Raw genomic sequence first — 72,089 nt, forward strand, 5'->3', positions numbered from 1 at the left:
CTCGTTATTGGGGGGATTCACTGTATGCTGTTAGAAGACCGATTGCCAGAAGTGTAAGCTGATCCCTGTTCGTCTGCTAGCAGCTATTCGTGAGGTTCCAGTTTGGAGTGCTATTTTGTATCCAGTTCAGGAGTTTGGTGTCCTACAGTAGCTGTGCCTGTCTCTCAGAAAGGGGCTTATCGCCTAAATGAATTTTAACCCCTTGTCTGCTGAAACGGTCCGTTACACGGAGCCATGCGTGAGAGACTCTAATGGCGGAGCCATGCGTGTAACTAAAACGGAGAAGCCATGCGTGAGAGACTCTAGTGGCGGAGCCATGCGTGAGAGACTCTAATGGCAGAGCCATGCGTGTAACTAAAATGGAGAAGCCATGCGTGAGAGACTCTAATGGCGGAGCCATGCGCGAGAGACTCTAATGGCGGAGCCGTGCGCGAGAGTCTCTAATGGCGGAGCCATGCGCGAGAGACTCTAATGGCGGAGCCATGCGCGAGAGACTCTAATGGCGGAGCCATGCGCGAGAGACTCTAATGGCGGAGTCATATGTGTAAACCTAAAACTGAGAAGCCATACGTGAGAGACTAATGGCGGAGTCATACGTGTAACTAAACCAGAGAAGCCATGCGCGAGAGACTCTAATGGCGGAGCCATGCGTGAGAGACTCTAATGGCGGAGCCATGCGTGTAACTAAAACGGAGAAGCCATGCGTGAGAGACTCTAGTGGCGGAGCCATGCGTGAGAGACTCTAATGGCGGAGCCATGCGTGTAACTAAAACGGAGAAGCCATGCGTGAGAGACTCTAATGGCGGAGCCATGCGCGAGAGACTCAAATGGCGGAGCCATGCGCGAGAGACTCTAATGGCGGAGCCATGCGTGAGAGACTCTAATGGCGGAGTCATATGTATAAACCTAAAACTGAGAAGCCATACGTGAGAGACTAATGGCGGAGTCATACGTGTAACTAAAACGGAGAAGCCATGCGTGAGAGACTCTAATGGCGGAGCCATGCGTGAGAGACTCTAATGGCGGAGCCATGCGTGAGAGACTCTAATGGCGGATCCATGCGTGTAACTAAAACGGAGAAGCCATGCGTAAGAGACTCTAATGGCGGAGCCATGCGCGAGAGACTCTAATGGCGGAGCCATGCGCGAGAGACTCTAATGGAGCCATGCGCGAGAGACTCTAATGGCGGAGCCATGCGCGAGAGACTCTAATGGCGGAGCCATGCGCGAGAGACTCTAATGGCGGAGCCATGCGCGAGAGACTGTAATGGCGGAGCCATGCGTGAGAGACTCTAATGGCGGAGCCATGCGTGAAAGACTCTAATGGCGGAGTCATATGTGTAACTAAAACGGAGAAGCCATGCGTGAGAGACTCTAATGGCGGAGCCATGCGTGAGAGACTGTAATGGCGGAGCCATGCGTGAGAGACTCTAATGGCGGAGCCATGCGTGAGAGACTCTAATGGCGGAGCAATGCGTGAGAGACTCTAATGGCGGAGCCATGCGTGAGAGACTCTAATGGCGGAGCCATGCGTGTAACTAAAACGGAGAAGCCATGCGCGAGAGACTAATGGCGGAGTCAAATGTGTAAACTAAAACTGAGAAGCCATGCGTGAGAGACTAATGGCGGAGCCATGAGTGAGAGACTAATGGCGGAGCCATGCGCAAGAGACTAATGGCGGAGTCATATGTGTAAACCTAAAACGGAGAAGCCATGCGTGAGAGACTAATGGCGGAGTCATACGTGTAACTAAAACGGAGAAGCCATGCGCGAGAGACTCTAATGGCGGAGCCATGCGCGAGAGACTCTAATGGCGGAGCCATGCGCGAGAGACTCTAATGGTGGAGTCATATGTGTAAACCTAAAACTGAGAAGCCATACGTGAGAGACTAATGGCGGAGTCATACGTGTAACTAAACCAGAGAAGCCATGCGCGAGAGACTCTAATGGCGGAGCCATGCGCGAGAGACTCTAATGGCGGAGCCATGCGTGAGAGACTCTAATGGCGGAGCCATGCGTGTAACTAAAACAGAGAAGCCATGCGCGAGAGACTCTAATGGCGGAGCCATGCGTGAGAGACTCTAATAGCGGAGCCATGCGCGAGAGACTCTAATGGCGGAGCCATGCGCGAGAGACTCTAATAGCGGAGTCATATGTGTAAACCTAAAACTGAGAAGCCATACGTGAGAGACTAATGGCGGAGTCATATGTGTAACCCTAAAACTGAGAAGCCATACGTGAGAGACTAATGGCGGAGTCATACGTGTAACTAAACCAGAGAAGCCATGCGTGAGAGACTCTAATGGCGGAGCCATGCGTGAGAGACTCTAATGGCGGAGCCATGCGCGAGAGACTCTAATGGCAGAGCCATGCGCGAGAGACTCTAATAGCGGAGTCATCTGTGTAAACCTAAAACTGAGAAGCCATACGTGAGAGACTAATGGCGGAGTCATATGTGTAACCCTAAAACTGAGAAGCCATACGTGAGAGACTAATGGCGGAGTCATACGTGTAACTAAACCAGAGAAGCCATGCGCGAGAGACTCTAATGGCGGAGCCATGCGCGAGAGACTCTAATGGCGGAGCCATGCGCGAGAGACTCTAATGGCGGAGGCATATGTGTAAACCTAAAACTGAGAAGCCATACGTGAGAGACTAATGGCGGAGTCATATGTGTAAACCTAAAACTGAGAAGCCATACGTGAGAGACTAATGGCGGAGTCATACGTGTAACTAAACCAGAGAAGCCATGCGCGAGAGACTCTAATGGCGGAGCCATGCGTGAGAGACTCTAATGGCGGAGCCATGCGTGTAACTAAAACGGAGAAGCCATGCGTGAGAGACTCTAATGGCGGAGCCATGCGTGTAACTAAAACGGAGAAGCCATGCGCGAGAGACTAATGGTGGAGTCAAATGTGTAAACTAAAACTGAGAAGCCATGCGTGAGACTAATGGCGGAGTCATACGTGAGAGACTAATGGCGGAGCCATGCGCAAGAGACTAATGGCGGAGTCATATGTGTAAACCTAAAACGGAGAAGCCATGCGTGAGAGACTAATGGCGGAGTCAAATGTGTAAACTAAAACTGAGAAGCCATGCGTGAGAGACTAATGGCGGAGCCATGCGTGAGAGACTAATGGCGGAGCCATGCGCAAGAGACTAATGGCGGAGCCATGCGCAAGAGACTAATGGCGGAGTCATATGTGTAAACCTAAAACGGAAAAGCCATGCGTGAGAGACTAATGGCGGAGTCATCCGTGAAAGACTAATGGCGGAGTCATCCGTGAAAGACTAATGGCGGAGTCATCCGTGAAAGACTAATGGCGGAGTCATCCGTGAAAGACTAATGGCGGAGTCATCCATGAAAGACTAATGGCGGAGTCATCCGTGAAAGACTAATGGCGGAGTCATCCGTGAAAGACTAATGGCGGAGTCATCCGTGTAACTAAACCAGAGAAGCCATGCGCGAGAGACTCTAATGGCGGAGTCATATGTGTAAACCTAAAACGAAGAAGCCATGCGTGAGAGACTAATGGCGGAGTCATCCGTGAGAGACTAATGACTGAGTCATCCGTGTAACTAAAACGGAGAAGCCATGCGTGAGAGACTCTAAAAGCGAAGTCATATGTGTAAACTAAAACTGAGAAGCCATGCGTGAGAGACTAATGGCGGAGTCATATGTGGGAGACCAATGGCGGAGTCATACGTGTAAAACTAAAACGGAGAAGCCATACGTGAGAGACTAATGGCAGAGCCATGCGTGAGACTAAAACGGAGAAACCATGCGTGAGAGACTCTAATGGCGGATTCCTTTTTATTTTTTATTTTTTTTAATATAATATAAACCACTTATGCAGCACCAGTATGACTTGTGGACTCGCATAACCAATGACCCTCTCCGATAATAAACCTAGGACGCTAACCGGCCTACAACCATATTGTACACCTAACGAACACGAAGAACGGTCATCGGGCACCCGAGGCCATGAAAACCCCCGAAGCCAAGAGACTGAACTGTATGACCTTACAGTGACAAGTTAGTAAGGCTGATTAGTCAGCCTGCATTTGTGGGAGGGGCGGAGGCTCTTCATATACGAGCCACAGCCGCACTCCCCGCTGTGTCCTCTCAGGTGCTCCGCTGCTGCTGGGTGTCATTAGCAGACTAGCTTCTCTGGTGGTCGGAGTATTTCTTTGCAACATGGAGCCAGAATAGAGCTTGTTATTTTGCTCTCTGCTACCGTAGCACACACGCGCCATACTACGTAAGTAGGTTTGGCCGGGGCCGTCTCTCCTGGCCGGTCGGATCCGACTCTTCTAGCAAACGGGAGGCTTCGCCTCAGAATCTGCTACCTCAGGTTTGCTCGTTGGGGCTAAATACTTCTATTTCTTTTCAACTTTGTTTGTTGGTAATAGGAGTTAGTTCCTATAAATCTTCGCTTTGTTCATCTCGTATGAAAAGTTACTTCAGCCGGTTTGCTGTAAAGGAAGAGTTACCCGGCTGCACGTGACGTCATGTTTGGAGATCGGACGCAGCGTTTATTGTTTAGGCCTCTTGCTGTAGCTGTTCCTTGCCAGGTGTCTCCCCGCCTCCCCCGCTACCACCATCTTTAGACTTCACGTATTTCACTGCTCCATGTACTTACAAACCCTGCCGCACTTTCATGCTCTGCTGTTATCCTGAGCGGCATTTACACTTTCGGCTTTTATTTCATGTCTTATGCTGCATCCGCACGTCTTTACTGTCCAGCACTTTCCTACTCTTGGTTCATATTCACTCAGATTGGTCTCACATTCAAGCTGCGTTCACCTGTTGGCTGTTACATCTCATTCCGTCCCCAGCCGACAGCCGGATCCGTATTACACGCCTGTTATTACATGTTGTGTACTCGGTTTACAGCTGCTACTGTTACTCCATTTTTATTCTCGGGACGCACCACCCTGGTGTTCACACCTTGCTCCACTCACAACCAGAGCTGCGTTCATGCGTCGACTGGTATACCATGTTTGCTCTGCTCACTGTGAGAGCTGTGTTTGCACGGTCACTGTGACAACATGTTCATACTAGGCTTGTTTCAGAGCTGCATTCACTTTCACTGTTACATCATGTTTATGCTCCACTCACATTTAGAGCTTCTGTTCTACCAATTTCATTCTCGGCCACACCCAGAGGTGCATTCACACTACGCTGTCAAATCATTTTTTGCACTCCACCCTCGACCAGAGTTGCATTCATCCGTCTATCGATATATCAGGTTTACTCTACTCGCACCCAGAGCTGCGTTCACACGTCCTATGCTACTACAGGTTCTTTCCATGTCTGCTGTCACATCAAGTTAATATTCCGTTCACATCCAAAGCTGCGTCCGCATGTCTGCTTTTACATCTTGTCCCATACTCAGAGCTGCGCCCATACCATGTTTTTTAGGTACCACTCACATCCAAAGCCCCATTTGTTGTTACGTCATGTGTTGTACTCTGCTCCCACTCAAAGCTGCATTCTCCTGTTCATTGCTACATCATGGTTTTACTCAATAATCTCACCGGGGCAGTCTGCACCCACCGCTCTGGTACCTCTCTCCCGACAAACATAACTGCGTTCTTTTCAGGCTTACGTTCCTTTCCTCGGTGGTCTGTTACATTCCATAGGCCTACTTTTCTCTTCACCTCAGGGAGAATTAAAAATTTTTTTTTGCTCTTCTTTAATCCTGGTTCATATTCACTCAGACTGGTCTCCTTTAAAAAAAAAAAAAAAACTTGCTTTCACTACTGCAGTCCGAGTCGTCCGCCGCTTGTACACCGCCTGTACGTGTCTCCAGGACGGGTAAGCTACTTCCCTCAGTCCATCCCCTCCACAGGGCTCCTCCGATCAGCGCTCATGTGTTTCCGTGCTTCCGGTCGCGGGGTCGGCTTGCGTTCCAGCGTGGAACGCATGTTGAGAACCACTGTCGGACTTGTGTGTTTTGGATTACAGGTTGTGTCCTGGTTAGTACTGTGTCATTGCTGCCCAAACTTACCGGTGCTCGCCCCTCCCGGTTCCTCTATGCTTCCTACAGCGGCATTTTGCAGATCAGGTTCACACACACTGACATCGCTCTTGATAGTGGCTTGCAGCTAAACCAGCTCCTCTATTCCTTGTTGTGGTTGCTAGGAGCAGGTCATACAGTGCAAAATCCTTACGTTGGAGCGCATGCTGGGGTGTGTTTTACATGAATACGGCTCACCTGGGTTGGAAATACACAGCTTCAGCCTAGACACTATGCACAGTCACTGCATGCTGACCATTTGCCTGCTGTCATCTGTACTGATATGTAGTGGTAGCAGGGCCGTTCTGTATGTGTATGTTCATTTATTCATATGCTATGTTTTTTCCTGTTTCCCACTGCATCACCCAGGCTCGTACCTACCTCTGTCTCCCGGATCGCCCAGGCTCGTACCTACCTCTGTCTCCTGGATCGCCCAGGCTCGTACCTACCTCTGTCTCCTGGATCGCCCAGGCTCGTAACTACCTCTGTCTGCTGGATCGCCCAGGCTGTCATCTCCTCAGTTATTCTTCCTTCTGACTCGACTAGATTTTGTTCTCCTGGGAACGGGTACGTTCGGTTTATTTTTTATGTATCATTACCCCGGGTCCGTCCAGGCCCTGTTCTTCCTTCTCTGCCTGGTACGTTCAGGTCTGGTCTCCCTGCATGTCTACTATTCCGGGTTTTTCCAGGGTCTCCCGCTGTCAGCGGATCCGTCCAGGCTTAGCCTCCTATCCATTACGATACTTCCCCATGATCCGCACAGGCCCACCTACTCTTTCACACTCGTCTCACCCATGCCTGTCCCTTCCTGGTTTACTTTTTCCTGGCACTGCCAGGGCGGTCCTTCACCGGGCTACGTGGTGCGGTATTTCTGAGTCACCCTGTAACGGACCGTTTCAGCAGACAAGGGGTTAAAATCCGTTTAGGCGATAAGCCCCTTTCTGCGAGACAGGCACAGCTACTGCAGAACACCAATGTCCCGAACTGGATACAAAATAGCACTCCAAACTGGAACCTCACGAATAGCTGCTAGCAGACGAACAGGGATCAGCTTACACTTCTGGCATTCGGTCTTCTAACAGCATACAGTGAATCCCCCCAATAACGAGACAAGGCTCCGTGTTGAGGGTCAAGCAGTGGTCTGAGGTGCTGGCACACCCAGCCTGGTTTTTATTACAGTCTTTTCAAATACAGGACCGCCCACAGGGAGGTATAAAACAACCAATCACATATCAGTTACATCCCACATATTCCCTCCCCTTATCCTGAGAGGAAACTCAATTACACATACAGTTAAAACATACTTTCTACCTAACTTTCATAACTCTAAAACCATACATCACATTCACATAAAAATTACATATTCACAATCAATCCATTCAGGGGAACAACATATTACAAAATGGCATGAATCAGACCAGGGGTTGAAAAGTTAGTAAAAGTATCTTTTGGGCCCTGGCTGGCAGCATGGCAATCTGGCTCAAGCAGGTTTTACAGAGACAATACATCCCCACAATGCATCATGGTTTCCTCCTCTCTGCCCTGGAGACACCCGAGGCGTAATCCAATTATCTCTCAAGACAAAGAGAAGTCACCAATACACATGTGCAGACAATAGGACAGACATCACTTACTCAAAACATACAATGTCCCACCCTTTACAATACACATAGACATTTAACACATTCCCAGACAGCTCAAGTCTGAGTGCATATTATTAGGTGAATGGCACTCAGACAACATGAATACAATAAAATGAGCTAACTGGGTACCCTCACATAACATACAATACAATTACACAGACAGATGGTTCTGTCACACATCTCAAAACCCCACATGTCCCCATATGGCTTGGATCTGAGCGCTCAGATGCCACAAACACAGTCAAATTGCCATGGGGTTTAAGTTTTGCATGGGCTGATGAGAGGGCCCATAATCCTGGGGCAAGAGGCTGATAAACAGGCCTCTCCAAAACCCAGTGGCGAGGTTAGTTTCGCCACACACCCCCTTTTTTTTTTCCCAGGTGATGCCAGAAGCAGAAAGCAGATCCCGCGGGGTCTCCTCTCCCAGCCTTCAATTCCTGGGTGATGGATTAGAGTCCCTCCTTTCTCACGCCAGGAACCTGGTACAACATTCCCTCTCCTCCAACACGGCCAGGAATTATCAAGCCGGCTATAAAATATGTGAAGAATTCTCGGCCCCATGACTTTGGGGGCCTGATGGCGGCTTCGGCCCCATGGCTTTGGGGGCCCGATGATGGCTTTGGGGGCCCGATGACTGTTTTCAGTCCTGCTGGGCTGATTGCCTGGTTGGTTGTCCATCTGTGCATCTGTGCTGATTTGGCCTGTATGTATCACATACATACCTGCTTCCCTAATTTCCTAATAATCCATGTTGATCGCTCACTTTATGTTTTGACCGCAAACTGGTCCGGTTCGCCCTACAGCATCATTGTCATGTCTTACGCAGATATTTCCTCTTGGTTTAATTGTTCATGCTTTCGTTCAGGTCCTGCCAGAGGAGGAACAAGTAGGGTAATTCCCTCTAGCATGTCAGTCTCTGATCGTAGTTGATCATATCTTGCCAACCAGGTCCCCGCGCAAAGTCTTTGCCTTTTTTACCACGACCAGGAGTTCATTTTCGCTGGTAGCTTCATTGCAATTGCATTCCCTCACTCATGGGAGGGCATAGACAGTATCTTGTATATTATGGCTTCGTAGCTTCTTACCGCACTAACCTCAGACTCCCTACAACCACGTTGAATCGGGTTTTGGACAAAGTTCAGCATTTCCTCATGGTAGAAGATTCAGATAGTAGGTCGGTCTTCTCGTCTCAAGCGTTAAAACAATTCTCAGGGGCACACACTAGAACAACGCACGGACCACGGCTAGCAGATAGCTGTTGTCCGGGGAACTATTCAAGGATTATCTTCCCATCTACATAGTTCTTTTTGGCCCTCATTCCTGCATAGTCTAGGCAGTTAGGTTTTGGTCCCATGATCTCCTGAGGCTAGGGCATTGCCAGTACTCCGTAGAACCAAAACTTTACAAGGTTCATTTGGTTTTCATGATCCATTTCACAACGTATTCCCGGTCCTCCATTCCGCTTTGGGGCAGTATCCGCAATATTGAGCATCATGTCTCTGGCCTTGTCATCCACAAGATGGGTTGTAGGTCTCCTTCTGGCCTTGCCTCATACACCCCAAATTTTTCGCTCTAGATCCCTGACGCCTTGCAGTTGGCTTGGGGATTAGTTTGCACATGCCATTCGAGTTCCTTTTCTACCCTACTTGGCTTGGTTTTTGCCCACTTATAGGCCTACCCACGATCATGGCTTAGGGCACACAACAAGCCATTTAGTCAGGTTAGCTAGGAAACGCCTAGCTGGGTTAGGTTGTTCCCGTTGTTTCTCTCCCCAGGGTTCTTCAGATATCTCTTGGCCGTAGCCATGACCACAAGTAATTAAAACGTGACCCAGACCTAAAGAAAAATGCATAGACATTAGTGATCCGAACCACACGTATAAACGAAACATTAAACCAACCGCGAAATTGAAACAGATGGGAGAAAAACAAGAGCCAGAGGCATTGCAGTTCGCTAAGAGAAGACCCTTATCGTGACAAACGAATGAACTACTGTGAAAACATAGTAGGGCCTTACTCCTATTGGCCCACTGACTGCTGGGGAGCCATTTGGTTAACTGGGGCAGGAGACCAATCTGAGTGAATATGAACCAGAAGTCAAGGAGACCAATCTTAGTGAATGCAAACCAGGACTAAAGAACACCACAGATTTTTTTTTTTTTTTTTTTAAGTGAACAGAAAAGTAGACCTATGGAATGTAACAAACCACCAAGGAAAGAAACGTAAGCCTGAAAGGAAAGCAGCTATGTTTATCGGAAGAGTAGTATCAGAGCGGTGTGCTGATAGCCCTAGTAAGAATACTGAGTAACCATGATGTAGAAATGAAAAGAAATGCAGCTTTAAGTGGAAGCAGAGTATAACACGCAATGTAAGAACAAGTGGGTGAATGCAGCTCTGGATGTGAGTGGTGTCTAAAACATGGTATGGGCACAGCTCTGAGTACGAGCATGAAGAGCATGGTATAAAGCAGCCATATGAAAGCAATCTGAAAGTGAGCAGAGTATTAACGTAACGCAACAGCGGACGTATGAACGCAGCTCTAGTAGTGAATGGTGTATAGGACAAAATCTAAATGCAGACACAGACGTAGTTTTGAAGGTAACAATCCTAACCACAATCATTCGACCATTAGCGCCAAACCCCCATTCGTCCCAGAACACTGCAAATCGCGGACCGCAGTGTGAGTTCTGTGCAGCAAGGTCGATGCTACCGTGAGCGCCATTCACATGGCACCTTTTGCTGTTTACCCAGATGTGAACGAGCTGCCATACAATGCTGCATTTCTTATTTTATTTTTTTAAATCGACCATTGATCCATATTTACCATCATTTAACACAGCGTGCATAGCTTGAGCCCCCTGCAAACACGCGCCCCGCATGTAAACCAGGTATCGGAAAACATACAACCATGCCTACTCTAAGCACATGCTACCCCAATAACTGTATGCAATGGCCCCACCAGGCCTCTGAATAGCCAGACAAACAATACTAACAACCATCGTTTGACCATTAGCGCCCAAACTCTGCTTCATCCCAGAGCGCTACATGTCGCGGACCGCAGCGTGGGTCCCGTGCAAACAACTCCGATCCTACCATGAATACTAGCGCCCTCCTGAGACATTCTGCCGTCGCCCATCCGTAAGGAGCCTCCACACCATGCTGCTGTATCCTAGCGCTGCTCCAGAGGTAGTGAAATCAGCTGAATCGGCGTCAGCCTGGACCCACAGGTGCCTATAAATAGCCTAGTAATCAGCCAGCCTGGGCCCACAGGTGCGTATGAATAGCCTTGTAATCAGCCAGCCTGGGCCCACAGGTGCCTATAAATAGCCTAGTAATCAGCCAGCCTGGGCCCACAGGTGCGTATGAATAGCCTTGTAATCAGTCAGTCAGCCTGGGCCAACAGGTGCCTATAAATAGCCTAGTAATCAGCCAGCCAGCCTGGGCCCACAGGTGCCTATAAATAGCCTAGTAATCAGCCAGCCTGGGCCTACAGGTGCCTATAAATAGCCTAGTAATCAGCCAGCCTGGGCCCACAGGTGCGTATGAATAGCCTTGTAATCAGTCAGCCTGGGCCCACAGGTGCCTATAAATAGCCTAGTAATCAGCCAGCCTGGGCCCACAGGTGCCTATAAATAGCCTTGTAATCAGCCAGCCTGGGCCCACAGGTGCCTATAAATAGCCTAGTAATCAGCCAGCCTGGGCCCACAGGTGCCTATAAATAGCCTTGTAATCAGCCAGCCTGGGCCCACAGGTGCGTATGAATAGCCTAGTAATCAGCCAGCCTGGGCCCACAGGTGCCTATAAATAGCCTAGTAATCAGCCAGCCTGGGCCCACAGGTGCGTATAAATAGCCTTGTAATCAGCCAGCCTGGGCCCACAGGTGCCTATAAATAGCCTAGTAATCAGGCAGCCTGGGCCCACAGGTGCCTATAAATAGCCTAGTAATCAGCCAGCCTGGGCCCACAGGTGCCTATAAATAGCCTAGTAATCAGCCAGCCTGGGCCCACAGGTGCGTATGAATAGCCTAGTAATCAGCCTCCCCTCCCACAAATGCAGCAATGTCTTGCTTATACTTATCAAGTTAATACAAGGCACTTATTAATGTATTGTGATGGTCCATATTGCCTCATTTGCTGGGTTCATTTTTCCATCACATTATACACGGCTCGTATCCAGGGGTTATAACCACCCTACAATCAAGCAGTGGTGGTCATGCTTGTACAATATAGGAATAAGCGCTAGCCACCAGAGAGGCCGGTACCTTTGCGTATAGTGTGCAAGCACAGCCACGACGGCTGCTGGACTGCAGGATATGAGAAGTGTATAATATGATGGGAAATAATAAATCCAGCCAGAATAGTAATAATACTTTAGTATTAACTTTCTCTACATGATAAATGCCATTTGCTGAAGTGAGACACCGCCTTTAAGCTTTAACTACCCTTTTTTTTTACACCTGGGAGGGAGATTGCTTTAGCAGAAACCTTCACCCACTACTTGGTCTGCAATGAAGATCAGCACTACAAAAAATCTATAAGAGGACGGCAGATCGCACATAGAGCACTACGTAAATCCAGTTGAGTCACCTGTGGAAACAAAAATGAGGTGAAATATTACTCACCACTTTGGGGACCGCGAGGTCAAAGGTTTATTCCCAGTGTCTAGCATAGCATCAGGAAGGAAAACTGATATACTGATTTTTTGTCAGAAAAAATGCAGCCTAGGCGCTACCCAGTCTTCATGATGAACACAATAGGAAGATATATACGGTACAGAAATTCAATAGCAATAACAGCGCCTTTTGAGGTAAACACCTCCAGATTTAGGAGAAATCGCTGTCTTGTTCTATCCAAAGAGCGGTTTTCCTCTAAACACCTTGTCTTTGGTGAGACACCACAAAACTGCCGCACCTTATACAATCTACTATTGTGTTTATCCCGATGATTGGGTAGAGCTTAGACTGCATTTCTTCAGAAGATTTGATTGCTATAATTTCTCTCCCTCAGTCATTCACTATCTAAAGATGGAGGACAGAGAGATGATGGCCTTTAGTAGGCTCCTTCAGATGTCTACAAGACTCTACAGAAAGTGTGTGATAAGCATGGGCTTTCTTTCTGTATTTTCTTCTTTTTCTTTCCTAGCAATAGTGTTCATTTCAGATGCTTTATTAGTAGGGACATTTTACGCTCCCGGCTGTACCTGTGCGTTTTATACTTTGATTTTTCAGCTGGCATTACCTCACACATTCAGCTCCCCCACCCTCCAAACCAATTCTCTTACCCGTCTCTCGTCTGGCTCAAACCTCTCACATTACAATTATTATTTTTTTCGGTGGAACGGGTGCGGACCCATTCAAACGGCCGTCTGAATGGGCCCTTAGTGTAGCAGGGTGAAATGTGCTGCAAAATGTAAAAGTGCCTTTACTCTGGGTACGAATGATGCAGCAGGAGCTGAATCTCTTCTCGGGATGAAGTCCTCTCAGGCCATTATCTGCCACAGGCAGATTATGGGGAATGAGCATTTATACAAACGGTCATGCCCGATCATTTAGCCGATAATCTCTCCATGTAAAAGGACCTTAATTAACACAGTAGTAATGGGCTCCATTTTAGGGTCTTCTTTAACTGCAGTTCAGTATGATTGGTTCTCCCCCAACGTCCCATTCAGGATGATATCCATTAATACTTGGCTGGCCATGTACATGTAAAACTCCGTCTGACACCATTACTGTGTTTGTAGTCTATGTCACATTGCGTCTTTTGGAATACTAACCCATTTGTTTCTTCTGATTATATCGATCCTATTGTTAAGTTCTCTTTATAACCTAACCCACAGGATCTCCGCGATCAATGTCCTGTTGTATAGTAGTATGTCTGCATGGTTTGTCTCCAGAAGGACAGTCTAGGTGAAGCCTGTGGTGCTGGGTCCAACTACTGTATGTCCAAACTGACGAATGTATCTGTGGCCTAACGCTCCATAAAAGTGCTACAGTTCAGTAAAAGTAGCACCCTTTTCTATTTCCCAGGCATCTGAAGAAGTGTCTAAAAACCTGGTGGCAATGAAGGAGATCCTTTATGGGAAGAATGAGAAGGAACCTCGGATGGAAGCCGTGGCACAGCTCGCTCAGGAACTGTACAGCAGTGGCCTCCTTGGAACTTTAGTGGCTGATCTCCAGCTCATTGACTTTGAGGTACCAGTGACATTTTGGTGGAAGACAGCTAGCTGTATTCGTGTGTTTACGGCTAGTGTTTGGCACAGGTGGCATGCTGTTAGACCGTAGCACACTTTTCAGCTTCAGATTGCACTTGAACAAAGCTTACAGTCTATTCTTTCCAGGGCAAGAAGGATGTTGCTCAGATCTTCAACAATATATTACGAAGGCAGATTGGAACAACAGTGGAATATTTATGCACCCAGCAGAATATTCTCTTCATGCTGTTGAAAGGGTAACGGTCTATGTAGTTCCGTAATCAGCATTCGGATGAGTGTCATGTGTATCGGAGCGAGTTGCTATCTTGGCTAGGTGTGAACAGGGCATTGTTGAGGTCAAATAAAAAAATCAACGGTATGAAGTGGATCTGGATGAAATAGACAATGCGGGAACTGGTTTAATTGTGAAAGCATGGGATGAAGGCTTTGCAATACTTCAGCAGGCTCAGCTCGGTCATGTGTCTTCATGGTTTCCTCATTCTCCCATTGATAGCTACGAGTCTCCAGACATTACTTTGAATTGTGGACTCATGCTGCGGGAGTGTATCAGATATCAACCACTTGCCAAGATTATTTTGTGGTCCGAGCAGTTTTACGACTTCTTCCGATATGTAGAAATGTCAACCTTTCATATTGCTGCTGATGCCTTTGCTACGTTTAAGGTAAGATTTCTTCATTTGTATTTAATGGGGTCTTCCACTTTGGATAATCCCTACTGGTTACGATGTGTCACACAGATTTTTTTTTCTGTCCGTTAAAACCAGATTCTGAAACATGTTCATTTTTTCGGTTTTATTCTATGAGTACATGTTGCCCGAGCTGCTGTTGACAGCATTTGGAGACATGCTTTATGGCAGCCACATGGACCATAGGGCACAATAGGCTGGAAGGAACCTAGTGAATTCTATGTCCACCACCGATTGTCGATGGCAGATCCTGTGCTATTTGTATATAGGTGAAAGCTTTCACAGCAATCCTGCCTGTGATGATCTCCTGACATGTCTGTTTTAGTAAATTCTTGTATTCGTCATGAAAAACTAATTCTGGAGCATCTTTTCTTATAACACTGCAGTGTACTGCTCCTATGTTATTCCTCCCAGAAATGTACCAATAAATACAAAGCGGAATGGTTAGGGTTGGGGTTAGAAATCCACTCTTCTTGAGAAAGGTTCTGCGAGAGAACGTTGCTGCTGTAACATGTGGGAATAAAAGACACATTTTTTCACTATCTACAGAGGAGTTCGGTGGATTTCTTCCGTATATGTGACTACCCGTAATCAAGGGTTGAACGCTGGCACCCGGATTGTACCATTGAACACAGGAGTACTGCCCTACTTTGAAACTATTATACATATATGTGTTAAAAATGTAATCTTAGGGTGGCTCTACCTCCAAGTGGATGATACCGGTGCTCGTATCGTGAGTAAATGCCCTCCCAGTCACTAATTCTTGGCTAGGCACTCGGACATCTAGAGTACATATATAATACAAAAATCCACGTCACTGCCGAGGAAAGTAAATTAAAAGTAGTGTTCTTTAATCACCAAAACGTGACGTTTCAGTCCTCTTACTGGGACTTTCCTCAATACATATATACTATAAAGTAGTGTGTGTATGTATATAGTATTATATAAAATAAGATGTTTTTTAACTGTTTTAGTTGCCATATTCTGACACCAATAACTTTAGAATTTTTCTGTCGGTGGAGCTGTGCACAGGCTTGTGTTTTTGCAGGGTGACATTTCAGATGTTTCGTGCTGCACATACTTTTAATGACACTGTTCTTATCCAGGTCAGTTACTTTTTCACTGTTTTTCTTTGTCAGGACCTATTGACTAGGCATAAACTCCTGAGCGCCGAGTTTTTGGACCAGCATTATGATCGGGTATGATGCAAACGAAAACACTTCTGCACATTACATGCTGTCGTTTTTTAACCCTATTAGATGTTCTCTCCTTTGCACATTGTTCTTTGCACACAAGCACCCCGTCCTTGGCTGCACTTGATGCTAACGTTTTGTATCTACGTATTTTTTTTTGTTTCAGTTCTTCAGTGAATATGAGAAATTGTTGCACTCAGAAAACTATTTGACGAAGAGAGAGTCCTTGAAGGTATGCTTGTAACGGAATTCACTAAAGACAAAGCCCTATGTAAGGGAAGTATAAAACGCGGCTGCTCCTGTCCATATTTATCTAATGTTTGTGGTCATAATTTCATGCGTTGGACTATGCTAACGGAATTGCTTCCCCCCATAAAATATTACATTTTTTTAACTGGCAAACGACAATTTTTGGTGGAACCAAAGAAAAGAAAAAAAGGAAGCTAAATGATAATGATTGGGCTTTGTTTGTACAGAACTGGAGCTCCCTCGCTGATGGATTCTGTGCCTTGCTTCTGTACTGTTGTACGCCTGCACCAAACACTGAAGTGAAGGCACAGGGCGAGACTTCAGGGCCAGGTGGGATTATGTCTTCACTGCCTGGCCCGGTCAGTCAAAGTGGTGGGGACGTGGCCTGTAGGACATTCAATGCTCCTGCTGCAGCCAGGGACTAAATTGCATATTGCTGTGCCGTTTTTCTGCAGTGCGACCATGAATTGAGATGGGACCACCATTAGATTCAGCTTAGAAGGGCACATCTCCCATGTCAGCTGGTTTTATTGAGAGGTATTTAGTGACTGATTCCCCATAAGCCCAAACAGGCCCGGCCATTAAGGTGTTAAATAATAATTATTAGTATTATTGAAACATAATTATTTGCACCAAGGTCGCTGTGGGCCTAATCATTTATTCTTTTTATTTGCATCTGCATTTTAGCTGATTTTTAGTATTTGGGTTTCGCTAGTGTTAGCAAGGCACTTGACAATACGTCTACGTCTGGATATGTATATAGAAGAGGCGGCTGCTATCTTGTTCCTGTCAAAATGTATGAACTGGATCTCTGCACAATTATTTCAATGTTTCGTTTCCACCTTCATGTCCATTCATCTTATCCTTTTATTTCCATGCAGCTACTTGGTGAATTTCTTTTGGATCGACACAATTTCACCATCATGACAAAGTATATCAGTAAACCTGAAAACCTCAAGCTGATGATGAATCTGCTACGTGACGAGAGCCCCAACATCCAGTTTGAAGCTTTCCATGTGTTTAAGGTGCTACACTTGTGACGATAGGTTGGATTTGTGTGTGCTAAAAGATTGAGATGGCAAGAAGTAGAGGTGACATCATTGGCGTAACCCCTTAGTGACCACCCATACATGTTTTTACCAAAGTCACTAAACGACCTTAGGCTGGGCCGCCGCTTTTTTACGTGCAGCGGGAAGCGGGGACCCGGCTCTAACAGCCGAACTGGCAGGAGTGCCGATCCGGGCTGTTTAACACTTTACATGCCGCGGGCAATGGCACCCGCCACATGTAAAGTGCTGACAGAGGGTGCTGACTCCCTCTGTCTCCCATCGGCACCCTGCAAATGCGATTGCGGGGTGCCGATGTGTGTGAAGGCTGCCTGGGGTCTGATGTAGGCCCCACACCAGCCTTCAGTAATTTCCAAGCAATCAAAAAGCGCCATTTACTCCAAAATAATACCAATGAAAAATACAAGTCGTCCTGCAAAAATCAAGCCCTCACACAACTCCATAGAAAGAAAAATAAAAAAGTTATGCTCTTCATGCACAAAAACAAATACCTAGCAGTACCTATATACGGACAGCATAGTAAAATGGTAAAAAGTCACAAATTTGTGGGACAAACACTGGCATACCCTTATCATCAGGTCCCTCCATAATTTAACCACTTCACATCCGGGCCATTTCCCCCTTCCCGACAGAGCCATTTTTTGCAAATCTAACATGTGTCACTTTGGCCTCATGCACACGACCATTCCGTTTTTTGCAGTCCGCAAACCGCAGATCTGCAAAGAACGGAAACCGCCCGTGTGCCTTCCGCAATTTGTAGAAATGCCTATTCTTGTCCGCAAAACAGACAAGAATAGGACATATTCTATTTTTTTTGCGGGGCCACGGAACGGAGCAATGGATGCGGACAGCACACAGAGTGGCCCTATTGAAGTGAATGGGCCCACATCCGAGCCGCAGTTTTTGCAGCTCGGATGCAGACCAAAACAACGGTTGTGTGCATGAGGCCTTTATGTGGTAATAACTTTAAAACGCTTTTACTTATCCAGGCCATTCTGAGGTTGTTTTCCCCTCACCCATGACGGCACCCTGTGCGACTCAGGACCTCCCATCAGGACAGGAAACCTGAGAAGATTAAAATGGACACACCCCCACCTAACACCAGTTCAGGTTTCCTGTCCTCCGGATGGGAGATCCTGAGAAGCAGCGCAGCAGGCTCGCTGCACGACATACCTTCAAGAAGCACCAGCGCTGGGGGGGGGTCTGTGGACAGATGCCGTGGGAAGACCTATTCCTGGGGAGCGGTAGTTCTGTGGCCGTGCCGGAAGCCGATCCCCACAAGTCTGCCTGCGCCTGCACTCTCTTACCGGTCCTGCGGGGAGCCGCTGTGGCCGTGTTCAGGCGGCTCCCCACGCTCTTCACGCTGGATGCCAGGTTCCAAGATGGCGCCCGCGCGTCCAAGCAGGGGGGGGCAGGCTTCTCCCGGCGTGCAGGATCCGGAAGTGGAGAGCTGAGGCGCGTCCTTTAAACTATAAATCCGGCGGCAGGTGCAGGCAGCCAGCGGGGGCTCAATTTTTACTTATGTGCTGAAGTAGTGATCCAGCTTACAAGCATGTCGGAGCCTACAGATGGACGCGCTGAACCCCTGGAACCCTTGAGGCCTGCAAGTCCGGTACTGGTCCTAAGGACGGGGAAAGGAAAATTTCATCATGGGTGAGAACGTTCCTTTTTGTTTACTAATGAGGTGTTTTTATATGATTAATTTTAGATCTCAAAGCCACCTAAAAAGTCGTCTTCCAAGACAAAACACAAAGAGTGTGCGGAATGTAAAACGACCCTATCTGCATCCTATCAGAAACCTTTGTGCTCAGCATGTATAGATAAACTTGTAGCGGAACAATCCCAGACCCTTACTAGATCCATGAAGTCTTTAATCAAGGCATCCTTCAAGGCATTCAGTAAAAGCCGTGCCAGGTCCCCAGATAAATCCACAGAGTATGACAGTATAGAAATGGACTCATCCGACAGTGAAGTCAGAGAATCCGGGCAGTTATTTTCTAGTAATTCGGACTCCTCGGACGATGAAGATTCAGGGAGGTCCTTCTTTTCCCCTGAGGATACGCAGCCGTTACTAAAAGCAGTCAGAGCAACTATGCAGTTGGAAGACATTAAGCAGACCAGATCGGTTGCGGACCAGGCCTTCCAGGCATTAGGCCCTAAAGAACATAGGGTTTTTTCTATACATGAAAACATGCAGGCGATTATTAAAAGAGAATGGAAAAATCCTGACAGAAAATTCTTCATACCCTCCTCTGTGAAAAGGAAATATCCTTATGAGGAAAAGGTCTCCTCAAGCTGGGATAGGGCCCCTACGGTAGATGCACCAGTCGCCAAAATAGCAAAGAAATCTGCCCTCCCCTTTGATGATCTGGGTTGTCTTTCGGACCCGTTAGATAAAAAAGCAGACATATATCTAAAACGGGCTTGGGAAAATTCTGCTACTTGTCTTAGACCTGCAGTTGCAGCCACTTGGGTATCCCGGTCCCTGAGACTATGGATTAACCAGCTAGAAACACATCTTAAAGAGAAAAAGCCTAGAGAAGAGCTCTTAGCTTCTCTTCCCACCTTCTCAAAAGCAGCAGATTTTTTAACAGATGCATCTACGGATGTTATACGCTTTGCCGCCAAATCCTCAGCCATGACAAATGCAGCAAGAAGAGCCATTTGGCTTAGATCCTGGAAGGGTGACCAGGGGTCTAAGACCATACTCTGTGCCCTTCCGTGTGAGGGCGATAGGTTGTTTGGGTCCTCTCTAGATGACATCCTGGAGAAGGCCTCTGACAAGAAAAGAGGATTTCCTGTCCCTCAGAAGAATCCCTTTTTTCGTAAACCCCAGCAGGGTTTTAGAAGGCAGAGGGGCAAGCCATACGACAGGAAAGGGAGGGATAGGTTTCAGAGAAACTAGCGGCTTCCTTTTTAAATCCCAGGATAATAAACCAAAAGACAAGCAGCAATGACGCCAATCTCCAGGTTGGGGGAAGACTCTCTTCCTTTCTCCCGGCTTGGTCAAACATCACCCAAAACAAGTGGGTTTTGGGAGGGATAGCAGAGGGATTCAAGTTGGAGTTACTCTCCTATCCCCAAGATTTCTTCACCCGCACTCCAACTCCGAAAGATCCTCTAAAGTCCACAGTTTTAGAGACAGAGGTCAAGTTATTATTGGACAAAGGAGTAGTTTGCCAAGTTCCAAAGAAAGAGGAGGGCAGGGGGGTTTTACTCCCCACTTTTTTTAGTAAAAAAACCCAATGGGTCTTTTCGGATGATTCTGAACCTGAAGCGTCTAAACAAGTTCCTGAGATACAAAAAGTTCTGGATGGTAACAATAAAGACAACTATAGACCTGTTATGCAAAGATTGCTGGATGGCAAGTATAGACCTAGAGGATGCTTATTATCACATCCCAATTCACTCTTCCTCCCAAAAGTATTTGAGAACAGCAGTTCAAGTGAAGGGCCAGCTTCTGCACCTGCAATACAGGGCCCTCCCGTTTGGGGTCTCACAAGCCCCAAGAGTTTTCACAAAGGTTGTGGCGGAGATGGTGGCATTCCTTTGATTGTCCAGGATAGTATTAGTACCCTATCTGGACGATTTTTTGTTCATAGCCCCGACAAGGGAGCAGTTACAGACGGAACTTGTCCTGGTGTGTTCTCTGTTGAAGGATCTGGGGTGGAAGATGAATCAAGAAAAGTCTTGTCTAACCCCTTCTCGAAATTGCACTTTTTTAGGAATGCAGCTAGATTCCACGGCTCAGAAGACATTCCTCCCTCAGAAGAAAGTGTTTTCAACAATAGAACATGTTTGGATCCTTTTCCGTTCCTTCCGATGTTCCATCAGAAAGGCGATGGCAGTACTGGGGCACCTGACGGCTACAATTCCCGCTGTACCATTTGCTCAGATCCACACAAGACCGTTACAGTCGGATATCTTAAAGAATTGGAATGGTCTCCCACAAACGCTAGAGGAAAAATTTCATCTCTCCTCTAGAGCAAGGTATTCTCTCCTGTGGTGGACATCCGAGAAGAAACTTTCGGCAGGAATGCCTTGGTCCTTCATAGAGCCCATACTGATAACGACAGACGCCAGTCCGTGGGGTTGGGGGGCTCACTCAGAGGGAAAATACTGGCAGGGAAGATGGGATTTAAGAACCTGGGCCTGCACGTCAAATTACAAGGAGCTCAAAGCAGTAGAAAGAGTTCTAAAAATGGCAGTTCCAGATGTCTCAAACAGAAAGCTGGTCTTTTACTCGGACAATTCAACGACAGTGGCCTATATAAATCATCAGGGCGGAACAAAGATACCATCCCTAATCTTCCTCTGCCAGGAGATTTTCAAAATAGCAGAAGACAGGAACCTGGTCCTGTCTGCGATACATCTGAAGGGGAAAGAGAACACTGTGGCCGACTTTTTAAGCCGAGTAGAACTCAGTCAGGCAGAGTGGAGTCTGAACGAGGAAATTTTTTCCCAGATTGCGTCAAAATTTGGGGCCCCAACTATAGACCTCTTTGCCACTCGGAAAAACAGGAAGACAGAAAGGTTCTTCTCCTTAAACTACACAGAGAATCCTACAGCGGTAGACAGTCTGGCTCAGGACTGGAGCCAGTAACTCGGCTATGCCTTCCCGCCTATTTCCCTAATTCCACAGGTACTGAAGAAAGTACGGAGGGAAGGAGCCTCCATAATCCTGGTAGCCCCAAAATGGCCCAAGAGAATCTGGTACTCCACCCTGTTAAGTCTAGCCAGAAGCCCCCCCCCTGGGTGATCCCTCCAAGGGAGGATCTCCTTTCCCAGGGGCCCGTATGGCATCCCAATCCGGGGATTCTTCAATTGGCAGTATGGAGATTGACAGGGACATCTGGTTGAGGAGAGGGCTTTCTAACAAGGTTGTTTCCACCCTTCTAGGCAGTAGAAAAACTACAACAGCCAGGAAGTATAATAGGGTTTGGAATATCTTTTCTTCCTTTCTAGGTTCTAGCCCTGATCCATTTAGTCCTCCAGAAATCCCTAAGATTTTAGACTTTTTACAGGCAGGTTTAGACAAGGGACTCAAGGCCTCCACCTTAAAAGTACAGGTGTCTGCTTTGAGCTACTTTTTTGACTACCAATTAGCAATTCACCCTTGGGTCAGACGTTTTCTTTCTGCCGCTGACAGAATCCGTCCTTCTGTAAGACCTCTTTCCCCTCCATGGGACCTGAACAAGGTCTTGACGGCCCTAACCGATAAACCCTTTGAGCCCTTATTGGAGATCCCAATTGACATCCTGTCCATTAAAATTGCTCTGCTAGGAGGATCTCTGAGATCCAGGCCTTCTCTGCATATCCACCTTATACTGTCATCCAGGACAATCAAATAGTAATCAGGCCCCTGCCTTCCTTCCTTCCCAAGGTTGTCTCTGATTTTCACAGGAGCCAGGACATTGTGTTACCTTCCTTTTTTCCTAACCCCTCCAATAGCACGGAAGAAAGGTTTCATTGCTTGGATGTTAAGAGATGCTTGTTAGTCTACCTAGATGTTACGGCTCCTTGGAGAAAAGACGAAAACCTCCTTGTCCAGTATTTAGGTGGGAATAGGGGGAAAAAAGCATCCTGCGGGGTTATTGCTAGATGGGTGAAGAAGGCCATAGCTAAGGCTTATATCTCCTTGGGTCTTTCCCCTCCTTCAGGTTTCGGGGCCCATTCTACTAGGGCAGTGTCTACTTCGTGGGCTGAAAGAGCTGATGTGTCTTTGGCTCAGATTTGTAGGGCGGCTACCTGGAGTTCCCCCCATACCTTTCTTAAACATTATAGGTTGCAGCTCCATTCTGATGCCTCATTCGGGGAGAAGGTCCTTCAGGCTGTGGCTTTCCCCCCCCAGGTTCTACTTATAGTCTATCTCGCACAGGGTGCCGTCATGGGTGAGGGGAAAACAACATTGCTTACCGGTAATCGTTTTTCTCGATACCCATGACGGCACCCGATATTTCCCTCCCCATATACATACATATATATATATATATATATATATATATATATATATATATATATATATATATATGGCATTAGCCAGGTCTATATGAAGTAATATAGATAAAAAAATAAATAAAAAAGGTCTTTAATCCTTTGTCACTTCTCTCCGGAGAACAATTTATTTCTTCCACTGGTGTTAGGTGGGGGTGGGTCCATTTTTATCTTCTCATGTTTCCTGTCCTGATGGGAGGTCCTGAGTCGCACAAGGTGCCGTCATGGGTATCGAGAAAAACGATTACCGGTAAGCAATGTTTTCTCGTCATATATTGTACTTCATGACAGTGGTAAAAATGAGTAAAAAAATTACATTTTGAATTATAAAAAGATACCAAAGAATATGGAAAAAATTTCAAATTTAAATTTCTCTACTAATATAATAGATAGTAATACTTCCAAAAATGGTAATTACTTTACATTCCCCATATGTCTACATGTTTGGATCATTTTGTGAATGCCATTTTATTTTTTGGGGACGTAACAAGGCTTAGAAGTTTAGAAGCATATCTTGAAATTTTTCAGAAAATTTCCAAAACCCACTTTTTAAGGACCAGTTCAGGTCTGAAGTCACTTTGTGAGGCTTACATAATGGAAACCACCCAAAAATGACCCAATTTTAGAACCTAAACCCCTCAAGGTATTCAAAACTGATTTTACAAACGTTGTTAACCCTTTAGATGTTCCACAAGAATTAATGGAAAAAATGGAAAATGGAAATAAAATTTCTGAATTTCACTATTTTGGCACATTTTCAATTTTAATCATTTTTTCCCGCTAACAAAGCAAGGGTTAACAGCCAAACAAAACTCAATATTTATTACCCTGATTCTGTAGTTTATAGAAACACCCCATATGTGGTCGTAAACTGCTGTACGGCCACGCGGCATTGCACAGAAGGAAAGGAGCGGCATGTGGTTGTAGGCAGATTTTGCTGGACTGTTTTTTTTACACCATGTCACATTTGAAGCCCCCCTGATGCACCCCTAGAGTAGTGTCACCGCCAGATCTCTGAGAAGCTCTGACAGACGTTCTTCAGTACCTCTTTTGTTTTGGTTTCGCTTTGTCATCTCTTCTCCCTCTCCCAGCTGTCATCTATTCGCAGTGATTGCCTCCCTTTTTTATCCCCTCCCATACTGCTTTACTTTGCGTTTTATACTACTTCCTGGATTGTGCTCACTGCTAGATGCTGCAACTGCTGGTTCCTCAGATAAGTCTATTCCTTTATTTGTGTTTTCCTGTTGGATTGATTCTAGGTGACCCTGACTCCCTCCGTATTGAGTGCAGGGAGACGGTGGTCGTGTCCCCTCACTATTATAGGGTTTTCAGGTGTCACTCAGTCTAGGTACGAGGGCATGCAATTTTCTATCATAAAGATCTTTGCATGGGCTGAGCAGTCAGGGAGAGCTCTAGGGCTTTTATAGGGCTCACCCATATGTTCCTTAGTTTGGGATCAAGTCAGTCGGATCTTTATTTGTGACTTCTAGTTTTCTGCCACACCATCCGTGACAAGTAGAAACTCCAAAAAAGTGACCCCATTTTGGAAACTATGGGATAAGGTAGTAGTTTTGTTGGTACTATTTATTTATTTGTTTTGGCACCGAATTATATTTTTTTTATTTACAATGTTTCTTTTTTTGGTTGTTTCAGTTTTACATAATAAAGCATTTTAAAAAAAAAATGTTTGGTGTCTCCACATTCTGAAATCCATAGTTTTATTTTGTTTTTTGGGTGACTGTTTTATGTAGGGGCTCATTTTTTTCGGTATGAGATGGTTTAATTGGTACTATTTTAGGATGCATATGACTTTTTGTTACACTTTTTGTGATGTAAGGTGACAAAAAATGGCTTTTTTGACACACTTTTTTTTTCTTTTTTTTTTTTTACGGTGTTCACCTGAGGGGTTAGGTAATGTGATATTTTTATACAGCAGGTTCTTACGGATGCGGCGATACCTAATATCTATACTTTTTAGTTATTTATTTAAGTTTTACACAATAATATCATTTTTAAAACATAGTCTCCATAGTCTGAGAGCCATATTTTTTTTTAATTTTCTGGGTGATTGTCTTAGGTAGGATATCATTTTTGCGGGATGAGATGATGGTTTGATTGGTACTATTTTGGGGTGCATATGACTTTTTTTAATCGCTTGCTATTACACTTTTTGTGATGTAAGGTGACAAAAAATGGCTTTTTTGACACCATTTTTATTTTATTTTTTTACAGTGTTCACCTGTTGTGATATTTTTATAGAGCAGGTTCTTACAGATGCGGCGATACCTAATATGTATACTTTTTTATTTACTTAAGTTTTACACCATAACAGCATTTTTGAAATCAAAAAAGTGATATTTTTAGTGTCTCCATATTCTGAGAGCCATAGTTGTTTTTATTTTTTGGCCGGGATGAGGTGACTGTTAGATTGGTACTATTTTGGGGGGCATATGCCTTTTTGATTGCTTGGTGTTGCACTTTTAGTGAAAAAGTAAAAAAGTGGGTGTTTTTAGCACAGTTTTTATTTAATTTTTTTGACGGTGTTCACCTGAGGGGTTAGGTCATGTGATAATTTTATAGAGCCGGTCGTTATTGACGTGGCAATACTTAATATGTATACTTTTTTTTTTTTTTTTACATAATATCAGTTTTACACAATAACGGCATTTTTTAAACCAAAAAAGTGATATTTTTAGTGTCTCCATAGTCTGAGTCATATATATATATATATATATATATATATATATATATATATATATATATATATATATATATATATATATATATGCTAGTAAAAGTTAAGTTAGATGCACAGGGAGGTTGATGCACCAAGTAGGGTGCTCTCAGTTTTAGCAGCGTCACCCCGCTGCTAGAGTGGGAAAAATGTAGAAAAGAGATAACTGGGCACACCTAGGATATTGGTAATTGGTATTTAATAGTTAGTTATATAAGTTATTAAAAGTTTATTAAAGGTATTTGCGATAGTTTAGAATGTAAAATCACTGACACACTATTACGTAACATACAAAATATCAATTCTGCGTCCCAGTGGCTGGAGTGGAGCCGCAACAGTCACTGCCGGCAATTGAGCAGCCTCACTCCAATCCCTGCGCAAGCAGAACGAATATGGAACATATAGGCTACATGCGCCAAAATAACATTAAGTTGGCGGATTACTGTAGTAATGACATATAGAGGTGATAAAAGTGATAAGATAAATGCAATCTAAAAGGAATAATGTCCCGGTAACGTTATAAATAGAAATAGAAATTCGTTTCTCCTGAAGGTTAGCAAAAATGTCCAAGTGTGCCAGAGGTACCAACAGGTGGTGGTGTGTAGTCTATTCACAATGGTGCGATAGTTTGGTTCATTCAATCATTAGGCCAGCGGCGTCCCGCTTATGGTCTAGAATTAATCCGACAGTTGGACAAAAGGACATAGAGGAACAGTCTTACCGGTGATGGAGGGTTCTCACAATAAGGAGAAACCTCTGCCGTCTAACGAAACTTAATCCTGGTTTTTGTGCAGTCGGGTAGGGCTCGCGGTAGATGCTGTAAATCACCTGTTCGCAGTCGAATCACTGCACGAGGTCCCGCTTGTTTGAGTCCTAATAGAATATCCCAACCTTTCAGATGGATGTTTCAGATCGGCTGTGCGTGACGAGTCGGCTCAAGATTGTTCCTTTCTCCAGTCGATGCGGTGCACTCGCATATGCTTGAATTTGGGGGGTCAGACCAGACGCGTTTCGGGGTTAAAGTATCCCCTTCATCAGTGGCTATCCGACCTCCCCAAGAGACCTTTCTTTTATGCTCTGGCAAAGAGCTTTACAAAACCCGGTTCCGAATTCAGTTCCGGAAGTCCTGAAAAAAACTTTATATCTCATCGGCGAATATTTTCCTTGTGAGTGTAACAATTCCGCTTTACTTATTCTGCTTATTTAGGAAACCATTGTTATGTTTGCACATTTATAAAGTAGTAATCACTTATAGACTGCATCATTTGTTGCAATGTGAAACAACTAGATGACAAAGCTGCGGTTCACTAGCGTCTTTGCTGTCGCCTACCGCCGTCCAGATGATACAATATAAAATGGTACGTTTATAAATATATATATATGTGATATACAACACATATGTAGAACATTTCAGAAGATTTTTCGACAAATATCTCACCATTCCACCATTATATATAGAAAATATCTGTAAGAGTGTCTATAAGAACAGGAATGTGGAGACGTATAAAAGGTATTTTGTTATATAAAATGAGGGAGATGAGTATTAAAAAAGCACCATGGTGCTATATTCACAATACAATATATAAATTCTAACTCCAAAGGGTCATATATTAATGCCTCTATGGAGTCGGATATCCATATGGCTAGAGGGAGGAAATCGATATGGGTATTGGTGTACACTTATATAGTAAAAAATTTTTATAAACATTTTGATTTTTTAATGTTTTTGATTTTTTTCTTATATGTTATTAGTTTTTTCTGAGATGAGGGACCAAATCTCAATGGTTAATTGTATTCTTGCCCAAAAATTGGACAAATTACATGAGTCCCATGGGCATAATGTTCATAATGTTAAACATAATATAGAGTCTTGTACAGCCCAAAATATATATATATATATGTGTATACACACTAATACCCATAAAATGTTTCTATGGGAATATTAAAATATATAATAGAATATATAATACAAAAATATATATAATAAAAAATTACATATAATAAAAAAAAATTATAATAAATTTTTTTTAACAAAAATCCCTTCATAGAAATTTTTTCCATAAAAAAATCCTTCATAAAAATTTTTTCACAAAGAATCCTTTTCCATAAAAAATCTCTTTCCCTTCAATAGAAGTCCCATATAAGTCCAAAAGGTTGTGTTGATGTAAATACATATCTCAAAATGTATATATGTATATATGTTAAAATTGGAGAATAAAAATGGAGAATAAAAAATGGTAAAAGTCAATAAAAATTAATAAAAATTAAAAATTAATGATCGATAAAAATAATGATTGTCTGTTTGCACAAGGGTTGACCCACACAAGGGAAGCTTTATAGGTAAACAGAACAAGCCATGAACAGTCGGTCAGTTGCACATTTTGAGGAACCATCGTCAAGGGGGAACCAGCCGGGGCATAAAGCTACTCGGCAAAGCACACCCTTAAAGATAGGTCCCCAACTAGATCTATAAAAAGCCGAATATTTCATATTCAGCATTAAGGCCATCGGGAATCATAGTCTTCATTTCATAGATTCTCTGGGTTTCCAGTCTTGACATTTTACTGATATGGTTCCCTTTTCTCCAGCTCTTTGGTACTCTATCTATGGCCGCAAATTTCAATTTGGATGGGTCACTGTTGTGTGCAATTTTAAAATGTTTAGAGAGTGAGTGAGTTTCTACGCCCTTTTTGATGTTGGATATGTGTTCCGAAAGGCGTTTCTTGAGAGTTCTTTTGGTCCTGCCTATGTATTGGCGTTTACAAGGACATTCTATCATATAGATGACATTTTCTGTACTGCACGTTAAAAGTTCTTTAATAATATGTTTATGTCCATTTGTGGTTGCGATTATTTCTTTTGTTTGTTTTGCGAATGATGTTAGTTTGCAGTTGCCGCATTGACCACATCTGAAAAAGCCTTTAAGATCCATCCATTTTTGAATTGATGATACATTTTTAGATTGATCATCCTCCTTAATTGTAGGGGCTATCTTGTTTCCCAAAGTGGGTGCTTTAGTAAAAACAATCAAGGGTTTTAATGGAATTAATGTGCCTATAGTTTTTTCTTTTTTGATGATGTCCCAATGTTTGTGTATGATATTTTTTATCTTACCGTATTCACTACTATACGGTAATATTATTTTGATTTGGTTAGCTATTTTTTCTTTGTGATTATTAGTTTTCTCATTGAAAAATTTCTCTCTATCCATTTTGGTAACTGTATCTAATGCCACATTTAAAAGGGCTTCTGGATATTCTTTTTTTAAAAATTCGGATTTCATTTTTTCGGCCTCTATTTCAAATTGATCTATCATTGTGCAGTTTCTCCTTAAGCGTTGGAACTGGCCTTGCGGAATGTTAATGAGCCAGCTTGGTAGGTGGCAGCTGTTAAATAAAATATAACTGTTCCGCGTTGAGGGCTTGATAAAGGTGCATGTTTTGAGTACATTCTCATCCACGTATATTTTCAAGTCCAAAAATTCCAATGCTTCTTGACTGTTGGATCCCGAAAATTTTAAGTTAAAATCATTACGGTTAATATCGTCTAAAAACTGTTTGAGTGATTCTGGGCTCGATTGCCATATAAAAAACACGTCATCAATGTATCTTTGCCAGAGCACCAGGTCCGTCCCCAGTCTTGGAGTAACGAATTTTTCTTCCCAATTAGCCATAAATAAATTAGCGTAACTGGGGGCGAACCTGGTGCCCATGGCAGTGCCCCGAATCTGCAGATAAAAAGCTCCATTGAAATAAAAATAGTTGTGGTTTAAAATAAAATCAATTCCCTCAATTAAAAAATTTATCTGTTTTTCTGTTAATCTACCCTCGGTTATAAGTTCTTCTCTTGTTGCTTTTTTACCTTGTTCATGGTCTATGACCGTATATAAAGATTGGACATCTAAAGATCCCATTATCCAATGTTTTTGGAAATGCATATTCTCTATTTTCTTTATGATCTGAGTTGTATCTTTGACATAAGATGGTGTATTTTTCACCCTTGTTTGGAGTAAAATGTCAATGTACATTGAGAGATTTGCTGTTAGTGAATCAATCCCTGAAATAATGGGGCGTCCAGGTGGATTAGTACTATCCTTGTGTACTTTTGGGATGCAATAAAAAGCCGGAATCCGTGGGTATTTATTTAGTATAAAATCATATTCTTGATTATTTAAAATTCCGCTATCCATTCCTCTCTTACAGAGATTCCCTAATTCTGTATAGAATTGCTCCGTAGGGTCACTTTTTAAAATTTGGTATGTAGTGGTGTCTGCCAGTTGACGTAGGCACTCCACATTATATTTATCGGTATCTTGAATCACTATGGAGCCTCCTTTGTCCGCTGGACGAATTATAATATTATTTTCCTTTTGTAGGTGTTTTAGTGCTGTAATTTCTTTTTGTGTGAGATTGTTACGTTTATACTTCGAATTATTTTTTATCTTTTTTACGTCCTTCATCACACATTCTTTGAATGTGATCAGTTCTTGACTGAGTTCATTGCGCGGGTATTTTTTTGATTTATTTTTCAGAGAGGTGTGTATAATTGGATCATTATTTGTGGAAGAAATAATTTCTCGATTTATCGGATTTTTTAGGAAGTATTTTTTTAAACATAATTTTCTTATGAATTTTTCTACTCCAATAAAGGTCTCAAACTTATTAAGAGGTTTCGTTGGCGCAAATTTTAACCCCTTATTGAGGAGCTGTTTCTGCGTATCTGATAGGGTTACTGTGCTGAGATTAATGATGGCATCATTTGTGATTACGGGTGATGTCTGTAGTGATGGTGTCTTTTTTCTTGTGCCTCTTCGTGTCTTCCCCTTTCTGTGTCGTAGTGTGTCGCCCTGTGTGTGTGATTGTGGTTGTGATATTCGTCTTGTGAGTTGTGTCTCCTCATATTTGGGGTCTTGTGAATCTGTGATGTGTTTTGGGTCTTGTTTCTCAAATTGTATTGGTGATCTATGTGCATGTTTTTCTGTGTGTTTTGTGCTCTCGGTGGGGGTGATCTTTGTCTTATCCGTGAACGGTGATGTGGGGGAGTGCGATCTAAAAAATGATTTGATTCTTCTAACATTTCAAATCTGTTATATGTGGGTATATTAAAGTGTTCATTTCTTGCTATTTCTTGTTCATTCGTGTCTGCTTCTATTTCCATATGACTACTTGCTACTATAGTCGGTGCATGTTCATCATGTCCCTCCCTATTGATGATTTCCCGATGGCCTTAATGCTGAATATGAAATATTCTGCTTTTTATAGATCTAGTTGGGGACCTATCTTTAAGGGTGAGCTTTGCCGAGTAGCTTTATGCCCCGGCTGGTTCCCCCTTGACGATGGTTCCTCAAAATGTGCAACTGACCGACTGTTCATGGCTTGTTCTGTTTACCTATAAAGCTTCCCTTGTGTGGGTCAACCCTTGTGCAAACAGACAATCATTATTTTTATCGATCATTAATTTTTAATTTTTATTAATTTTTATTGACTTTTACCATTTTTTATTCTCCATTTTTTATTCTCCATTTTTATTCTCCAATTTTAACATATATACAAAATGTATAACATATATACATTTTGAGATATGTATTTACATCAACACAACCTTTTGGACTTATATGGGACTTCTATTGAAGGGAAAGAGATTTTTTATGGAAAAGGATTCTTTGTGAAAAAATTTTTATGAAGTATTTTTTTATGGAAAAAATTTCTATGAAGGGATTTTTGTTAAAAAAAATTTATTATAATTTTTTTTTTATTATATGTAATTTTTTATTATATATATTTTTGTATTATATATTCTATTATATATTTTAATATTCCCATAGAAACATTTTATGGGTATTAGTGTGTATACACATATATATATATATATTTTGGGCTGTACAAGACTCTATATTATGTTTAACATTATGAACATTATGCCCATGGGACTCATGTAATTTGTCCAATTTTTGGGCAAGAATACAATTAACCATTGAGATTTGGTCCCTCATCTCAGAAAAAACTAATAACATATAAGAAAAAAATCAAAAACATTAAAAAATCAAAATGTTTATAAAATTTTTTTACTATATAAGTGTACACCAATACCCATATCGATTTCCTCCCTCTAGCCATATGGATATCCGACTCCATAGAGGCATTAATATATGACCCTTTGGAGTTAGAATTTATATATTGTATTGTGAATATAGCACCATGGTGCTTTTTTAATACTCATCTCCCTCATTTTATATAACAAAATACCTTTTATACGTCTCCACATTCCTGTTCTTATAGACACTCTTACAGATATTTTCTATATATAATGGTGGAATGGTGAGATATTTGTCGAAAAATCTTCTGAAATGTTCTACATATGTGTTGTATATCACATATATATATATTTATAAACGTACCATTTTATATTGTATCATCTGGACGGCGGTAGGCGACAGCAAAGACGCTAGTGAACCGCAGCTTTGTCATCTAGTTGTTTCACATTGCAACAAATGATGCAGTCTATAAGTGATTACTACTTTATAAATGTGCAAACATAACAATGGTTTCCTAAATAAGCAGAATAAGTAAAGCGGAATTGTTACACTCACAAGGAAAATATTCGCCGATGAGATATAAAGTTTTTTTCAGGACTTCCGGAACTGAATTCGGAACCGGGTTTTGTAAAGCTCTTTGCCAGAGCATAAAAGAAAGGTCTCTTGGGGAGGTCGGATAGCCACTGATGAAGGGGATACTTTAACCCCGAAACGCGTCTGGTCTGACCCCCCAAATTCAAGCATATGCGAGTGCACCGCATCGACTGGAGAAAGGAACAATCTTGAGCCGACTCGTCACGCACAGCCGATCTGAAACATCCATCTGAAAGGTTGGGATATTCTATTAGGACTCAAACAAGCGGGACCTCGTGCAGTGATTCGACTGCGAACAGGTGATTTACAGCATCTACCGCGAGCCCTACCCGACTGCACAAAAACCAGGATTAAGTTTCGTTAGACGGCAGAGGTTTCTCCTTATTGTGAGAACCCTCCATCACCGGTAAGACTGTTCCTCTATGTCCTTTTGTCCAACTGTCGGATTAATTCTAGACCATAAGCGGGACGCCGCTGGCCTAATGATTGAATGAACCAAACTATCGCACCATTGTGAATAGACTACACACCACCACCTGTTGGTACCTCTGGCACATTTGGACATTTTTGCTAACCTTCAGGAGAAACGAATTTCTATTTCTATTTATAACGTTACCGGGACATTATTCCTTTTAGATTGCATTTATCTTATCACTTTTATCACCTCTATATGTCATTACTACAGTAATCCGCCAACTTAATGTTATTTTGGCGCATGTAGCCTATATGTTCCATATTCGTTCTGCTTGCGCAGGGATTGGAGTGAGGCTGCTCAATTGCCGGCAGTGACTGTTGCGGCTCCACTCCAGCCACTGGGACGCAGAATTGATATTTTGTATGTTACGTAATAGTGTGTCAGTGATTTTACATTCTAAACTATCGCAAGTACCTTTAATAAACTTTTAATAACTTATATAACTAACTATTAAATACCAATTACCAATATCCTAGGTGTGCCCATTTATCTCTTTTCTACATATATATATATATATATATATATATATGCCGATTGTCTTAGGTAGGGGTTCATTTTTTGCGGGATGAGATGACTGTTTGACTGGCACTATTTTGGGGTGCATATGACGTTTTGATCGCTTGCTATTACACTTTTTGTGATGTACGGTGACAAAAAATTGCTTTTTTGTGGCACTGTTTCTATGTTTTTTTTTTTTACAGCATTCACCTGAGGGGTTGGATCATGTAATATTTTTATAGAGCTGGTTGTTACGGACACGGCGATACCTAATATGTCTACTTTTTTTTATTTATTTAACTTTATGGTTCAATTTGTTTTTATTGAAAACACAATAAGCATAGACATAATGAGTCACAGGAAAATTACGTTTTCAAGTATCATAGCTCCACACAAATATAAATTCAGCAATCATCAATTCAAAGATGAATGAAGAGAGGGGGGAAGACAAGACAAAAGGACAAGGGGAAGAGGTGGGAAGGAAGGGAGGGGAGAGGGAGTATACTAGTAATCCAGACAAGATTTTATAGCAGTAAAACTAATGAGTACGTTAAGTAATAGTACCTGAGGTCAACCAACCTGAAAAATTTGCCGACGCCCGGAACTGGTACCAGGCTTCCCAGTGTCTAGAATGTGCCACGCCAGATCCCTGGTCCTCAGCACCCAACTCCTCTAGGCGCGCCAGACAATCTAAAGCCCCCACCCAAGTAACTCTGAGAAGGCTTTCTGTTGAGCGCCAAACTCGAGGTATGATTTGGCGCATTGCTATGATAAAGAATCTAAGGATGCCTTTCTTAACCAATTTAATCCTACCCGGGTAAACTGAAAGAAGAGCTAACTGGGGAGATGGAGGTGTATGGGTCTTGTAAAGATGATCATATAGCGTGAGAATATCACGCCATAGTGTGGCCACTCCTGGGCAGTCCCACCAAATGTGTATCATGGTGCCCCTAGAGTTCAGGCACCTCCAGCATGTGTCCAGGATAGAGGGGTAAAACTGGTTGAGCTTAACCGGGGTCCTATACCATTTAGACCAAATCTTATAATTGAGTTCCTGAATCTTACATGATATCGAGGACTTATGGGTGAATAAAAGAGATCTCTTCCACTGATCAGGCGTAAGGGAGTATCCCAAATCATTTTCCCATGATTGCATAATTTTCTTAACCGGAGCAGTCAACTCCCCCGTGTCATCCCCGATCTCTCCCGAATTCAGAATGGCATATATGAGGGATATAGAGTGCCCAGGTGCAGAGGTAGCTAGGCATAGTTTCTCAAATTCAGATAAAGAGGATTAGAGTTGCGAACCGGGTGCCAGAGAGCCAGCGAAACTGCGCAATTGGAGGTAGTGAAACCATCGACCGGGTGAGTCGGGTATGAGATGTCCTAAGTCTTTAAGATCCATAATCCCCCTGACGGAATATATGTCTTTGACCCTGACCTTAGGTTTGGATTGCATCCCAAGAGATGGTAGGGTTGACAGTGCAGCAGGCAGTAACAGATGTCCGGATATGTTTGTGAGTGTGCCAGTGATCGTGGTCAGTCGAGCTGTGGAGGCAAACCCAGACCAGATATCGACTAGGGAGGATAGGAAAGGCGAGAACCTTTGGATAGGTAGTTGGGTCAGGGTGTTTTTCGGAAACCAGAAGACGCCTGGGACTAGGCCAGGGGCTAAAGCATGTTCTAATTCAACCCACAACTTCCTGTCAAGATTGTGGGTGAGGTCAATTACGCAGTTGGCAACCGCCGCTCTGTAATATGATAGGAAGTCGGGTAGACCCGTGCCACCGTGTTCTTTTGATCTAGTCATAAGATTGTAGCTAAGTCTGGCCTTTGACCTACCCCATATAAAGCGAGAAGCAAGTCTCCTTAATCGAGCGAAATAAGAGGCGGGGACCCGACAAGGGATCGTCTGAAATATATACTGTATATAGGAGTCTGGGCAGAACGTCCATTTTTAAGGTGTTTATTCTACCTAACCAGGAGACATTTAAGGCTGACCAAGATCGAAGGTTATTTTCAATGGTGTGAAGCATAGGCAAATAATTGAGCTTGAACAGATGGGAAGTATCAGGTGAGATATATGTTCCAAGGTGTTTAAGCTTATTTGGGGCCCATTTAAAAGAGAATGAATCCTTAAGGGCGGCGATATCACCGGGGGGGGGGGGGGGGGGGGTAATATTTAGAAGTTCAGATTTTTGGATGTTAACTTTAAAGTTGGACAATGCCCCAAAAATCTGAAATTCCTTCAGCACCGAAGGGAGTCCAATTCTAGGTGACGTTAGGTATAACAAGAGATCGTCGGCAAAAAGTGAGAGTTTATGTTCTACATTGCCAATGTGGAGACCTTTAATTGAGTCATTGGCTCGCAGGGCATTAGCTAGGGATTCCATAACCAATATGTAAAGAAACGGGGAGAGGGGGTATTCCTGTCGTGTTCCGTTTGAAATAGGGAAAGGATCCGACAGAGTACCATTGACACAAACCCGTGCAGTGGGACCAGTGTATAAAGCCATGATTCTATGAATCATTTTGGGACCCATACCAATATGCGCTAAGGTCCTTTCCAGGAAGTGCCAACTGACCCTGTCGAAGGCCTTCTCTGCATCAACCGAGAGCAAGCACATAGGGATCTTTAGTTGTTTAGCTTTAGAGATCAAGCTTATAGATTTGACAGTGTTGTTGCGGGCCTCTCGTCCTGGAACGAATCCCACCTGTTCTCTATGAATACAATTTGGTATGTGGGGGTGTAATCTTAAAGCTAACATTTTAGCAAATATTTTTAAGTCATTATTAAGAAGGGAGATGGGCCTATAGTTTGAACAAAGGGAATGATCCTTATCTGGTTTGGGAATAGCTGTAATATGAGCCTGGAGGGTTTGAGATGGGAAAGGACATGTGACAGATATAGAATTGAATGCTTCTATGAGCATGGGAGTCAGGTCGTCTTTGAAGTATTTGTAAAAACGTGAGGTCAGCCCATCTGGGCCGGGACTCTTCCCATTTTTGAGGTCTTTTAGAACGGATAAGAGTTCTGGTGAGGAGAAATCATCCTCCATGCCAGAAGACGCATCGTCTGGGAGACTCCAGGGACCAAATTGAGATAGGTAATTTTGTACGTCGTGGGACGAAGGTCTAGAAGATGTGGGTGTGTGATCTAAATTATATAGTTCGGAGTAGTATGTCCGGAACTCACGTGCGATTTCAAGCGGGGCGTGAATCTGGCCTTTCGAACCCACGTTTAACGAGGGGATATGTGTGAGAGGAATACGCGGATGTAAGGCTTTCGCCAACCATTTACCACACTTATCTCCAAACTCGTAGTAGCCTCGTTTAACTTTGTCTCTGAGACAAAGGGATTTTTGGTCAAGTATTTTTAATATCTGCTGTCGAATGGAGGAGAGTTCGGCTTTAAGAGAGTCTGAAGCAGAAGTTTTATTAATGGCTTCTTTAGCGTCTAGTTCTGTAAGGAGTGTAGCCAGCTTGTGAGCCCTTTCTCTTTTGAGCCGAGCCCCATGAGACAAAAAAACGCCCCTGACAACACATTTAAGTGCTTCCCATTTTAGAGGTGGGGCAGTGGTATCTGACCGATGGTCAGTGACAAAGTCAGCAATGGTTTTCTTTACCTCTGCAGCACAGACAGCGTCATTTAAGAGATTGTCATTTAATCTCCAGGTGAATGTGCGAGGAAGTGTGTGGGTTGGGGACAGTAATCCGAATACTGGAGCATGATCTGACCATATCAAGGAATCGATCAAGCATCGGGGATCAAAGTCCAGGAAGCTCTGCGATACGAAGAGATGGTCCAATCTGCTGTATGTGTTGTGAGCAGAGGAATAATAACTGTAATCTCTGACACCCGGATGCAAGACCCTCCACAAATCGACTAACTTGATAGATGCAAGAACTGCTCTGAACCTATGCAATTAAGAGGGAGAGATCGTGTACTTACCCACAGAGGAATCCAACTCGGGGGTCATGTTGAGGTCACCACCCAGGATGATACGGGAACCCTCGGCGAAGCCAGCCAGTCTTCTTAGGATTTTGGTCCCAAAGGATGCTTGACCCTGGTTAGGAAAGTACACATTTGCAACGGTGAATATGTGGTCATTAAGTGTGAGCTTAAGGAATATATATCGCCCCTTAGTATCAACGTCAGAGGCTAAAACCTTAGGTTGGAAAGCTTTGTGGAAAGCTATAGACTGCACCCGCTTTTTTATCTGGATGGGGACTGTGGAACCAAGTAGGGTAGTACCTGTTCCTACAATTTGGTATAGACGAGAGCTTAAAGTGGGTCTCCTGAATCATCGCTATCATGATCCTTTTTTTATGAAATCGATATAGGACTTGGCTGCGTTTCTCAGGTTTGTTGAGGCCCCTGGCATTGTAAGAACTGAACGATAACAATCCTGTCATGGTGGATGATAGGGGTGAGGGATACGGTCATATGGCTGGACTACATGTAAGGGAAGAAACAAAAGGAAGATGGAGGACAAACACACAATACAGTGAAGGAACACTGGGGAATCAGTAGACATATACTGGAAATCTGAAAAGTAACAGGAACCAAACAATCGGTTCAACGGTCACTAAGTAATGACTAATCGCCATATACAACACTACAGTAGGTGTTGTAGTACCTAGTAGGGGTAAGAGAAGACAAGGGCAGTACGGCTTCCTGACTTGTCCCCGGGCAAGTAATGAGGTAAGTAAGTATAATAGGTCACAAACAGCCTATCAGAACATTAGGTAGGACAGTAGGAATGAACTGGTGGGCCTGTGTAACAAGGCCATTTTAAGAAAGAAATCAATTGCAACTAGAAACTGAAGCCTCTCAATAGTTGGACAGTTCAGTCCTTAGAAAAACGGGAGCTTCTAGAGGGCCTCTGCTGTTTTGGGAGCGTCGTCTGCCAAGGATCTCTGCGTGGCGTGGGTATCATCTCCCGTTGTCTGGGCCAATCAGGAAGGCTGACAGGTGATAAGTTCAAAGTGTCCAATATCTTCTGGAGGTCAGCGATGGTTTGAAAGGTAGCGGACTTCCCATCTTTTCTGGCAAAAAGCTGAAAGGGGTAGCCCCAGCGGTAGATAATATCATGGTCCTTGAGGAGGATCAATAGAGGTTTGAGGGCTTTTCGTAGCAGGAGCGTATGCCTAGCTAGGTCTGGTAGGATAATTATTCCAGGGTATTCTGGGAGACTTGGTGACACGTTCCTAGAGGCTTTAAGGATCGCTTCCTTCTCTTTAAAGAAGTGAATCCTGCACACAATGTCGCGGGATTCGTGGATTTCGGTCCCAGTGTTCTGTGGATTCTGTCGATCTCAACCGGTGTATCCAGAGATTTGTTAAGTAGCCTGTCAAAGAGACCTTGAGCCCAATGTTCCAGGTCATGTGGAAGAACAGATTCTGGTACCCCCCTTATGCGGAGGTTGTTCCTCCTGTGTTTGTTCTCAATGTCATCAAGATGACTCAGTATGTCCTGAATCTGATCTGTATGATCTTGCAGGGTCTGCTGATGAGACTCAAGTGACTGGAGGGCCTGTTCTTGAATGGATTCCACTTCCTGTACTCTGTGACCCACTTGCTTGAGGTCTGATTGTAGAGCAGCTATGTCTTGCTTGTGTGACGCTTCCAGCTTCGAAAAGAGAGCATTCAGCTCATGCTTAGTAGGCAGAGCCTTGAGATGGACCTTCCAGTCCCAATCCTCCTCTAGTGAGGACGGTGTCGCCTGCATGGCTGTGTTTGGGCGCCCTGAAGAGCAATGCGACTGGGGTGATGAACTAGGCGTGGAGCGCCTGCTGTCCGCCATAGCGGGTGAGGATGGAGTCGCTGAAGACTGGCTATGAACAGCCCCTGCGTATGATCGGGCACCCAATACAGCAAGCGGTGAGTGGCTAGGGTCAGGGGATGCAGCTACGGTGACAGGCGCCGCTGTCTTCTCACCAGAAGTTGCGTCCGCCATCTTGGGAAGCGTGGATGCCTTGGCGCCACTCACCGGCTGAGAACTTGAAGCCAGGAAGCGTTCTATGGTGCCGGAATCTCTCTTCACCGGCGCAGGAGTGGACGAGGTTCTCTTCCTCCTATTTTTCATGTGGGCAGGTAGGCCGGTTGTGTCCTGGGGTCGAAATAATTACCGGAGACAGTCAGGAGCTCTGAGTGCGCGCTGCTCACTCGGCCATTGGCAAGCTCCGCCCCCTATTTATTTAACTTTAACACAATAATAGCATTTTTGAAACAAAAAATTATGTTTTATATCTCCATATTCTGAGAGCTATATTTTTTTTATTTTTGGAGCGATTTTCTTATATAGGGGCTCATTTTTTGCGGACTGAGGTGACTGTTTTATTGGTACCATTTTGTGGGACATATGGCTTTTTGATCACTTGGTGTTGCACTTTTTGTGATGTAAGGTGACAAATAGCTTTTTTTCCCTTTCGCCCATGACAGCACCACGAGAGAGAGGATCCGCCCCCACAGACAACAAATCTGCAGAATAAAAGAGCGGACACTCTCCTCCCAATTCAGTGTGGTTTCCTGTCTCTGGGGAAGCCTGCAGTTTTTTTCCTTTCAGGTTCCCTCCCTCTGGTGGTGCTCCTACACTGACCCCTATGGTGGGCTCGATTTCTACCCGTCGTACCTGCCGTTCCCGGGATTATATTGCGGCATCTCTGGTGCGCTGAAAGGGATGGGCAGAGGCACAGCAAAACTCCTGAGGGAGTATTTTGTGTGCTAGAATATTCATTGCCTGGTGGAATCGGTGATGCGCTAGAGGCACGGACCTCCAGACCCCAGGGGGAGGAGGAGGAGCTTCCGTCAAGGAGTTAGGCCAGGGAGAGCGGCATGTGTCACGTGACCGCCGGTGCGCGTCGGACGTCATCACAGAAGCGCCTATGAAAAAGGGCGCACTGTGGATGGAAAGCCGGCGTCCTAGCAGCGCTCTGGTGCAGTAACAGAAGCAGCCTGGAGGAGGACAAGCACGTGGAAGAGTCTGCAGTCCCTCCAGCCTTGGTACCTCTGAAGGGGTGAGTGCTCGGGGCATAATGTTGTGCCTCTACTAATGTATTACAGACAAAACCTAGGAAGGTGGTGACCAAAAGGAAGAATAAGGAATGTGTTCTTTGTAAAACTGTCATCTGAATGGGAGAAGAGGATGTGTCAGTTATGTATTGATAAAACGGTGGCTGAAGAATCGCCATCTTTTTACAAATATCTTCAGGCACATAATTCTACCTTATCTAAAAAAAGAGTCTAAAATAAGATAACAATACTGTACAGGAACATATTTCGTCTGATTCTGGTGAAGACGACATACATTCCTCATTATATGGGCAGTCTGATGTTTCATCCCTATCGTCTTCTGGAGAAGGTGAAATAAGTGGTAGACCATGTTTCCCTATAGAAGACACAGAGAAACTCCTAAAAGCCATACGTTCAACTATGGGCATTGAAGAGACAAAAGAACCCAGGTCCATCAAGGATATTATGTTTGGGGGGGCTAGAATCTAGTCACCATAGCACCTTTCCGGTTCATAAAAATGTTTCAGCTTTAATCAAATGTAGGAGAGTCCCCCGGGATAATAATGGACGGACGATGCGTGCCACCAGAGGTCCTGGCCTCGGTGGAGTAAGAACCGGATCATTGCATTTACAGCGGCGAATGCTGCTGGCGCAGCGTGTCTGGGCCGGTTCTTACTGGGAACAGGTAAATAGCAGGGTGGGTGCCTGTTCCCCACGGCCAGCCCAGGTTTTTGGTGGAGCTGGGCCTTTAAAGAACCCAGCCTGCTAAAGAGCACGGTGGTGTGTGTCTTGCTGTGCTGGAGGTTTCCACAGACAGAGTTAGTGCTGTGAAGGAGAGTCTGGGCGCAGCACACATTGAAGGATAGCCCTGGGACCTGTGGTGCTACTAGCCGAAGGGGCTCTGGCCTGAGGGAGACAAAGGCAGGTAGCCTAGAAGCCTGCAGGACCTCTGTGGTCTGTCCCACAAACAAGGTGACTCAAACCTGCTGTTTATTTTCTATGGAGGGACTTTTGTTCTATGCACCTGTGGATATGCACCTGTGTGGTCTGCACATTGCCTGTTATGCCTTTGGTGTGAATAAAGTCCCGGTGTATCACAAAGACTGTATGTGATTGCCTCAATACTGCCGCCGCTACCGTAGCCTACCATGAGCACATCCCCACACAAAGGAGAATGGAAAAAACCTAACAGAAAGGTTTACATAGCTAAAAATGTTAAACGTAAATATCCCTTCAAGAGGAAGATTGTGAGACATGGGATAAAGCACCAAGAATAGACTTAGTCATTTCTAAAGTATCTAGGAAGACGGCTCTTCCCTTCGATGATATGGAGATATTAAAGGACCCACTGGATAAAAAAGCTGATACGTTTTTAAAAGGGGCATGGGAAGCATCTACTTCTTCGTTCAGACCGAGCATAGCCTCTACTTGTACGGCCCGATCTCTGATAGTATGGCTCTCTGAATTAGAAAATCAATAAAAAAAATAGATGCCCCATGGAAGAAATTTTATCAGCATTGCCAACTATAAAAAAAAAAGCAGCTGACTTCTTGGCGAACTCTTCACGCTGACTCTGTTAGACTGGCAGCCAGATCTGCCTCTTTGTCTAACTCAGCCCGTAGAGCACTCTGGCTAAAAAATTGGATGAGATAATTCTCATCTAAAAATAAACTATATGGGGTCCCTTGTGAAGGAGAGTACCTTTTTGGACCAACTCTAGATGACTTACTAGATAAAGCGGCCGACAACAAGAGAAAATTCCCCCTCAAAAAATTGGTTCAACCGCCATTTTTCGTCCCTTTAGAAATAGTCAAGAAGGAGACAAAAAATCCAGGGAGGACAGATTTCGGAACCAAAAGAGAGGTAGAAATTACTTTTTCAACCAATCCTTTGGAGACAAAAAGAAACAAGACCAGCAATGACGCCAGAAGTCGGGTAGGGGGCAGATTGAAAAATGTTTTCCCTGCCTGGTACCATATTTCTTCAAGTTCATGGATACTAGACACCATTCACAATGGATTAAAGCAGAAATGGCAGCTCACATAAGGGAAAAAGATTTTATCTTCATACCATATCTGGAGGATTTTCTGATAGTAGGAGGAACAGAAGAAGCTTGCAGAGCAGCAGTATTGACAGTATCATAAATTCTGAACAAGTTGGGATTGATTTTGAATCTGGAAAAGTCAAGACCAGATCCACCAGAAGACAGTCTTTTCTGGGACTGATATCAGATTCCTCCTGACAGAAATGTTTTTTACCACAGGAAAAAGTAATCCTTGTCCAGGAAAAAATCAGATCTGATCAGGAACCCAGTAATCACAATGAGGAAAGGAATGTCTATTTTGGAGTCCCTCACATCATGCATCCCGGCAGTAAGATGGGCGCAACTCCACTTGAGTACTCCAGTGGGAAATCCTGTTATTCTGCGAGAAGAACGACTCTCTGGAGGCAAAAATAAGATTATCAGACCTTACTCTTCAGAGCTTAAGGTGGTGGCTGGAGGAGAAGAATCTGATTCAGGGAGTGTCATGGAAGCTGGAAGACCTGATATGTCTAACTACAGATGCAAGCCCTTGGGGGTGGGGTGCTCACATCCAAGAGATCTCCCTTCAGGGTCCTTGGAGGGATATCCGGGAAAGAGGATCCTCCAACCTAAAACAACTAACTGCGGTACACTTTGCAATGAGCTCTGTCCTCCCAAGAATAAGAAGAAAAGATCTCAGGGTCATGACAGACAACAAGACGGTAGTCTCGTATCTAAACAAACAGGGGGGTACAAGGTGCAAAACTCTGATGCAGGAAGCCCAGAAAAGCCTCCTATTAGCAGAAAAAGACTGTGCCTCAATCTCAGAGGTGGGGAAAATGGACAGGCAGACTTTCTGAGTCGCCATTTTTCTCTCAGGGCGAATTGACTCTAGACCAATCCATTTTCAAGAAAATAACGGCCCTCTAGTGACAACCAGACATCGACCTCTTTGCTACTTACCAGAACAGAACGATCAAGAGATTCTTCTCCCTAAACCCAGCGGGATCCCCTTCTGGGATATATGCTTTCCTTCAGAACTGGAATTTTCCCCTAGCTTATGCCTTTCCTCCTCTTCCCTTGATTCCTCGTGTTTTACGGAAAATCAGGGAAGATGGGGCGAGAGTTATTCTCATTGCCCCATTTTGGCCAAGAAGTTCTTGGTTCACATGGCTCCGATTCATGTCAATCTCGGAACCCTGGGTTCTTCCTGAGAACTGGATTCTATTGAGCCAAGGCACAGTTTTTCTCCCCCGCATAAAATAATCTCCATTTAACGGCCTGGAACTTGAAAGGTACTTGTTAGGTAAGAAGGGATTCTCTAACACCCTAATCTCTACCCTTCTTAAGAGTAGGAAAAAAGTAACGGTGGCTATTTATGCTAGGGTTTGGCAAAAATTCCTAGACTTTGCTCAGATCCATATACAGTACAGACCAAAAGTTTGGACACACCTTCTCATTCAGAGTTTTTTTTATTTTCATGACTATGAAGGCATCAAAACTATGAATTAACACATGTGGAACTATATACATAACAAACAAGTGTGAAACAACTGAAAATATGTCATATTCTAGGTTCTTCAAAGTAGCCACCTTTTGCTTTGATTACTGCTTTGCACACTCTTGGCATTCTCTTGATGAGCTTCAAGAGGTAGTCCCCTGAAATGGTCTTCCAACAGTCTTGAAGGAGTTCCCAGAGATGCATAGCACTTGTTGGCCCTTTTGCCTTCACTCTGCGGTCCAGCTCACCCCAAACCATCTCGATTGGGTTCAGGTCCGGTGACTGTGGAGGCCAGGTCATCTGGCGCAGCACCCAATCACTCTCCTTCATGGTCAAATAGCCCTTACTTTCAAAGTTTTCCCAATTTTTCGGCTGACTGACTGACCTTCATTTCTTAAAGTAATGATGGCCACTCGTTTTTCTTTACTTAGCTGCTTTTTTCTTGCCATAATACAAATTCTAACAGTCTATTCAGTAGGACTATCAGCTGTGTATCCACCTGACTTCTCCTCAACGCAACTGATGGTCCCAACCCTATTTATAAGGCAAGAAATCCCACTTATTAAACCTGACAGGGCACACCTGTGAAGTGAAAACCTGTCACGGCCATGGCTATGACCGTGACTCCTGAACCGCATGCGGTTGTCAGCGGTTTTCATTGGTGTTCAATCACAGGTGAGGGCTGTGGTATTGGCCTCACCTGTGGTTGCCGCTGGCAACAGTATGTATGTGGCAGCGTAGCAGGCTGAGCTGTGCCATGCAGCTCGCTACGCTGCGCATGCGGTTTTGTGTGTGATGTGTGGATGTGTGCACTGTGTTTTATGTTATTGTGTGCACGTTCCCTTTAAGTGGTGTTTTCCCTTCCCTGGTGTTGGAAGGGTTAATCCCCTTCCTAGTGTGTGTGATCACTGGGTGTGTCCGACTGTGGGGTGTGGCTTCTTGGCCTATAAAGCCTCACTGCTTTTGCAGGCCTTCAGGTTGCTTCAGCCATGCTTAGCTGAGAGCAGCCTCATGTATTTATTACCTGCCAGTAAGAGCCACCCCTGTGGTCATAAACCTTAATGTCATAACCATAATGTCGCTTTAAGTTATTTCTAGTTATGTGTGATGTCCGTGTGATGTTTTATATGTGATTTTGTGCAGCTATGGATCTGGGTCCCTGTGTGGGGATGCGTTTGTGATCTGCACCCTGCTAACACAGGGATCCAGTCAGCAAGGCTGTGGCAGGTAGGTGGAACTCTTTGTTCCCCTGCCATATCCATAGAGCTGTTTATGTCTCCCCTTTTCCTGCAGCTTGGCCGTTGAGACTCCTGCTCCTCCGTGTCTAGGAGGAGTGGGCTTGTCTTACTCAGCTCCTAGGTGAGGGTCATCTTGAGGGCTAGCAGGGACTTTTAGGTTCCGGAGCATGGGCCCTCCTACCATCAAGGTTGGCTCATGTAGCTAGGAGCCAGGGTCAGGTTAGGGATGCGTTTAGGAGGTGACCTGCTCCCTAATCCTGTCTTCATGGCCAAGCAGCCGTAACACCACCGGGCTCCACACGGCTGAGGATTTCCCCCATCCTCAGCCGTGACAAAACCATTTCAGGGGACTACCTCTTGAAGCTCATCAAGAGAATGCCAAGAGTGTGCAAAGCAGTAATCAAAGCAAAAGGTGGCTACTTTGAAGAACCTAGAATATGACATATTTTCAGTTGTTTCACACTTGTTTGTTATGAATATAATTCCACATGTGTTAATTCATAGTTTTGATGCCTTCATAGTCATGAAATTAAAGAAAACTCTTTGAATGAGAAGTTGTGTCCAAACTTTTGGTCTGTACTGTATATATAGTTGGAAAATGAAATTGAGTAAAGAACAAAACAAAAATAATAATAATAATAATAATAATTAATAAAAATAAATATTGGATGAGGATAAAATTTTAATTAAAGATAAAATTGAATTAAGACTAGAGATGAAAAACATAGCAATAGTAATAATAGTAGTAATGATTTTTATGAATCTATATAAGTATATACTATTGCATATTCATTTTATTCATAGGTATTATTTATACACCCAAGCATTTCTATATGTTAATTTTTAAGATGTCTCACCGCTATTACGGTTATTATCATTATTACTATTATTACTATTGCTATGTTTTTCATCTCTAGTCTTAATTCAATTTTATCCTTAATTTCAATTTTATCCTCATCTAATATTTATTTATTTTTATTATTTTTTATTATTATTTTTGTTTCGTTCTTTACTCAATTTCATTTTCCAAATATATATATATATATATATATATATATATATATATATATATATAATTTTTTTATTTTATTTTTTTGTTGTGTTTTTTATGTATATTTATATTCATATATTTTTATTTTGCATATGGTGTGTCCTTTAGACTTGATAAAGGTGTCAGAAGTACCCCGAAACGCGTTGTCTACCAATAAAAAAAACAAGCGTCCTTTCTTCTTGTTCCCACTGTCTAACCCGAGTGGTGGGGTGGCTCCCACCCAAGGGATTTGGAGAGATCTGGGCTGCACCAACTGTGAACCGTCTACAAACAACTGTCACTGGGGTGCAACCACAAAAGGTGAGCAAACAAAACCTTTTTTTAGTGGATTTTCCACTTATTGAACATACTCACCCTATGAGCACCTTTCTCTACCCTCTGGCCATCATTTGCTAGACATTAGAAGGACCCTGATTAATTACCTATCTCATACTAAAGACTGGCACAGATCTTTTTCACTCTTTGTACTCTTTCAAGGAGTGAATAAGGGAAAGGCGGCCACAAAAAGTTCTACAGCTAGGTGGGATTGTCTCTGCTATATCTTTGTCTTATCTTGCTTCCGGGTTGTCTCCTCCCGTGGGTCTTAAGGCACATTCTACCAGGGCAGTTGGTACTTCCTGGGCGGAAAGATCCTCTGTTCCCATAGAGGATATTTGCAGAGCGGCTACCTGGTCTTCTCCTTCAACCTTTTTCAAACACTATTGGCTTGATTTGAACTTCTCTCCTTCGGGGTCGTCCTTTGGGGAAAAGGTGCTTCTTTCTACTCTCCCACCCTGATTTTTCCTCTAGTAAATCTCTCGTGGTGCTGTCATGGGCGAAGGGAAAAATGATGATTACTTAACGGTAATTTGATTTTCCAGAGCCCATGACAGCACCCTTATATTTCCTCCCTATTGGGTTATCTTGGTTCTTTTATACTCACACAGGTGTTGCATGTAAAAAAAATAATAATGATTAATCATCTAACACTATGTTGGTGGAATTCCTCCAATGCTTGGATATTACACTAAATTGGGAGGAGAGTGTCCGCCCTTTTATTCTGCAGGTTTCCTGTCTGTGGGGGCGGATCCTCTCTCTCATGGTGCTGTCATGGGCTCTGGAAAATCAAAATACCAGTAAGTAATCATCATTTTTGACACAGCTTTTATTTTTTATGGTGTATATCGGACAGGGTGGATCATGTGTTATTTTCTATATTTTCTTATTACTTAATTGCTTAATTGGAGAATTTTTTTTTTACATGTGAAATCTTTTTTTAAATTTTTCTTAATAAAACACTTTATTTTTTATTATTTTTTCTTTTTCACTTTGTGTCCCCCATGAGGTCATACAAGACCTCTGGGAGACATTTGACTTAATTTTTTCCCCCCAAAATTGATTTCTCCTATAACTGGCGCTGACATAGTTGCCCCAGTTACAGTGGAAATACAACCCCCAGAGAGGCTGTACAGCACCACAGGACCACCGTGCCAGGACAGGAAGCGCATAGCGCTTCATGCTCTGTATAAACAGCGCTTGGTGAGCACTGTGTATGCAGCGATCTAGAAGGCAGCGACACCTGGAAACTGTCCCTGCCTTCTCTCTGGGTTGCCCTGCTGTCATTGACAACGGGCAACCCGCTCTGCAGCTGCACGATTAGCGTGCAGCTGCGATATCTGAATGGACGTTCCAGAACGTCCATTCAGAGTTAAACATCCACCCGTTGGACGTTTATATCCTATGGGCGGATGTGAAGTGGTTAAAGAGGACCTGTCACCTCTTGGAAAAAAGTGAAGCATGCTTTTTCTTTAAATATCTTAGATTCCATGAATGGCCTGCCGTTATTTTTATGTCACAGGCCCCCCTGTCTTCGAGATATGGCTCCCCGGGTTTATTAGTGCCCTATAAGTAATGGCTGTGGTTTGTCATGGACTTGTACATTGACTTCATTGCTGTGCCACTTTCCAATAAGCACAGACAACATCACAGCTGCATCTTCCCAGCCATAAATAGTGTGGTCTCACCCTCTTCTGCTTCGCTTTTGTCCCACCGGTGAGTCCCACTGATCTGTATACCAGTGTAGCCCCAACTGGAGTTTGCAGAGAGCTGGTTTCACAAGATATGCTTATGAGGCATTTAAAGGGATTCTGTCATCAGAAATGAGCCCTATAAGCTAAACATATGGCGATGTCCCTTGTAAAACACAGAATCCTAAAGTGAGTTTATCAAATGCCCCTGTGGCTCTATATTCCTAAAAAAGCGGTTTATATCACCTGTCAATCACTTAAAAATGTGTCCAAGGGGACGTCTCATGGTGAAAGGTGCCCAGCTGCAGCCAGGTCGTTTAGGTGCCCAGCCCCGCCTTCTTAGCTGAAATCGCCGCCCTCCCTTTCATGCGATCCGCCTACCTCACGTCATCACTGCCTCTCTAACCACCGCTCGCTTCATCCAGATCCCGCGAGCTTTGAACCAGGCTGTAGGACGTTGGATGGCTGGGATGGGCAGTCAGTGGAGGTTCGAGCGAAGTGCGCCGGCCGGCGCATGCGCACTTCGCTATACGAGGCCGCTGCCAGTAGTTCGCACGGGCGCATCAGGATATACCTAGTGCACACGCGCGGGATCTGGATGAAGCGAGCGGTGGTTAGAGAGGCAGTGATGACGTGAGGTAGGCGGTTCGCATGAAAGGGAGGGCGGCGATTTCAGCTGAGAAGGCGGCGCTGGGCACCTAAACGACATGACTGCAGCTGGGCACCTTTCACCATGAGACGTCCCCTTGGACACATTTTTAAGTGATTGACAGGTGATATAAACCGCTTTTTTAGGAATATAGAGCCACAGGGGCATTTGATAAACTCACTTTAGGATTCTGTGTTTTACAAGGGACATCGCCATATTTTTAGCTTATAGGGCTCATTTCTGATGACAGAATCCCTTTAAGGAAAGTGCTTGTTTTATAGGTGACAGGTCTGCTTTAAGAGCGGAGCTCCGCCTGCCACTCAGCAATGGTTGAGCACTCGGTCAATCACTGAGAGTAGGGAAGGGGGATATAATGATACAGCCTGATGCTACCCTGACATTGATGTAAAATAACTTTTTTTTCTCCTTGAACTTCTAGGTATTTGTAGTCAACCCGAACAAGGCACAGCCTGTCCTGGATATCCTCCTCAAGAAGCAGAGCAAGCTGATTGAATTCCTCCGCAAATTTCAGAATGACCGTACTGAGGACGAGCAGTTTATCGATGAGAAAACCTACCTAGTGAAACAAATCCGGGACCTGAAAAGACCTGCACAGCAAGAGTCTGGAATGGAAGCTGTAACAAAATCTGAGGTGAATAGACAGATAGATATCATATTCTCCTAAACTTACATTATCAATAGCTAATTGTATAGCAGTGGCTAATTGATCTATTAAGCAAATGCAAATTGTACCTCTAGATGCCAGCCTATCTAAAGACTAGATGAGACCCTCCACATTCTCAGAGGAAGTCCCCATTTAGCACAGCCCTGCTAATTGCAAACCATTTTGGCATCCTAATAAAGACCTGGGAGAGGGATACTTAAAATGCATAGCCATCCTAGACATGTTGGCTGCTAGACCAGTGGGTGGTTGTAACGGATCTCCTGGCACCCCGATCGGGTACCTCCATCGATGGATGCTCCTAGTGCTACCTGAGGACTCCAAGCACTCCACTTGACACCGTAAGCACTGCAGATCCCACGAACCGCCGAAGCTTGGTTGAGGTCTCACCATCTCCTACCCACCCTGGACCTACGACAAGGCTCCAGGCTCCAGTGGGTGAACCTCTCCTAAATCCAGAGAGCAGGAACAGCTCTTACAAGAGCTAGGAGTTATAGCCAGGGGAGTATACAGCGTATAGCAATCCCCAGACACATGAGACGAGGCTCTATGTTGAATGTAAACTGAACTCTTTATTTAACACACAAGCATTGACTTATATACACATTTTCCAACAAGAGTACCACCCCCGTGGACCTGGTTGGGAACTGAGGACATGACATAGCAGCCAATCCTTTACAGTTTAAACACAAAACTAACCCTATTCAACAAACACAATGGCATTGTCTGTGACGCAATTAACAAACACAACATGCAAACATTTATCTTCACCCCCTCCATAATGAATGAATAGGGACAGTGGAGACACATGTGATGGGATTATCTCCTGAGTGTATCATATGGTGATCTACTCATCTAGGAGTCGGCTGCTATTATAATCAACTATCTTAATCCCATCACTAACACAATCAGTGCAGAGTTAACACTTTTTGTGTTGCTGAATCCACACCATGCCTTTTTAATGGGCAATAGGAAATATGTGGCATATAAATTACACACATAAATCAGGGTTCATAGTTCCTTGTAACCCCAAAAGGTCTTAGGGGGTCTCCATAGTTCTCGGTCCATAGTGTGTAGGAAGGAGGCTGGCCCTCAGGCTTCTCCAGCAGCCCCAGTGACCGTTCAGTCCGTCACATTTCTCCCTTCCCAACAGTAGACTAACCAGGTACCTGACCTCCTGTCGGTCGGTGCCTGAGTTAGTCGAGTAGCCCACCCATAAACAAACACTGGTCCTGTTGAACTCTGGGGCCTGGCTCTGTTCTGTATGTCCCCAGCTGTTGAGTGGGCATCTGCTACTCCTTGCTTCATTGTTCTTCTCTAGCTTGGAACTGTAGGTACTTGGTGGGCAGAGGCCGACTGCGCTCTGCCCAGATGCCAGCTCTTCCGCTGGGGTAGCCAGTGGGGAGTTAGGCTCTGGACAAGAGGATAGGGGAGGTCAGAGGCCAACTGCGCTCTTCCGCTGGGATGGGGTCAGGCAATCCTACCCCCAGGACCTTGTTGCGGATCAGCTGTGGAGAGGAGGGATTGCTTAAATCCTCCTGGCATTCCTGCGGAGTTGGTGGGGGATCTGTACCGGCTGTCCAGCATCGCTGTAGGTCTGGTGCAGAGACCGCGGTCCCATCTGCACCATCGGAGTTAGGTGTGCTGTCCCCCTGTGGTTGGGGAGAGAGACCGGATGTATCCTCTCCCTTCAAGGTACACTGCCGCTGGGGAATGGAGACGATGCTCTCCTCTCCCTGCAAAACATACTGCCGCTGGGGAGCAGGACTGACTGTTCCTACTCCCTTAAACTCGTTGGGGATCTGGGCCGACCGCCCAGCATCCCTGTAGGGCCGGTGGAGAGATCTCGGTCCCATCTCCACCTGCCATATGGGGTTACCCCCAGGACCAGTCTATGAGGTCCCCTACCTCCGCAGCTGGTACTGAAGCAGGGGATACTTCAGTCGGGTCTTCCCAGCTGTAGGGTTGTAGATCTAGGACTGCCACTCAGCTCTCTGGCAGTGTATATTGGGGCCAAATTGAGCTGAAGAAGTATTGGTAATCCTGCTCCAGCTCCCACTCCCTTGTCACTAGAGATGCCAGGTCTTGTTTCACCTCTCTCGCTGTAGCCCAATCATGTATAGCCTCCCTGTAGTCATGGATATCCCAGAACCAGGGACTCTCCAGCATCTCCGAACTCCGGTTCTGCGAAGGACTCAAACAACAGGCCAGGGCCATCATAATCCTCACCCTCGGATCTGTTTGCTCAGCCATCCAGGGGGAGTGCCGAATCAAGTACCACCAGAGTGCCTGGTAGGCGTCGTCTAGCCAAAGCTCCCTCCATACCAGGCTCTCGAGTTCTGTCACCCAATCATCCAGGGGCTGCTCTCTCAGAAGGGGCATTCGCAGGGCCACTTGCATCTGCTCCTCACTGGGGAGACTCTCACCCCGCCGACGCTGTACGTCTCCCAGGGCCTCGTGCCAGATGCCTTTCCGGACTGCATCCCTCCAGTCCAGGTCATCCTCCTCCTCGTAGTGGAACGCTGGTCGGGAACAAACTGGTTCCATACTGCTGTAGTCAGGGACGCTGTACGGGGACAAGCGTTGCCCTCAATTTTGTAAATCCACGAACGGTGTCTCCGAGCTGCTTCTCCTCTCAATATGACGTCATCCCACTGCTGGCCACCAATGTCCAATGATGGCCCTGGCCTGTTTGAGGCCTGGTCTAACCCATTCAGTAGATGAATGAAATAATATCAGAAGCCATAACTCCGACCTCATAGCACCCACAGCCTCAGAACCCTAATAATTGTGTTTAGCCTGACCTGGGCTTCGGGCAGAGTCTATGCGCGCCATACTGGACAGGAGGCATTTCTCAGGATCTGGCCTTCTGGAAATCATAACTCAATCACATTTGGTGTCTGTATGACCGGGACGAAGCATTATGGGATCATACCTGTACCCGCAGTTCCTGGAATCGCCGTGATTCATATGGCCACATCTGTCAGTCTTCTGGGAAGGTGCGGCAGAAAACAGAATAATATCAGACGTCCCAGAAGGCCGGACCAAAAGGAGGGAGGTTCCCTCACAGCCCATCCCTCGGCTGAGGGGGGATTAAAATGGGTGTTTGGGAACAGGTAATGGTCAGCCATTTTGAGGATCCACATCGTTTGGAGTGACTGCCCATATCTTCAGCTGTCCCCACAGCCGAATATAACTGCTGCATCTCAGTAAGACAATATTCCGTATTGTATCCCGTTTATTTTATCTGTTTACTGCATTGTTATTGTATGTATATTTTGTTTTTATCTTTTATCTGACACTTTCTTTTTGTATTGCACTGCACTATTGTGTATTAAATTTAAACATTAATAAGTCCCTTCCTTGTGGTCTTATAGAACTTGCTCTTTCGGAGGGAATAACGTTACCAGTAGTGTTTCAGAGGATTTTAGGTCCCATATAGATAACCTGTGTTACTGTGTTAAATCTGGGTTGAGAGAATATCTGAGTATAGGTCCCTATTGCCTTATAGTATAGTTGGTGGCAGCTATTGTGATAGAAAATATTGGGGTGTTAGAATCTAGTGGGAGTAAGTTAGCATAATTCCGTCATCTAGAATAGGTGGGTGGGAATTTCTGTGGTAGCTTGATGAGCTCACTAGTATAATTCACCCCAGTGACCTATTGAGTAGGGATTGTGACAGAAGCAAACACTTGGTAATGAGTGTGATCGAACCTTTCAGTAAGGGCCTTCATGTAACTGACCATACTATCAGGCTGCAACTGTTGAGGAAAATACAATCTCAGCCTTGGGGCACTGCCAAACAATACCTCAAATGGGGATAACCATGTCTTCTTGTTTGGAGTGGCTCTTATGGAATGTAAGGCTAGAGGCAAACACTCTGTCCAGGGCCTCTGGGTCTCCTGCATGGCCTTCTGTATTTTCAGTTTCAATGTGCCATTCAGGCACCCAACTCAGGTGCTGGGGATGGCCCAGACCCTTGTTTAGTCCATAGTTCTTTTTCTTCAGGTGGGGCCTGCTCAGACAATTTGATCAGAGTGTCTTTGGATATGTTCATAGGTTTTAAGGCTCTTACCGGGGTGGCATCAGCACTCAGCAGCCAAAGCACAGCTTGCTTGGCTGCCTTATCAACTCTGTCATTGCATTTTACCTCTGCTGTGGTACACCTTGTGTGAGCCTTTACTTTCACAATAGCAACTTCTTCTGGCAACAGTAACGAGTTCATTAGTTGAAGCACAGAGTCTTTGTTTTTAATGGGCTGAGCTGCAGAAGTCAAAAAGTCTCTAGCCACCCATATGGGTCCATAGTCATGTGCAATACCAAAAGCATACCTGGAGTCCGTGTAGATGTTCACCTTCTTCCCTTCGGCCATTTTACACACCTCAGTGAGTGCCTTCCGCTCTGCCTCCTGCGCAGACATGTGCGGAGGAAGTGGTTCAGCAACGGCTACCTCATGCTATGTGACCACTGCATATCCAGTGTGGAACCGGCCATCTCTTCCCATAAACCTGCTTCCATCTACATCATCAAGAGGTTTTTCATGCACATGAGAACATCCTGAAGTTTCTTGTTGCATCAACTGTATACAATCATGAGGATCATTTTCAGCTAAATCAGACAAAAGGTTACCTGTGCTACCCTCCCCCATTTCTGAATCTGTGATTGGTAACAAAGTAGCAGGATTCAGAGTAGTACGTCTTGTGAAAGAAATATTGTCTGGCATGAGGAGTGCACACTGGAGTCTGAGTTGTCTAGCCATAGAAATATGTTTTGGTTGCACCTGTGTGCAGTGGCGTCTCTAGCTTTCAAATGGGGGGGCACACTGGGGGCCAGGACAAAAGTAGGGGGGCAGCTATAACAACGATACATTTACACAAGTATGCTTAGAAATGCTGCGATACTTTACCCAATACCTAAAACCGCAACAGGGAAGAAAAGTCCTGCTGTCTGTGGTTTAAAAAAAAATAAAAAAATCACTCAGATTTCAAAATGTCCTAGTTGCCTGTGGATGACACTTTTATAGGGAGGGGGATCTGTGGATGACACTGCTATGTGGGGGGGGGGGAATCTGTGGATGACACATAACGTATATAGCATCTTATGCTATATGTGTCATCCACAGATCCACCCCATGACAGTGTCATCCCCATTTCCCCCTCCATAACAGTGTCATCCCCATTTCCCCCTCCCTATAACAGTGTCATCCACAGATCCCCCTCCCTATAACAGTGTCATCCACAGATCCCCCTCCCTATAACAGTGTCATCCACAGATCCCCCTCCCTATAACAGTGTCATCCACAGATCCCCCTCCCTATAACAGTGTCATCCACAGATCCCCCTCCCTATAACAGTGTCATCCACAGATCCCCCTCCCTATAACAGTGTCATCCACAGATCCCCCTCCCTATAACAGTGTCATCCACAGACCCCCCCTCCCTATAACAGTGTCATCCACAGACCCCCCCTCCATATAACAGTGTCATCCACAGACCCCCCCTCCCTATAACAGTGTCAGCCACAGATCCCCCCTCCCTATAACAGTGTCATCCACAGATCCCCCTCCCTATAACAGTGTCATCCACAGATCCCCCTCCCTATAACAGTGTCATCCACAGATCCCCCTCCCTATAACAGTGTCATCCACAGATCCCCCTCCCTATAACAGTGTCATCCACAGATCCCCCTCCCTATAACAGTGTCATCCACAGACCCCCCTCCCCGCCTCTCACAGGGGTGTACATTTGACATTTCTAAACTGTAATCCATATCCTGCAGTAACTTTAACTTTAAATCAGGATTCAGCGACCGCTCATCTCTACTAGTACATTAACCTTACACCACTCGGCTAGCTTCGGTAACAGGGCCAGGCTACAGCCTACAGGCACTGCCTGTTAGTTGTTACCGAGCGAGCGCTGATTTCTGCAGGTCAGAGGATACGGATTACAGTTTAGAAGAAATGTACACTCCTGTGAGAGGTCCAGTGGCGGATCCAGAGCCTGGTCTCGGGAGGGGCACTTCCAGATTATTTTCTGTCTGCCGTCACAGAACAAGGGTGCTTATAGAACAGACTACACAGTGTAGAGGTATACTGTATATTGTGTGGCACAGTGTAGAGGTATACTGTATATTGTGTGGCACAGTGTAGAGGTATACTGTATATTGTGTGGCACAGTGTAGAGGTATACTGTATATTGTGTGGCACAGTGTAGCGGTATACTGTATATTGTGGGGCACAGTGTAGCGGTATACTGTATATTGTGGGGCACAGTGTAGGCTATATTTGTATAACAAACATATTTCACATGAAAACTTACAATTATTTGGCTTGGCCCTTGGGGATCTCGGACACCACTTCCACACTTTGGCCGGGGACTCGGCGGAGCTGATGTGTTTTATCCTAATGAGAAAGATTTCATAATAAGGATTTGGAGAAGGGGCAGAGGAATAGCAGAGCAGGGAGAGGATGGTGCTGCTACCAGGGGGTCATATCATGGGGGAGTAATAAAGCCCACCATAATGCCCCCCCAGTAGAAATAATTCTCCTAATAATGTGACAATGCAAAAAATACCCCATTGTAATGCCCCCAGTTGAGCTAATATCCCCATAATGTGACAGTATAAAATACCCCTATATAGTGCCCCCAGTGAATGCCCCCATAGTGCTCCTCTCCCCCCTTCCTCCTAGTGCCCCCCATAATGTACCAGTATAAAATGCCCCATATATCGTGCTCCAGTAGATGCCCTCAGTGTCCCCCATAATTTGCAAGTATAAAATTTCCCTTCTTAGTGCCCCCGTAGATGACTCCATAGTACTCCTCACCCCCCTTCCCCATAGTACCCCCATCATGTGCCAGTAATAAGCCTCCCATCATGTGACAGTAATAAGCCCCCCATCATGTGCCAGTAATAAGCCCCCCATCATGTGCCAGTAATAAGCCCCCCATCATGTGCCAGTAATAAGCCCCCATCATGTGCCAGTAATAAGCCCCCATCATGTGCCAGTAATAAGCCCCCATCATGTGCCAGTAATAAGCCCCCATCATGTGCCAGTAATAAGCCCCCATCATGTGCCAGTAATAACCCCCCATCATGTGCCAGTAATAAGCCCCCCCATCATGTGCTAGTAATAAGCCCCCCCCATCATGTGCCAGTAACAAGAACCCACCTAATGTGCCAGTAATAAGCCCCCCCCATCATGTGCCAGTAATAAGCCCCCCCATCATGTGCCAGTAATAAGCCCCCCCATCATGTGCCAGTAATAAGCCCCCCCATCATGTGCCAGTAATAAGCCCCCCCATCATGTGCCAGTAATAAGCCCCCCCATCATGTGCCAGTAATAAGCCCCCCCATCATGTGCCAGTAATAAGCCCCCCCATCATGTGCCAGTAATAAGCCCCCCCACCATGTGCCAGTAATAAGCCCCCCCATCATGTGCCAGTAATAAGCCCCCCCATCATGTGCCAGTAATAAGCCCCCCCATCATGTGCCAGTAATAAGCCCCCCCATCATGTGCCAGTAATAAAAGCCCCCCTAATGTGCCTGTAAAACTATTGTAAAAAAAAAACAAACACTTATACTTACCTCCATGTCAGCGATGCGATGCAGTCCTCTTCCGGCCTGTGTCCCGCGCTGTATGGCTCAGGCGGCGCGATGACGCCATTGCGCCGCCTGTGCCGGCCTCTGATAGGCTGCTGGCCTAGTGCCTGCAGCCTATCAGGGGAAGGGGAAGGGACACGCCTCTCCCTCCCCTGCCGCAGCACAGGCAGATGACGATGGAGATGAGCGCAATGAAAGCGCTCATCTCCCTGTTGTGCCCGGCTTCAGCCGCTCAGTTGGGGGGGCACATCGTGATGTAGGGGGGCCGTGGCCCCCTCTGGCCTCCCCCTGACGACGCCACTGCCTGTGTGAGATCGCCCTGTATGTCATGGGGAGTTTTCACAATCACCGGGTAGTCCAACACTACTTCTGAGGCTTTTTCAATCATTGCCTGCACTGCTGCGACTGCCCTGATGCAGGAGGGGGCGCCTTGAGCAACAGGATGTAATCTAGCTGAGAAGTATGCCACTGGGCGTTGATGTTCACCATGCTTCTGAGTAAGCACAGCAGTACTGTGACCCTGCATTTCTGAACAGAACAGGTTAAATTCCTCATCATGCTTTGGAATACCCAGGGCTGGAGAAGAGCATCAATTTGACTGGCCACTGCTCTCTCCTGGGCATGACTGAGGGGGAGGGGGTGTACGGAGGGCGTACTGCTTCACTCTAGGGGACTGACATCCGGACTTAAGATACACAGTAGACGCAGAGTTTCCCTGTGTCTGTTCATCATTGTTATTTTCTTTCTTTATTTTTATAATATCCAGAATAAAGTAATTTCACTCCTTTTTGACCTAAAACCAGAGCACACACCTCCCTGTGTTTTTGTGAGGATTCCATCAGTAAAGCTGATTTCGCTCACACAGACATAAAGAAATATTTCCCATACATTAACACACACACACAAGTCTTTGAACTTATTAACAAATAACATGTTCTGGAGCTCCATACACTCACACTAAGTACCTCACATACATTGCAGACAGTGTTCTCGCTATCACACATTCCAATGCCGTGGCGGCCCCTGCATTCTCCCCTCTGTCTCACTTTTCATACTCAGCTTTCCGTCTCCATATGTTCTCAGCAAAGGGTTCTGTGACATATTCACCGGGCAACAGGTCGCACAGATACACGGACAGGCAAGACATAATACTTCCCCTGCGCTACAACGAGCAAGTTTCCACACTCAGTTCTCCATTTGAATCACATTCTGTAATCCTCCGCAGGCCAGCTGCATACGTCTCTACTGTCTCTTTTCTACTCTCTCTCTCACTATTTGTCTGGCAGTTTTCCTCATTTTCTCCCCGGACTTACTTGGTATGGTCCCCATGGTCTGTCTCAGTCCAATCCCAGGATTTGGGTCTGGCTCACAAGGTTCTTTAAGGGTGCTTTCACACTAGCGTTTTTGTTTTCCGGTATTGAGTTCCGTCACAGGGCTCAATACCGGAAAAAACTGATCAGTTTTATCCTAATGCATTCTGAATGAAGAGCATTCCGTTCAGTATGCATCAGGATTCATCAGTTCAGTCGCTCTTACGTTTTTTGGCCAGAGAAAATACCGCAGCCCAAAATCCTGAACACTTTCCGGAATGCCGGATACGGCATTAATTTCCATTGAAATGTATTAGTGCCGGATCGGGCATTAAAATTGCCGCTTTGATCCGTTCTTCCGGTCCGCGGATGCGCAGACCTTTAATTCTGTGAAAAAATTAATACTGGATCCGTTTTTCCAGATGACACCGGAGAGACAGATCCGGTATTTTAGAGATATGTAAATGAGCCTTGTAAGGTGCCCTAGGGGCTGTACGAACCTTCCTGGAGCCCAGCCATGCCCCCCTGTGAAAGAGCCCAGCACCGCCTGCGTCCTCCGAATCTCCTCCTTTCGTCACAGTCAGATTGCCGTAATCTCGCGATGCGCGAGCTCGAGCATGCGCAGTTCCTTCCCTGACGCTGATGCCAGGACAGGGAAGGAACACTATACCGGCACTGCGCATGCGCGAGCTCGCGCATCGCGAGATTACGGCAATCTGACTGTGACGAAAGGAAGAGATTCGGAGGACGCAGGCGGTGCTGGGCTCCTTCACAGGGGGGCGTGGCTGGGCACCAGGAACGTTCGTACAGCCCCTTTGGGCACCTTACAAGGCTCATTTACATATCTCTAAAATCATTTTTTAAACAAAATAAAAGCACACAGCCCTATAGGTATATTGCGGAGATGCTAGCGGCGAACTAGCCGTGCATGTCCGCTGCTCAGAATCCCTTTAACTATGGGTACAAGCCACATACTAGTACTCCTAGTGCTTGTTGGCGGGGGCTAGGAGTGACCTTGAAGTTACAGTAACTTACCACAGGAAGCTCACAGTTCATGTATGAAATACAAACATGAAGGCTGAGGACACAACATGGAGTCTTAACCTTCACACACCTATACTGCGCAAGATGGAATTCCTCTCCCGTCTATCCTTTATGTTGCATCAACGCTATTGGAACAAAGCATTTCTACTGGTGTGATATACCAGTTGCCCCCCCAAAAAAACTGATTGAGGCAGGGGTGTGATATACCGCTATTATACTTTCTATATAGTAGGGTTGTTTCGATACCAAAATTTTGATTCGGTTTCGATACCATAAAAAAGTATTGCGATACTCGAAACCATTCGATACCACGCGAAAAAAATGTAATGCCAAAAAAAGCATTTTATGGAACCTCAGGCCCATAATAGTACAGTCCTATCCTATTTTTTGGAGGGACAAGGTGACAAAAAAAAATAGCGAATCGCGCAGTTTTTCTTTTTCTTTTTTTTTCTTTTAGTGTTCACCGCATAAGGCCTCATGCACACGACCGTTGTGTGTGGCCGTTGTGCCGTTTTCCGTTTTTTTTCGCGGACCCATTGACTTTCAATGGGTCTGTGGAAAAATCGGAAAATGCACCGTTTTGCAGCCGCATCCGTGATCCGTGTTTTCCTGGCCGTGAAAAAAATATGACCTGTCCTATTTTTTTCACGGCCAACGGTTCACGGACCCATTCAAGTCAATGGGTCCGTGAAAGAACACGGATGCACACAAGATTGGCATCCGTGATCCGTGATCCGTGGCCGTAGGTTAGTTTTTATACAGACGGATCCGAAGATCCGTCTGCATAAAAGCTTTTTCATAGCTGAGTTTTCACTTCGTGAAAACTCAGAACCGACAGTATATTCTAACACAGAGGCGTTCCCATGGTTATGGGGACGCTTCAGGTTAGAATATACTAACAGAACTGTGTACATGACTGCCCCCTGCTGCCTGGAAGGTGCTGCCAGGCAGCAGGGGGCAGCCCCCCCCCCCTGTAGTTAACACATTGGTGGCCAGTGTGGCCGCCCCCCCCCCTCCCCTGTAGTTAACTCATTGGTGGCCAGTGGGCCCCCCCTTCCCTGTAGTTAACTCATTGGTGGCCAGTGCGGCCGGCCCCCCCCCTCCCCTGTAGTTAACTCATTGGTGGCCAGTGGGCCCCCCCTCCCCTGTAGTTAACTTATTGGTGGCCAGTGGGCCCCCCCTCCCCTGTAGTTAACTCATTGGTGGCCAGTGGGCCCCCCCTCCCCTGTAGTTAACTCATTGGTGGCCGGTGGGCCCCCCCTCCCCTGTAGTTAACTCATTGGTGGCCGGTGGGCCCCCCCTCCCCTGTAGTTAACTTATTGGTGGCCGGTGGGCCCCCCCTCCCCTGTAGTTAACTTATTGGTGGCCAGTGGGCCCCCCCTCCCCTGTAGTTAACTCATTGGTGGCCAGTGCGGCCGGCCCCCCTCCCTCCCCTGTAGTTAACTCGTTGGTGGCCAGTGGGCCCCCCCCCCCTCCCTCCCCTGTAGTTAACTCGTTGGTGGCCAGTGGGCCTTCTCCCCTCCCTCGCCCTCCTAATTAAAATCTCCCCCCTTTCATTGGTGGCAGCGGAGTGTACCGATCGGAGTCCCAGTTTAATCGCTGGGGCTCCGATCGGTAACCATGGCAACCAGGACGCTACTGCAGTCCCGGTTGCCATGGTTACTTAGCAATTTGTAGAACCATTATACTTACCTGCGAGCTGCGATCTCTGCGTCCGGCCGGGAGCTCCTCCTACTGGTAAGTGACAGGTCATTAAGCAATGCGCCGCACAGACCTGTCACTTACCAGTAGGAGGAGCTCCCGGCCGGACCTGTCACTTACCAGTAGGAGGAGCTCCCGGCCGGACCTGTCACTTACCAGTAGGAGGAGCTCCCGGCCGGACGCAGAGATCGCAGCTCGCAGGTAAGTATAATGGTTCTACAAATTGCTAAGTAACCATGGCAACCGGGACTGCAGTAGCGTCCTGGTTGCCATGGTTACCGATCGGAGCCCCAGCGATTAAACTGGGACTCCGATCGGTACACTCCGCTGCCACCAATGAAAGGGGGGAGATTTTAATTAGGAGGGGGAGGGAGGGGAGAAGGCCCACTGGCCACCAACGAGTTAACTACAGGGGAGGGAGGGGGGGCCCACTGACCACCAATGAGTTAACTACAGGGGAGGGGGGGGGCGGCCGCACTGGCCACCAATGAGTTAACTACAGGGGAGGGAGGGGGGGGGCGGCCACACTGGCCACCAATGTGTTAACTACAGGGGGGGGGCTACCCCCTGCTGCCTGGCAGCACCTGCCAGGCAGCAGGGGGCAGTCATGTACACAGTTCTTTTAGTATATTCTAACCTGAAGCATCCCCATCACCATGGGAACGCCTCTGTGTTAGAATATACTGTCGGATTTGAGTTTCACGATGTAACTCAAATCCGACCGTATATTCTAACATAGAGGCGTTCCCATGGTGATGGGGACGCTTCAAGTTAAAATATACCATCGGATTGGAGAAAACTCCGATCCGATGGTATATTAACTCCTGACTTTACATTGAAAGTCAATGGGGGACGGATCCGTTTGAAATTGCACCATATTGTGTCAACGTCAAACGGATCCGTCCCCATTGACTTGCATTGTAATTCAGGACGGATCCGTTTGGCTCCGCACGGCCAGGCGGACACCAAAACGACTTTTTTTTCATGTCCGTGGATCCTCCAAAAATCAAGGAAGACCCACGGACGAAAAAACGGTCACGGATCACGGGAAAACGGAACCCCGTTTTGCGGACCGCAAAAAAATACGGTCGTGTGCATGAGGCCTAAGAGATTTTTTTATATTATGGACTTTTCGGATGTGGCAATATATAATATTTTATTTATTTGTTGTTTATATATTTTATATGTAAAATTGGGAAAGGGGATGATTAACATAGAAACCTAGAATGTGTCGGCAGATAAGAACCATTTGGCCCATCTAGTCTGCCCAATATACTGAGTACTATGGATAGCCCCCGGCCCTATCTTATATGAAGGATGGCCTTATGCCTATCCCATGCATGCTTAACCTCCTTCACTGTATTTGCAGCTACCACTTCTGCAGGAAGGCTATTCCATGCATCCACTACTCTCTCAGTAAAGTAATACTTCCTGATATTACTTTTAAACCTTTGCCCCTCTAATTTAAAACTGTGTCCTCTTGTGGTAGTTTTTCTTCTTTTAAATATGCTCTCTTCCTTTACCGAGTTGATTCCCTTTATGTATTTAAAAGTTTCTATCATATCCCCTCTGTCTCGTCTTTCTTCCAAGCTATACATATTAAGGTCCTTTAACCTTTCCTGGTAAGTTTTATCCTGCAATCCATGTACTAGTTTAGTAGCTCTTCTCTGAACTCTCTCTAGAGTATCTATATCCTTCTGGAGATATGGCCTCCAGTACTGAGCACAATACTCCAAGTGAGGTCTCACCAGTGTTCTGTACAGTGGCATAAGCACTTCACTCTTTCTACTGCTTATACCTCTCCCTATACATCCAAGCATTCTGCTGGCATTTCGTGCTGCTCTATTACATTGTCTTCCCACCTTTAAGTCTTCTGAAATAATTACTCCTAAATCCCTTTCCTCAGATACTGAGGTCAGGACTGTGTCAAATATTCTATATTCTGCCCTTGGGTTTTTACGCCCCAGGTGCATTATCTTGCACTTATCCACATTAAATTTCAGTTGCCAGAGTTCTGACCATTCTTCTAGTTTTCCTAAATCCTTTTCCATTTGGCGTTTCCCTCCAGGAACATCAACCCTGTTACATATCTTTGTCATCAGCAAAAAGACAAACCTTACCAGCGAGGCCTTTTGCAATATCACTTATGAAGATATTAAACAAAATCGGTCCCAGTGATTTATACTATTTTGGTGTATTTTTTTTTTTTTACAGTTTATTTAGTAACTATTTTCCCCCTTAGGGCTAGAACCTGGGATCTTTTAATCCCTTGTCTATTCACCCTAATAGAGCTCTATTAGGGTGAAAAGGATCTTACACTGTCCCTGCTGCCCTGTGCACACAGCAGCAGGGAGCTGACCATTGCAGCCAATCGGATCTTCCGATCACAACTGCCACCAATGAGAGGAGGTGAGGGGACTCTGTGGCCACTGTCACCAACGATTTTAATACTGTAGAGGGGGGGGGGGGGGGCGCACTGCGCCACCAATGATAATTAACGTTTAATATACAAATACAGCTGGCGGCAGAAACACATAGCCCGCACCCGACCTCTGACAGGGCGCTGCAATCAGCGGCAGTTAACCCCCTCAGGTGCCGCAGATCACAGCACCCTGTCAGAGGTCGGGTGGTGGCAATGTGTTCCTGCTGCTCGTATTTGTAGTGTATTAAACATTAGTTATCATTGGTGGCGCAGTGGCCACAGCCCCTCCCCTCCTCCGCCCCTCTGCTCTCTCATTGGTGGCAGCGGCAGCAGCAGCACAGGGGGGAGAGACTGCTTCCTTCTCCCCGTGCTGCTGAGGGAACATGGCCACGCCGAGAGCAGTGTGATGCATGTTCTCTGATACTGGGCTGTGCAGTAGCACAGCCTAGTATCGATAAAAGGCAAATCCCGGTATCGTATCGATACCGGGACAAAAGTATCGACTAGGTATTGAAAGTTCGATAGCAAGATTTAAAATGGGAAAAAACAAAACAAAAATAAACTAAAAAGTTCACCACTGCCTTTCCTGATGTTCGATCGGCTTCGCTGACCTCCGTGTGATGCAAGTAAAATCACAATAAACCAGTCTTTGTAAAAAAGGTGGTCGCGCTGCCAGGTATACGTCCCCATTCACAAGCTCTAGAGAAGCGGCAATCTTCTTTGACACAACCAGCACACCTGAACCCCGCGGGTAGTAGCCTTTCCTCTAAGCAACCTTCCTACGGAATCAAAGTTTCGGGCACATAGCGAAGGGCCGCACAGTTGATGAAAATGGAACTTTTTTTTATTATACTCACAATAAAATCGTGATAAAAACACCTTATAAAATTATTATACAATCAGGTCCATGAAATCCAATGCCCGAACTAGGTTTCTCCGACAAGGCTTCCTCAGGGGCGATCGTGCCATCTTTCTCTAAACACTCCTCTATATAGGGTTAATTTTCATCCCCTCCCCTTCCTTTGCAGGCGACCCATCTTATACAATACATTCTTTATTAAAACTTTAGCACATAATACATATTCTTCCTTAGGACCAATAGTTATAAAACATACATCAATAAATAAATAGACAACATCAGAACAGATCATATCCAATATCCCTTCTATATTCTTATAACTTCATTCATGACCCTTTCCCTAGTCACATGTTGTCTTTCCACCAATAGCTAACCGCTATCGACTCCACCCACTACACACCTCCTTTCTATTCAGCCAATAGGCAGGGCTTCAAATCAAAATCAATATTTAAACCACAAGGTTGTAACGTCTTCATTCTGAATATCCATTCCACCTCTCGTCGATCTCTCTGTCTCACGGGGTCACCTCCTCTCCAATCCAGCTTCACCTTCTCCACTCCAGCAAACCACAAACCTCTCGGGTCTTTACCGTGCATTAGCTTAAAATGCATCGGTACGCTGTGACTTTCCAGCCCGTTCTTTATATTATTGATGTGCTCCTGTATCCTCGCCTTAAGTTTGCGCAAGGTTCTCCCTATATAAAACAATCCACAGGGGCACTTCAACAAAAATACTATTCCCATATGCTCACAACTAGAGTTGAGCGAACACCTGGATGTTCGGGTTCGAGAAGTTCGGCCGAACTTCCCGGAAATGTTCGGGTTCGGGATCCGAACCCAACCCGAACCCCATTGAAGTCAATGGGGACCCGAACTTTTCGGCACTAAAAAGGCTGTAAAACAGCCCAGGAAAGGGCTAGAGGGCTGCAAAAGGCAGCAGCATGTAGTTAAATCCCCTGCAAACAAATGTGGATAGGGAAATGAATAAAAATAAAGTAAATAAAAATTAACCAATATCAATTGGAGAGAGGTCCCATAGCAGAGAATCAGGCTTCATGTCATAGCAGAGAATCAGGCTTCACGTCACCCACCACTGGAACAGGCCACTGTCAGATATTTAGGCCCCGGCACCCAGACAGAGGAGAGAGGTCCCATAGCAGAGATTCAGGCTTCATGTCATAGCAGAGAATCAGGCTTCATGTCATAGCAGAGAATCAGGCTTCACGTCACCCACCACTGGAACAGGCCACTGTCAGATATTTAGGCCCCGGCACCCAGACAGAGGAGAGAGGTCCCATAGCAGAGATTCAGGCTTCATGTCATAGCAGAGAATCATGTTTCCCGTCACCCACCACTGGAACAGGCCACTGTCAGATATTTTTAGGTCCCGGCACCCAGACAGAGGAGAGGTTCATTCAACTTTGGGTTGCCCCGCAATATAATGGTAAAATGAAAATAAAAATAGTATTGAATGAGGAAGTGCCCTGGAGTACAATAATATATTGTTAAGGGGAGGTAGTTAATGTCTAATCTGCACAAGGGATGAACAGGTCCTGTGGGATCCATGCCTGGTTCATTTTTATGAACGTCAGCTTGTCCACATTGGCTGTAGACAGGCGGCTGCGTTTGTCTGTAATGACGCCCCCTGCCGTGCTGAATACACGTTCAGACAAAACGCTGGCCGCCGGGCAGGCCAGCACCTCCAAGGCATAAAAGGCTAGCTCTGGTCACGTGGACAATTTGGAGACCCAGAAGTTGAATGGGGCCGAACCATCAGTCAGTACGTGGAGGGGTGTGCACAGGTACTGTTCCACCATGTTAGTGAAATGTTGCCTCCTGCTAACACGTTCCGTATCAGGTGGTGGTGCAGTTAGCTGTGGCGTGTTGACAAAACTTTTCCACATCTCTGCCATGCTAACCCTGCCCTCAGAGGAGCTGGCCGTGACACAGCTGCGTTGGCGACCTCTTGCTCCTCCTCTGCCTTCGCCTTGGGCTTCCACTGGTTCCCCTGTGACATTTGGGAATGCTCTCAGTAGCGCGTCTACCAACGTGCGCTTGTACTCGCGCATCTTACTATCACGCTCCAGTGCATGAAGTAAGGTGGGCACATTGTCTTTGTACCGTGGATCCAGCAGGGTGGCAACCCAGTACTCCGCACACGTTAAAATGTGGGCAACTCTGCTGTCGTTGCGCAGGCACTGCAGCATGTAGTCGCTCATGTGTGCCAGGCTGCCCAGAGGTAAGGACAAGCTGTCCTCTTTGGGAGGCGTATCGTCATCGTCCTGCGTTTTCCCCCAGCCACGCACCAGTGATTGGCCCGAGCTGCGTTGGATGCCACCCCGCTGTGAACATGCTTCATCCTCATCCTCCTCCACCTCCTCCTCGTCCTCCAGTAGTGGGCCCTGTCTGGCCACATTTGTACCTGGCCTCTGCTGTTGCAAAAAACTTCCCTCTGAGTCACTTCGAAGAGACTGGCCTGAAAGTGCTAAAAATGACCCCTCTTCCTCCTCCTCCTCCTGGGCCACCTCATCTTCCATCATCGCCCTAAGTGTTTTCTCAAGGAGACATAGAAGTGGTATTGTAACGCTGATAACGGCGTCATCGCCACTGGCCATGTTGGTGGAGTACTCGAAACAGCGCAACAGGGCACACAGGTCTCGCATGGAGGCCCAGTCATTGGTGGTGAAGTGGTGCTGTTCCGCAGAGCGACTGACCCGTGCGTGCTGCAGCTGAAACTCCACTATGGCCTGCTGCTGCTCGCACAGTCTGTCCAGCATGTGCAAGGTGGAGTTCCACCTGGTGGGCACGTCGCATATGAGGCGGTGAGCGGGAAGGCCGAAGTTACGCTGCAGCGCTGACAGGTGAGCAGCGGCAGGATGTGAACGCCGGAAGCGCGAACAGCTGGCCCGCACTTTATGCAGCAGCTCTGACATGTCGGGGTAGTTGTGAATGAACTTCTGCACCACCAAATTCAGCACATGCGCCAGGCAAGGGATGTGCGTCAAACCGGCTAGTCCCAGAGCTGCAGCGAGATTTCGCCCATTATCGCACACCACCAGGCCGGGCTTGAGGCTCACGGCAGCAACCACTCATCGGTCTGTTGTTCTATACCCCACCACAACTCCTGTGCGGTGTGGGGCCTGCCCCCCAAACATATGAGTTTCAGAACGGCCTGCTGACGTTTACCCCGGGCTGTGCTGAAGTTGGTGGTGAAGGTGTGTGGCTGACTGGATGAGCAGGTGGAAGAAGAGGAGGAGGAAGCTGAGTAGGAGGAGGAGGAGACAAGAGGCAAAGAATGTTGCCCTGCGATCCTTGGTGGCGGAAGGACGTGCGTCAAACAGCTCTCCGCCTGGGGCCCAGGCACCACTACATTTACCCAGTGTGCAGTTAGGGAGATATAGCGTCCCTGGCCGTGCTTACTGGTCCACGTATCTGTGGTTAGGTGGACCTTGCCACAGATGGCGTTGCGCAGTGCATACTTGATTTTATCGGACACTTGTTTGCGCAGGGAAGGCACGGCTGTCTTGGAGAAGTAGTGCCGGCTGGGAACAACATACTGTGGGACAGCAAGTGACATGAGCTGTTTGAAGCTGTCTGTCTCCACCAGCCTGAATGACAGCATTTCATAGGCCAGTAGTTAGAAATGCTGGCATTCAGGGCCAGGGATCGAGGGTGGCTAGGTGGGAATTTACGCTTTCTCTCAAATGTTTGTGAGATGGAGAGCTGAACGCTGCCGTGTGACATGGTTGAGATGCTTGGTGACACAGGTGGTGGTGTTGGTGGTACATCCCATGTTTGCTGGGTGGCAAGTGCCAACGTTCCTCCAGAGGCGGAGGAAGAGGCCGAGGCGGCAGCAGCAGAAGAGGCCGAGGCGGCAGCAGCAGAAGAGGCCGAGGCGGCGGCAGCAGCAGAAGAGGTAGCAGGGGGAGCCTGAGTGACTTCCTTGTTTTTAAGGTGTTTACTCCACTGCAGTTCATGCTTTGCATGCAGGTGCCTGGTCATGCAGGTTGTGCTAAGGTTCAGAACGTTAATGCCTCGCTTCAGGCTCTGATGGCACAGCGTGCAAACCACTCGGGTCTTGTCGTCAGCACATTGTTTGAAGAAGTGCCATGCCCGGGAACTCCTTGAAGCTGCCTTTGGGGTGCTCGGTCCCAGATGGCGGTGGCCAGTAGCAGACGGACTCTCTTGGCGGCGGGTGTTCTGATTTTGCCCACTGCTCCCTCTTTTGCTACGCTGTTGGCTCGGTCTCACCACTGCCTCTTCCTCCGAACTCTGAAAGTCAGTGGCACGACCTTCATTCCATGTGGGGTCTAGGACCTCATCGTCCCCTGCATCGTCTTCCACCCAGTCTTGACCCCTGACCTCCTGTTCAGTCTGCACAATACAGGCACAGCAGTAACAACAGATTTAGCTGAATATAAATTGTAGGCCTAGTATTTAGGCGCTGGATGACAGGTATCCCTTTTACGGACAGAATTAGACTTGGAAATGCACGGTAGCGTGTGAAGTTATTGAGGATGACCCTATCCGCACCTTCAATCTAATATACCCTTTTATGGATAGATTTAACCTTGGCCTGATACAGCAGAAAAAAATTATTTAGGGAATTGCTAAGTTGGGAATTGTATTCAACCCAGAACAAAAACTGTGCTTTGGCGGACACTAAATAGATTGACCAGCCACAGCAATAGCCACAGATTTAGCTGAATATAAATTGTAGGCCTAGTATTTAGGTGCTGGATGACCGGTATACGTTTACGGACAGAATTAGACTTGGAGATGCACAGTAGCGTGTGAAGTTATTGAGGATGACACCATCCACACCTTAAATCTAATATACCCTTTTATGGATCAATTTAAACTTTGCCTGATACAGCAGAAAAAAAATATTTAGGGAATTGCTAAGTTGGGAATTGTATTCAACCCAGAACAAAAAATGTGCTTTGGCGGACACTAAATGAATTGACCAGCCACAGCAGTAAACACAGATTTAGCTGAATATAAATTTTAGGCCTATTTAGGCGCTGGGTGACAGGTATACGTTTACGGACAGAATTAAACTTGGAAATGCACGGTAGCGTGTGAAGTTATTGAGGATGACACTATCCGCACCTTCAATCTAATATACCCTTTTATGGATAGATTTAAACTTGGCCTGATACAGCAGAAAAAAATTATTTAGGGAATTGCTAAGTTGGGAATTGTATTCAACCCAGAACAAAAAAATGTGCTTCGGCGGACAGCAGACAGTATTACAATTGGCTAGCCACAGCTGAAACACCAGATTTAGGGTACTGCTATTTTGGCAATTGTATTTCACCCCTCAATAAAATAGCGAGCACAGCCAAGCCCCTGATGTAGGATATAGCAAAAAAATAACCACACTATTGATGGTTAAATGGACTTGGTGGCAGCTTGTGCTGGCGCACCACAAGACACAAAATGGCCGCCGATCACCCAAGAAAAAAGTGACATAAAAACGCTCTGGGCAGCCTAAAAACAGTGAGCAATTCAATATCAGCAGTTCAATGATCCACAGCTGCAGATCGATCACAGAATGAAGTCTTTTGGAGGAGTTAATCTGCCTAATCTCGCCCTAACGTCGCAGCTGCAACCTCTCCCTGTGCTTGTATCAGCAGAGTGACGTGCGGCGCTATGTGACCCAAGCTTATATAGAGGCTGGGTCACATGCTGCACTGGCCAATCACAGCCATGCCAATAGTAGGCAAGGCTGTGATGGCCTCTTGGGGCAAGTAGTATGACGCTTGTTGATTGGCTGCTTTGCAGCCTTTCAAAAAGCGCCAAGAAAGCGCCGAACACCGAACCCGAACTTTTACGAAAATGTTCGGGTTTGGGTCCGTGTCACGGACACCCCAAAATTCGTTACGAACCCGAACTATACAGTTCGGGTTCGCTCATCCCTACTCACAACCTATTTCTCCTTTTATTTTATATTCTTCTGGATATTTTTCACTTTCTTATCGTCCCTGTTGCGGTTTCTTCATGCAATGCAGAAACCACACCATGTGAACTGGTCCCTCTCTTTCTTATCCATTTTTAATGGGATATAGCTCCGGACTAAAGAGTTCTTCGAATTTGGGGCCTTCCGATAAATCACTTCTGGTTTGTTTGCTATGACTCCCCCTAAAACAGGATAATTTTTTACAACTGACCAGTTTTTACGCAGGGTATTTTTCATGGGCCCTGTAATGGCACTAAATTGTGTGAAAAAGGTGGATCTGTAGTCTTTTCTTTTTTCTTCTTTTCCTTCCTCTTTTTTAGGGTGCTGGATCCCTCCTTTCTTCTTTACTCACTTTCTCCTTTTTTTTAATTTAAATTTCTTAATTCAGTTTTATAACACAAAATTACAAAAAAGAAACTTGACAGTGCCGAGTCCAAGTGCATCAGTACAGATTCTGCCAACATGGTAGACATAATACATTATATGTCACATTATACAGATAGTGAAATAAGGGTCAATACACAGTCTGTATTAATATAGGACATTCGCAAATCTTCCTATTCCCTTCCGTATTGCATTGGACTTGTTCTCCCGCTGTCTCCAGACTTATCACCCCCATCCCCCCATGGTGGTTATCACGGTGGTTGTCACCAATGGTCACTCCATTCTCTCCCCCCCACTCACCCCGTCCGCTCACCCAGCGGCAGAGGCAGTCATGCTGGGCCTACTGCGTATTCCTCATATCTCTCAATCCTTGCTAGAAGATTTTTCCATTTCCTGATACTAGGTGCTGTTTTTGCTCCCCATTCTCTTGCGATAATGACTTTTGCCACCATTAGACGTCTTGTCCAAATCCTTTTTTCCCTAATTGATGATAAAGGACATCCTAGGACAGCCGGCTTATATGGGAGGGATAATAGAGACTCTGCACTTAGGGAGCTGAAGACCCCTTGCCAATACGATTGCATGTTCGGACAGGACCATATCATATGGATATAGTCAGCGGGCTCTTGACTACACCTCCAGCATTTTGGTTCTCGTTCTTTGTAGATCTTGCTTAATAATATTGGAGTCAAATATATTCTGTGAATAATGTTAAAATAGATAATCCTAAAGTTACTAGATATGGTTGTCTTTTTTATGTTTCTGTATATATTGCCCCACTCAATTGTATTTAATCCTATATCCTTTGCCCATTTTTCTTCACTATTAAACTTTAGTGTTTTCCCCAATCCCTTCCTTATTATCCTATACACCTGAGAGATGGTCACCTTTGTCGTGTGTTTGTTGTGATAAAGTAATCCCTATTTTGTGTAGCTTCCAATGCGTGTTTTAATTGATAATACCGATAGTGACTCATTAAGTCTATGCTAATTCCAGGACATAATTCTTTTAGTGTTCTTATTATCCCATTTTTAACTAATTGTGAAGCATAAATGATACCGTGATTTACCCAGTATTTATAATCTGTGATTGATTAAAATTCTACAATATTGCTGTTGCCCCACAAAAGGTGAAAAAAAGTGTTAAAGATTCCCAATTTTTTTAAAATCTTTCCCCAAGACAAATCCACCAGTCGACAGATTGGGCATTTTTTACCTTTTGTTTTTGATAAATCCCATCTCAATATGC

At 45.4% G+C, this 72,089-nt stretch overlaps 1 protein-coding gene across 1 annotated transcript; it reads left to right on the forward strand.

Moving 5' to 3' along the window:
* Positions 1–13,689: 13,689 nt before the first annotated feature.
* LOC120984655 (calcium-binding protein 39-like) lies at positions 13,690–49,565 on the forward strand (the record flags this gene model as incomplete). Its single annotated transcript, XM_040413410.1, has 7 exons — positions 13,690–13,854; positions 14,001–14,110; positions 14,368–14,536; positions 15,700–15,759; positions 15,920–15,985; positions 16,884–17,027; positions 49,320–49,565. Coding segments are annotated over 7 exons (960 nt in total), but the record flags the coding sequence as incomplete, so codon positions are not given.
* Between the last annotated feature and the right edge of the window lie 22,524 nt (positions 49,566–72,089).

The sequence above is a fragment of the Bufo bufo genome, unplaced genomic scaffold (assembly GCF_905171765.1).
Source record: "Bufo bufo unplaced genomic scaffold, aBufBuf1.1, whole genome shotgun sequence".
In the NCBI taxonomy this organism is placed as follows: domain Eukaryota; kingdom Metazoa; phylum Chordata; class Amphibia; order Anura; family Bufonidae; genus Bufo; species Bufo bufo.